The 72089-nt window shown below is 37.3% G+C and overlaps 4 protein-coding genes across 4 annotated transcripts in view; 2 read left to right on the forward strand and 2 right to left on the reverse strand.

The window, feature by feature from the left end:
• Window positions 1-29384: 29384 nt before the first annotated feature.
• LOC131947410 (salivary glue protein Sgs-4-like) lies at window positions 29385-29852 on the reverse strand. The gene has a single exon (XM_059308627.1). The coding sequence runs from the start codon at window positions 29850-29852 to the stop codon at window positions 29385-29387; it is 468 nt and encodes a 155-aa protein (XP_059164610.1).
• A 7100-nt stretch (window positions 29853-36952) lies between these two features.
• Window positions 36953-56626, forward strand: LOC131947421 (mucin-2-like). Its single transcript, XM_059308637.1, has 3 exons — window positions 36953-37177; window positions 49611-55904; window positions 56164-56626. Exons 1-3 carry the CDS (start codon window positions 37081-37083, stop codon window positions 56301-56303), a joined length of 6531 nt encoding a protein of 2176 aa, XP_059164620.1. The 5' UTR covers window positions 36953-37080; the 3' UTR covers window positions 56304-56626.
• Window positions 56627-61465: 4839 nt separating this feature from the next.
• Window positions 61466-62453, reverse strand: LOC131947430 (negative elongation factor E-like). Its single transcript, XM_059308647.1, has 2 exons — window positions 62443-62453; window positions 61466-62046 (listed from the first exon to the last, which is right to left on the reverse strand). Exons 1-2 carry the CDS (start codon window positions 62451-62453, stop codon window positions 61602-61604), a joined length of 456 nt encoding a protein of 151 aa, XP_059164630.1. The 3' UTR covers window positions 61466-61601.
• Window positions 62454-67053: 4600 nt separating this feature from the next.
• The window catches only part of LOC131947442 (uncharacterized), an 11080-nt gene continuing 6044 nt past the window's right edge, over window positions 67054-72089 (forward strand). Inside the window, exons 1-3 of the mRNA XM_059308657.1 lie at window positions 67054-67141; window positions 69508-69573; window positions 71732-71850. Coding sequence (XP_059164640.1) covers window positions 67138-67141; window positions 69508-69573; window positions 71732-71850 — 189 coding nt within the window. The 5' untranslated portion in view covers window positions 67054-67137. The remainder of the gene's footprint in view (window positions 67142-69507; window positions 69574-71731; window positions 71851-72089) is intronic.

A 72089-nucleotide genomic window follows, 5' to 3' on the forward strand; every position in this document is an offset into this window, starting at 1 on the left:
CGGTGCGGCACTTAATGGTGTCACCCCCCCCCCCCCCAGAGGCGTAGCGACCCTTATTAATCACTTAATTTAGTGGAATTATCATTTTTCTTTATATATTTTGCTATTTTTTGCCTTGGTGTCACCCCACTGCCGCTACGCCACAGAGTAGAGTTCGTGTTACCCGAATTCGGCATTTGAAGGGAAAGTTGTTGTCACCACTTTGCCCACCGCTTTTAATTTTCCTAATATGAGTTAGGTACCCATTAGAGCTGGGTGGAATCAGAGACGTTCTACTGTCTGACGGCGTGGCCTAAGCGGTAGAGCCCTAAGCTCTCGAGTTCCAATCCGGGTTCAAGTCAGTTTGAGGGGGGGGGGGGCGCTTATTGGAAATTGAAAGGTTGTTCCCGAAGGGGTTGCCAAATTGATAGTTTGTCCCCTGGCGCCGGGAAGGGTCGCTACGCCTCTGATATATATATATATATATATATATATATATATATATATATATATATATATATATATATATATATATATATATATATATATATATATATATATAACGGATCGTGTCCAGATAAGCCTGGCCAAAAAGTTAACCCCCGCAACCCAAAAAAAAAGTATTTAAAAAAGAGGATAAGAAACTTGGGGTGAAATTTGGACATGTCATTTATAATTTGCACAAAAAGGTCGGTATGTTGTACCTTCAACCCTAACACCAACAGTTACCCTAATCGTAACCAGTGTTTTTTCCAGACTTTTTTCTCCGGGGGGCACTTGAAACTTTCGGTGGGAAGAAGGGGGGGGGGGGACAAAAATTTCCGGGGGAGGGGGGCGGACACTGTCAAAAGTATATGTTTTCTCTTAAATTCAATTTCGTTCGCGGGGAAGGGGGGTGGGGGGGGGGAGGTGGGGGCGAAGAGATGCCTGGAAGAAACTCTGATCGTAATCCCTAACCCTACCATAGAAGCGGACAAGAAGTTATTTTAATGGCGTGTGTTTAAATATTCAAATGTCTAAAAAACAGAAATAGGTCTCAAGGGGCGTGGATTTACTTTTCGACCATGCACTTTTTACATTAGTGGCGGGGCTTAACTGGACAAGATCCGAACACACCCTAAACACAACCACAAGCCGGCGTTACACAACCATAACCCTGTGGTCTGACGTTACTTATAACGACAACGGCGACAGTGTATAATTAATGAACTGTTGCAATTAGTATTAGATTGACGTCGTTTGGCGAATTTTTCTGGAGTTGGGTTTTTAAACAGGAGAGACACTTCATATGTTTAACATACATCAGAGCAATCTGTAACATATGGGGCCAAGTGGATTAGGCTGCACGAGTAGCATCGGGTCAGGACATTGCAAGTGTAACGTATAGTGGATCAATCATTTGCAAAGGCAGTCTTTCTCCTTAAACTGACGGAAGCGATACATCTTCTTATTTAAAACTCATGGAACTGATACATCTTCCTAGTTAAAACTCGTGGAATCGATACTGTCTCCTACTTAAACTGGCGGAATCGATACATCTTCCGATTTAAAACTCGTGGAATCGATACATGCTTTTACTTAGAATTGATGGAAGCGATAAATTTTCCTACATAAAGTGGCGGAATCTAAATACCTTCCAAACAAAACTTAAGGAATCGATACATCATCCTGCTTAAAACTTATGGAATCGATACATGCTTCTACTTAGAACTGATGGAAGCGATGCATCTTCCTATTTAAAACTAGCGGAATCGATTCATCTTCCTACTTAAAGTGATGGAATCGATAAATCTTCCAATCAAAATTAAAGGGATTTATATCTTTCTAATTAAAAACTTAAGGAATCGATATATCTTCCTACTTAAAAGTGATGGAATCGATACATCTGCTACTTAACATTGACGGAATCAATACATATTCCTACTTAAAACTTATGAAATCGATATACTTTCCTACTTAAAACTGATTTAATTGATATATCTCCAGTGGTTGCTAAACCGAAAAGTCTCGAGTTCGAACCCTCGGGGAGATGAGGCTCGTTAGTTGGGGACAGCCACTCTTCTAGGAGAGACAACTCCAAAATTAAACAACTGCTGCCTTGTAGTTTGTTCTTGGTGGACAAAGGCTATGGAAGCAAATCCAAAAAGAACAGCAGGCTGAAATCGGAGTCAATGGCCTCAATGGCGCATAACCAGTTGACTCGTATACTTAATTGTGTTGGAGGCGTGTTCGACGGCAAAGCTTATGGTTGTTAAATTCGAAAAAAAAGTCTCGAGTTCGAATTCTGGCAGATAAGGCTCGATCCCTTTGAACACTAAAAATTAAGAACGATGAAGAAGAAAATACTTCTCCCTAAATTTATAAAATCGATACATCTTCCTACTTAAAACTGATGGAATCGATATATTCTACCAATCAAAACTTAAGGAATCCACCTAATTTAAAACTGAAAGAATTCAGGCATCTCCCTAGCTAAAACAAATAGAATCAAGATATCTTCTGGAGTCGAGACAACTTCAGACTTCAGACTGCTACGAGTGACAGAAGTCACAAGAAGCTTCACAATTGGATTACTTTAACTACATCGGCTGTGTGTGATTACATTTTCTAGTAAAAGGGTAAGCTGAAAATTTATTTAAGGACATCCATAAATGACGTTATGCTTTTTTTTTGGACGATTTTTACCTCCCCCTCCCCTCCGTCACACATCGTCACAAAAAGCCAGACACCCCCTAAAATGACGTCACACCTCAGCCTACAACCCTCCTCAAGATTGCAGTTGAATTTTTATTAAAACAGCGATATTTTTCCCAAAACTTCTCTGAACTCTGCCAACATAAGAGTATTTTAATAAATTCCTATTACAATTTATTAAAACAGTTTTATAAAAGGCAAAATAACGGCTACAATTTTTTTTTCTAGCATTTCTTTTTTTAAAGCAAAAATGTGACGTCACATCATCTGAACAACCCCCCACTCCCTCCCCCTCATCACACACCGTCACAAAATTACTGACCCCACCCAACCCCCCTGTGACGTCGTTTATGGACGACCCCCTTTGAGTTAAAAAATTAAAACTTAAAAAACAAATACAAACAAGCTATGGCCAGGAACATTTCTAAGATACCACACAAGTCATTTTAACATTTCTTTTGTCAGTTTAAGACGCAGCTTGTTCAGCAAAATTGTTCATAAGAATTAATCATTCAGGTGATCGACAAAATTGAAGGGTGAATATCCACCTCCCCCACCCCCACCTCCAATCTTATAACCCCTCCCATGGACCCCGACCCCTATATATATATATATATATATATATATATATATATATATATATATATATATATATATATATATATATATATATATATATAAATATATATATATATACATACATATATAGGATTATATACGTATGGAAACATTTTTGAACCCCTCCCATGACCAATTCCTGGCTACGCCACTGGTTTTTTATATGTATTTTACTATTTATGGTTAAAAACATTGTTTAACTACTACAACAGATATATTAAACTGTGAAGGTTCTGTTTTATTTAAAAGGGGAGTAAACTGATGATTTCTAACATTACATGTATGCAAACAAAGTTGTCTTGCACTTATCATCGAAGCTTTTACTGTAAAAATATAAACCGAAGGGACAATACTCGTATCGTCTAATGAAACGAAGATGTTCGGTTTGAATGAATTATGTCCCCTTTTTCTTCTCCAGTCCTGGTTTAAATGGAATTTTGCCTTGATGCACTATCGCTGTTCGCTTTGTTTACATAAGTGTAATCAAGGGGCAAGCACCATGACTGTACATTGAAAGTTACTAAATATTTACTTGTTTACTTCCCCTTTCGTCCTTGATATTTCCGGGATGTGGGGAGAGATGGGGACAGATAGAGAGAGAAGCCAGAGAGGCCAATGCTGTCATTGTCGTGGTTCTCAAACTGTTTTCGGCCCAGTAAGAGCAACTTTATCTTGTACTTCCTTACACATTGACAACTAAATTATGCAAACATTATTTGCAGTATTATTAGGAGCGTTGGTAATTAGTAAATGGCATCAGGGGCGTAGCGAGGGGGGGGGGGCGGGGGTGCGGACCGCACCGGGTGACACCATTTATGGGGGTGACACCAAGGCAAAAAATAGCAAAATATATAAAGAAAAACTTGAGGGGGTGGGGGTGCAAATCGGAAGCTTGAGGGGGGGGGGGGTACAAATTGAAAACTTGATGGGGGGGGGGTTGCAAATGGAAAGTTTGAGGGGGGAGGGGCAAATCGAAAGTTCGAGGGGGGGGGTGCAAATCGAAAACTTGAGAGTTTGTCCCCGGAAGGGTCGCTACGCCTCTGTGGAGTGACACCATTAAGTGCCGCACCGGGTGACACCCGACCTCGCTACGCCACTGAATGGCATCACTTTATTATTGTAGGAGTCGTATTTAAATCTTCTTTCTGCCTCGTTGTAATGTACTGAGGGGGATTCCCTTCAAAGCAATTAAGTATTTACGATTTCAGCCTGTTTATTTTTCCGTATTTGCTTCCATGGCCTTTGTTCATCCAAGAACAAAGACAGCAGTGTTGATTTCAGAGTTAGCTGTCCCTAGCTATTGATCCTCATCTGCCCGGGGTTTCGAACTTTCGAGCTTTTCGGTTTAGCAGCCATGAGGTTTACCGACCCGACCACCCGGACCATCTATTTTCTCACTCTATTTTAGACAATTGTAAATTCCCACCTCTCTCCATTATCATTGCACAACACGAAACTACCTCTATTCATTGCTTTTCGATTCCAAAACGCCACATTACCAAACCACAAACATACAACACACGCAGCCACAAAATTCACTCCCACACAGTGCTTCTTTTAGGAATTGTACACCCGCACCCCCACCCGGAGAAAAAAGGCAAAAAAAGTCTGAAAGAAACACCGCTCCCACCTCCGCACACACACACACACAAAGTACATTACATCATGAGAGGAGGACCGTTTATTTTAGACAAGCAACAATTTTTCTTTTTGTTCACAAGTGTTTAATAACCTAGTGAAAACCTATGTATTCCTGCGCTGTGCTTACTAAACGGTTCCCAGAAAAATGCACAATCGGAAAACTGCGCAACGGAAAACTGCGCAAACAGAAAAATGCGCAAATTAATATGCTACAATGTACGTTGTCAAACTTTGTTAATGCATATAAATGCTTTTAGAAAAAAAAATACCAATGCGCACTTTTTTTGTGTGCAATTTTCCGTTGCGCATCTTAAGGGTCATTCTACTGCCAATGTGAGATACGCTGGTCCAAAGGCAAGGACTCCCAGTCTAGTCCTACACACGATGCCTGGTGACGAGTGACGTCAGTGCACGTCGTTACACGTCCATAAGATTACCTAATTGATCCGCAGACGTATTAATTACCTATTGTGTAACATAAAATACAACCGTGCACGAATTTTCATTTTTAAACCGTGTTTCCTTCAGACTTTTTTTTTCTCCGGGAGAGGGAGGGGGCTTGATATTTTTTTTTGGGGGGGGGGGGGGGGGAGAGGAGGCGCAACATTTTCCGGGAGTGGGGAGGACACTGGTAAAAGTATGTTATCTATATAAATTCAATTTCGTTCGGGGGAGGGGGTAGATTTTCTTCGGGGGGGGGGGGGGGGGAGAAGAGATGCTAGGAAGAAACTCTGTTTTTAAATAACCAGTTTATTGGACATTAAAGCTTCCATAATATTTAGTTTTGTTGTGGTGCGTTATATTATTGGGTAAAGGGGTTATTCGTATACGACAGTTATGAATTTATGAGTCATGAGATCAACAGCACTCTTTTATTCCGCCAACCCCTATCGTCGCATACAATATGTATACGTTAGATTACGTTGTGTGTTTTACATCTTCGATGCTAAACTCTTTAACTGATTTAGTAGGTCGGACAGTTTTAGGAGGTGGATGAGGGGCAGTTCTAAAGACTGAACCTTATATTTTTGATCAAGCTTGTTTTACCTGAAATAACTTGAAAAAGGCTGTTTTAAAGATGTGAAGGGCACCATCTGGCGTTTAGGGCGAACTACCAATTTAAACATATAGTATATATATATATATATATATATATATATATATATATATATATATATATATATATATATATATATATATATATATATATATATATATTAGTTTATGTTTGCCAATACTTTATAGATTATATGTGGTCCGTTTTTCTTTCTTTTTGAGCATAGTTTCTTCCAGGCATATCTTCGAAAAATTTAGTCCCCTCCCCCCTCACAGTTTAAGTACATGGATAGTAAATATGGCTGGATAAAGTCACATAAAAAATAGTAGCTGTCGTCCCACCCGAGTGGTAGCGAGGGGAGGGCGGGTGGGGCGGCCGCTCCGGGCGTCGACACTAGGGGGCGTCAAACCGGATAGAAATGTATATTAAAAGCTTATTTTAAGCAGTCTTACTGAGAATTATTAACAGCCGAGGTTAAGAAAATAGACTGCTATACGACTTTACGGACTTACTTAACTGCTTTCTACGTCAAATCTATGACACATTAATAAAAAGAGAAAGTAGCTGGTAAAAACGGCTCGACCATTCCAAGTTGTATGTGTGTGTTAGGGGGGGGGTGTTATCTAAACAAAACAAACGTGTATATGATTAGGGGGCGCAGCATTGATAATTGATAATTCGCTCCGGGCGCCTCTGCGTCCCCGCTGTAATGTTTAACCTTTTATTATCCAGAATCCTCTAATCACGTTGGCAGAATTGTCTTAATTTTAAACATTACCCAAAACTAGTCATTGCACTTTAAACTGGTTGAAAGAACTTTCATAGGTAAAATGTAACATGATTTTTTAATAAAATTGTAACTAGAAATAATCTTTGTTATATTTTTCTTCATTCCAAAAAACACTTTGTAGCCTCACCTATCCGACTCTGGCCATATACTACTTTATTGATCAAAAGAGGGAATCGCTGAATACAGTATGGTATATGTGTCGCTGTTTGGTATCAATTGAGAGAAACACAATTTGTTCGTTACTAGGAACTTGAAGCGTCATTTCTTTACTGCATGCGTGCTTAAACTACAGGTGATTTGTACAAAGGTGGTTTGACCACAGAAGGGTTCCAAGTGCTTGCCCGGTGGGGCATTAAATGTGTAGTTTGAGCAAGGTTTTGACCACAGGGAGATTTTGACCACATCGGCATTTGACCACAGTGGGGCTTTGACCACAGTGGGGCTTTGACCACAGTGGGGCTTTGACCACATCGGCATTTGACCACAGTGGGGCTTTGACCACAGTGGGGCTTTGACCACATCGGCATTTGACCACAGTGGGGCTTTGACCACAGTGGGGCTTTGACCACATCGGCATTTGACCACAGTGGGGCTTTGACCACAGTGGGGCTTTGACCACATCGGCATTTGACCACAGTGGGGCTTTGACCACAGTGGGGCTTTGACCACAGTGGGGCTTTGACCACAGTGGGGCTTTGACCACAGTGGGGCTTTGACCACAGTGGGGCTTTGACCACAGTTTGTCTTTGACCACAGTGGGGCTTTGACCACAGTTTGTCTTTGACCACAGTGGGGCTTTGACCACAGTGGGGCTTTGACCACAGTGGGGCTTTGACCACAGTGGGGCTTTGACCACAGTTTGTCTTTGACCACAGTGGGGCTTTGACCACAGTTTGTCTTTGACCACAGTGGGGCTTTGACCACAGTTTTTCTTTGACCACAGTGGGGCTTTGACCACAGTTTGTCTTTGACCACAGTGGGGCTTTGACCACAGTTTGTCTTTGACCACAGTGGGGCTTTGACCACAGTGGGGCTTTGACCACAGTGGGGCTTTGACCACAGTTTGTCTTTGACCACAGTGGGGCTTTGACCACAGTGGGACTTTGACCACAGTGGGGCTTTGACCACAGTGGGGCTTTGACCACAGTGGGGTTCCAGGTGCTTGCCCGGAGAGGGGCGTTAACTATTTGTGGTTTGAGCAGGGTTTTGACCAATGACCACATCGGGATTTGACCACAGCAGAGGCGTAGCGACCCTTCCCGGCTCCCGGGGACAAACTTTCAATTTGCACCCCCCCCCATATATTTTTTATATTTATAATGCAAAAATGCACCTAAAATGAGATTTTAATTTGTTTTTCCAACCCATTTTGGCGCCCCCTACGGTCGGCGTCCGGGGACATATGTACCCCCCGCACCCCCTCGCTACGCCTCTGGACCACAGTGGGATTTTGACCACATCGGGATTTGACCACATCGGGATTTTGACCACATCGGGATTTGATCACGGTGGCAGTTTGACCATATGTGGTTTGACCACCGCGGGGCTTTGGACACAACTGTACGTTTACCACAGCGGTGCTTTGACCATATATGGTTTGAAAAAAAAAAGTAAAGATTCCTCTTTAGATCTAACGATCCATTTGACAGATGAAGTAGAGGTCTTATGTTTTTTTTGACTTCCGCACACAAAGGGAAAATGCAGGCAGAAATAAGCCCAGCCGCCTTTTCTTTCCCTATCGTGAGTTATGTATTTATCAGAGCTGGGTGGACTCATGGACTTTCTACTGGCTTGAACTCGAATTCAAAGTCGAGACTTTCGGGTTAGCAGTCCAGCGCTCTACCGCTAGGCCACGCCACCCCATACATGTACATGACATTCTGATTTTGTAATCATTTATTTTTGTTGTGTGTTTACTAGCAGACCTTCGGTGTTAATTTGTGAAATACAATACTGTATGTGTATGGCGGGGGCAGGGGGTGCAGACCGCACCGGGTCACACCATTTCGTGTGTGTGGGGGGGGGGGTGTGACACCAAGACAAAATATTGCAAGATTGAGGGGATGACACCAACTGCAAAATTTACAGATACAATTAAGGAGGGGGGGGGGGTGACACCATTAGGTGCCGCACGGGGTGACACCCGACCTAGCGACGCCATTGTGTATGGCTACAGCGTTTATATAGAAAAAAAAACAACTTATCGGTTTTTCATTATTGCATGCTGATTACTAGTAATGGCAACTCAGAGGAAACGTGTCACAAAATATTGTATTAAGTGTACCATTATACAAGTACATCATTGTTATTATTAAATAAAACTGCATGTGGGCAAACCGTATGTGAAAAAACCCTGTGGTCACCCCTTGTATGTCCAAACCACATATTATCAAGATAACTATTGTGAAACTACCTAAAAACCAACGGATTAATTAAAAAAATTATATTGTGTGTTAATACATTTTACTGTTCTGCAATTAATTCAATTTTTTGTTTTAACAAATACCACTACACCCCCAGTCCGATGAAAAGCATTTAGATTGACATTGTCAAAAAAGCGCAACCCCCTCTGTAGACGTTTTTACCAATCTCTGGTTTAAAATTTTTTAATTTTTTTTACATCAATTGAAGTAGAAAAAGTCAAATTCCAACTGATAAGCCATGCATAAGTCTACTCTCTTCACATCATCTTCTTTTCCCTATTGTTCCCGAGACACATGGGGCCGCCACAGAAAGCTCCCTCAACTTTTGTCCCACTGGCAGTCCCCCAAGACAGTCCTGCCTCTGCCAGCTGCTTACCCGCCATGCGCCTCTACGTTTCTCTGCTTTCGTTTTCCTTGAGGCGTCCCGTTTAGCGCCATTCCCGCAATATCATCTGGATTCATTCCTATGATATATCCCACAAATCTCGGTTTTAAAAGTAGTATTACTTTTTGTTGTGGTTTCTGTAGAGGATTTAAATAATTAAAAAAAAAAAGTTGACCCCACAACCTTCAACCTAGAGCCCCAGGGTGCTAGCTTTCGTTTGACCCCTACCCATGCACATCTTCCCAGCTTGGTTGAACCTGTCAGGAGTTTAGACTCCCGTTGTTAAAGCTCGGAGGGGGGGGGGGGTCATGCCAGGAGTTTAGACATCCGTTGTTATAGCTCTGGGGGTCATGCCATAATTTTATACTTCCGATGGGGTCATGCCAGGAGCTTACACTCCCGCTGGTATAGCTCTGGGGGTCATGCCAAGAGTTTACACTCCCGTTGTTAAAGCTCTGGGGGTCATGCCAGGAGTTTGCACTCCCGCTGGGGTCATGCCAGGAGTTTGCACTCCCGCTGGGGTCATGCCAGGAGTTTACATTCCCCCTGGTATAGCTCTGGGGGTCATGCCAGGGGTTTACACTCCCGCTGTTATAGCTCTGGGGGTCATGCCAGGAGTTTGCACTCCCGCTGGGGTCATGCCAGGAGTTTACATTCCCCCTGGTATAGCTCTGGGGGTCATGCCATGAGCTTACACTCCCGCTGTTAAAAACACAATACAACAATATATTCTCTGCCACACCGAACTCTTATGGAAGTGTTTTTCTGGTTATATTGACTGACTCAGCATTTGGCGAGATGTGCCAAAACATTGAATCATGTATGATGTTTGTCAATTAATTATGTTAAAACTGGAGTTTATCTGTCTTGTAGCTGTTCATTCATTATTCTGATACTTCAATGCAGTTGCTAAAAGCTGTTGTATCTTTGCATCTTGCTAACAACACATTTGCTTGTTTAGCTCAGGTGATCACTGATTGGCTGAGAACATTTTTGAGTGTTCAATACTTTCTGGTGTATTTAACATATGATGAATATAAAAGTGGTTCTGTTTTTCTATCTATGTCTATATTTAAGACCACTACTTGATTATCTAGTTGTTTTAAGCGCATTCGTTAAGAATGAGTCAATTCATATTTTAATAAATACTTTTTAGTTTAGCATGAAAATTGGATAAACTTATAGGCCAAGCTAGATCTTTAATTTAAAAAAATCTTAGTGATAGTTGGGACCAAGCCAATATTATGGAAATCTACTTTAATTAGATGTACGCGACATTTTCCCATTATTTGCTTGTTGTAGGTATTATTGTTTAAGACTCACATATTGATAAATCACTGTCCATATCACATGCTGCAAGTAGAATTAACGCTTTCATCACTGGAATCATTACTCTGAACATAAAATGCATTTACTCTCGCCTAAATGTATTCAATCATCCATTTAGGAGCTGTCTGTGTTATACTGATAAGTATAAAAGTGAAAGTAAATATGAAAGTTATTGAAACGATAATAGTTTGAGATTTAAAAAAAAATGTTACTTTATCAGCTCGACATTAAAAGGACACAGGTCATTAGCTTAAACTATTATAATTATTGTAATATGCCTACGTCTGTCACAACAACTACTAACAGTGGCGTAGCGAGGTCGGGTGTCACCCGGAGCGGCACTTAATGGTGTCACCCCCCCAGAGGCGTAGCGACCCTTCCCGGGGACAAACTTTCAAATTTTCGATTTGCACACCCCCCTCAAACTTTCGATTTGCACCCCCCCATCAAGTTTTCGATTAGCACCCCCCTCAAACTTTTGATTTGCAGCCCCCCCCTCAAGTTTTTCTCTATATATTTTGCTATTTTTTGCCTTGGTGTCACCCCCCTAAATGGTGTCACCCGGTGCGGTCAGCACCCCCCGCCCCCCCCCCCCTCGCTACGCCCCGGACTACTAATAGAACTATCGCATTCTGATTTACAAAATGTTGCTGTTTTTATTTGCAAATAAATTAATAGCATATTGTAATATTCACAGTTTAGTCATATAAAGTAATACAATTAGTCATTAACATTAATACATAGAGTCGCAACATGTCCCTGAGTACACCCAACTCTATTGGGTACCTGACTTACGTTAAATAAAGCAAAGTCGGCTGGGTATAGTGAAGTGCTGATCACACTATCCCTTCACAGGTCGAAGTCACAGAAAACAAGTAAACTCTACTTCACCTGCCCATCAGTTCTAAGTAGAACTTTACTTTTACATTAATGTTCATACTTGTGGATCAATTTATAACGATTAGATAGATTAAATAAATACTAACTTAAAAAGAAAATATTACAGATACTTATCAGGCGCGACACGTTGTGTACAAAAACGTACAGCAATTTTTTCAAATTATGTCGCAGAGGATACATGCCATTCTGAATAGTTTTTAAATTAATATTATAGAGACACATCATGTTTGGTAGAATACACAATACAGAAGCCATCTACACTATCTATATATATATATATATAATGGACACCAGCGAGTTGACGAGATTCCTTCCGTAATATTGTTGACATGGAATAAAAATGTGCTTTTTTAGATTTAGGACCATAAAACTAATAAAAGATAAAATTTTATTAAAAACTTAAGCCTAAAATTAATTCAGAAATGTAATATTTTTAGAATCAATGCTATACAAGTTGCAGATCCAGAGAACTTGAAAATAATTTGTTGAGTTTAAGGCTACATTTCTATTTATTTTCATCAAGCCTAAGTTATAACCCGATGTTTCACTTTCGTAAGACAAACATTGATTGGCTGTAAAGGAACTCCGTGATCGATTTCTGACAGCCCCACTTTATAGTTATTTTGTTTACAAAACTTTGCAGATCAAATTTTTAAATAAGTATGCAAATTTAAACACCATGACCTATTGTTTCTATTTTTAGCTTACAATGTGTACAATAAAATTTATGTCGGCCATTGTTTATGTCGCCATTACACGTGAAAACCAAATTGTTTTTTCTTTTTTTTTAATTTTTATTTAGTTACCGAAAATATTAAAAACATCAAATACATCCGATCTTTAGTAAAGTCCGAAAAAAACCAGACAGACAGGATTTTATAACCATATTAATTGTAACTACGCCGTGCAAGATTTTAAAATGAATTTATACACCTCTCAAATACCTTTGAGACTTTTCTCGCTGGTGTCCATTCTCTTCTTCGAGCCGTTAGAAAACAAGCTGCAAACGCTCTCCCTACCTCCCCACCCCTACATGGTTTTAGTGAGCTGTGTTCACTCTAAATGTTTACAAGCAGAGCCAACGATTTTAAACGTAGGGGGGGGGGGGGGGGGGGAGGAGGGGGGAGGGAAGGAAGGGGGGGGGGGTTATGGTCCTTAACGAGCTACTTATAGTGTTTATAAGAAATATTTTCAGTGTCAGCGTTGGTACTGTCGAATTCACAAATTATGAATTATTAAAATTTGAAACAACTAAATAGCGGCGTATGTTATGCCGCGGGCCGGCTCGTATATATATAATTCTCTTATTGGAGACGCTAGAAAACAAGCTGTAAGCGCGCTCCCTATCACCCCACCCCTACATGACCTGGTGAGCTGTGGTTCACGTTAGGCCTAGATGTTTACATTAATCGTAGAGCCGGGTTTATTGACGGCTATTCGGCGCAGATAACTGGGGGGGGGGGGGGGGTAACTAAGAGGAGGCTGCTTTCACGGGGGGGGGGGGAGGTGTAGGGTAGGGGTTGGGGGAAAGAAGGGTGGGGGTAGTATCATCCTTAACGACCTACTGATAGTGTTTCAAAGCAAATATTTTCTGTGGCAGCATTGGTACAGTCGAATTCACAAATTATGAATTACTGAAAGTAGAAAATAAAACAACTAAATAGCGGCGTATGATATGCCGCGGGTCGGCTCGTAATAAATTATTTTTTTTAATTTTTAAATATACTCGACAAAATGAGGCCAACGGTAGCTTGAAGTCTAATTTGAATGTTGGAGAAAATTGGTCAAATGTTTTGTATAAACCAGTGTCGCATTCCAATTCGTACAATGAAAGTTTCTGATAATTTGCTATTGTGTATCACTCGTATGACCTATTTTAAACAAACCTATAATCCAACTATGTAACATATCATAACAAATTAGCGCTTGCAACAAGCTACCCCTAACTCGGATCAGGGATATTCTTCTCTCACATTATTCATCTCTTTTAAAAGGATAACGCATCTTAAGGGAATATAATTGGCGTCGAGTAAAGTTTGAGGGTTTAGGGACCGACAATCTGTAATTATCATTATTTTCCGTAATCGCATATATATATATATATATATATATATATATATATATATATATATATATATATATATATATATATATATATTTATATATATATATATATATATATATATATAGGGGCGTAGCGAGGGGGGGAGGGGGCGGGGCGTGGGGTGCGGACCGCACCGGGTGACACCATTTAGGGGGGTGACACCAAGGCAAAAAATAGCAAAATATATAGGGAAAAACTTGAGAGGGGGGGGGGGTGCAAATCGAAAGTTTGAGGGGGGGGGGGGTGCAAATCGAAAATGTGAAAGTTTGTCCCCGGGAGGGGTCGCTACGCCTCTGGGGGGGGGGGGGTGACACCATTAAGTGCCGCATCGGGTGATACCCGACCTCGCTACGCCACTATATATATATATATATATATATATATATATATATCTATAATATAACGCTGCTGGTAGTGTGTCAGTCCTTCCTTCCGTCATCGCTATAGATTTTGGAACCATAAAAGTAAACATTCGCACCATGCTGTGCTTTTCAGTGCACCGCAGTGTCTTATTATAAGTATTAGAGTAGGGTTTGTTTATATAGCGGCATAGAGCTATTTTATAATTGCCACGGTTTTTACTCTTTCGCATAACGTCAAGAAAATATTAAATACACGCAAACTGCTAAAACGTATTAAAAAGATTAATGTCAAATATCATTTTCGTTTAGGTTCCCAGAAAAAGTGGATACATTTTAATAAGATAATAACAGTACGGTAGAAAAATCAAATTAATTTAACTCTTTTCTAATTTTGACAAAGGAGGTAATTTAAAAATACATTAAACTCACGCTAATAAAAAATGTAAATGCAAATATACGTTCGTCATAGAAGGAATTAGTGTTGCAATAATATAATTAGCAAAATGTGAATGCAAATTATTCGGATGTGTAAGAGGAAATTATTGTTAGAAAATTATAATTAGCATGGATTGATAAAAGGCAATCTTTTATTTATTTTATTCACTGAATGTAGGCCCTACTGTTTATTACTTATAATTTTTAATCAACTATTCAGCTCTATTATAGACGCGTCATCACGTTCATTAGGTGCGCAATGGTTTTAGTTATGAAACTCTATTGTAATTTTTTTAAATTTAAAGTACTGGAAAAAAATGCGTGAATGGATAAAGTGAAATATTGTAGGTAAAACACGGATATTTTAAATACTGCCTATTATTTATACTGTTTTCTAATTATTATTCTATCTTTCGGGTTTTATAGGAGAGGCGTAGCGAGGGGGGGGGGGGGGGGCATATGTCCCCAGGTGCCGACCTTAGGGGGCGCCAAAGTGCATTGGAAAAAATTTGCGAGGGGGGGGGGTGGAAATCGAAAGTCTTAGGGCGGGGGGGGGGGGAAGGGGTGCAAATCGAAAGTTTGAGGGGGGTGCAAATCACCGGAAAGGGCGCGATTTTGGCGCTACGGGCTAGACTGTGAGCAAAATGCCTTTATGATTGCATTTAAATTGTGTTTATGTTATGAGTGTTGTGTTTGTTTTTCGTTTGTTTTTTTTTTTGCGTTCGTTTGTGTTGTGTTTAGTTTTGTTCTGTTCCCAAGTTGGTACATTTAAAAAAGATTTACCGTGGCGGAGCACGGGATGCAGCTAGTATATATATATATATATATATATATATATATATATATATATCTAATATATAAAGCTCAGTTCTGTAACGTGTGGCAAAAAAAAAGTTTGTCGTTGACAGTTCTACGGATTTAAGTGTTAGATTTTTTATCGTGCTCAAAGTCTAAATTTACGAGTCGAAAAATTACCATTAAAAGTCTTTAAAAACATTTTTCATTCTATTTACTTAGAAGAATAATTTTCAATTATGAACACGACATAAAATTTTTAAAAAGTGTATCGACGTTTATAAAATTTCTAAAATTGTGTCGGAAATGTATTGACTGCAAAGTTACTTCCCTTTAATGAAAAATAAATCCTTAAGAAGAGAGAATTAACATTTTATTACTTTGTTTTTGGTGTTAAGAAAAAAAAAAATAATTACACAATTAGCGGGGATTGATTAAGTGCAATGTCGTTAGGTATTTTTAACACTGCCTTTTATTTATTCTATACACTGAACATACTGTTCAATAATTATTTTTTTTTTTTAAATCAATAACATTTAATAAGCCAGGTCCTACAAATCATATACGTTTATTTCTTTCCATTTACGGATAAGCTTGGAGTATTATCATTTTTGTTCACTAAATTGAAACAGGCGCGTCCGCCGGCGCCCCTGCACGGTTTGATTTGGCACCCTGGGCTATCATGTGAGCGCTATGCTGCATAATTTTGTTTTAAACAGTGCGATAGACTATGGATAAGAAAGGTTACTATAGTCTTTAAGTGAATCAAATCCGGGCGTCCTCCGGCACCCCGACAGGGTGCTATTTGGCGCCCCGGGCCTTCCGGTGTACGCTATGGTATCTACGTTCGCGTGAGTTCAAAAGACTATAAATAAGTTATGCACTATAGGCGTTTACTAAGTTCAATCAGGCGGTGACGTCATGGTGCGTCCTCTGGCGCCCAGACAGGGTGCTTTTTGGGGTCCCGGGCCTCCCGTGTTCGGTTTCGCGCCTACGTTCATTAAAGTGAGTGCAAAAGACTATGAATAAGTTGGGGTACTATAGTCGTTTATTAAGTTGAAGTAGGCGATTCAGCCCCGTGAGCACTTTGCGTTTATATTCGCGTTAGTGTTTTCTTTGTGTTTAGGTTGGGTTTGCGTTAGTGGTTGCGTTTTGATTTGGTTCGTTTTTGTTCTTTCTTTTTTCGTTTTCGTTTGTGTTTTATTTTCATTGGGTTTGTGTTTGTATTTGTGTTTGAGGTTGGTTTTGCGTTTGGATTTGGTTTGTTTTCGTTTGTTTTTTCTTTTGTGTTTTTTTTCTTTGGGTTTGTGGTTGGTTTTGCGTTTGTATTTGGTTTGTTTTCGTTTGCATTTTCGTTTGTTTTTTTCTTTGGGTTTGTGTTTGTGGTTGGTTTTGTGTTTGGATTTGGTTTGTTTTCGTTTGCTTTTTTCTTTGTGTTCGTATTGGTGTTTGTGGTTGTGGTTGGTTTGTTGTAAGTTTTTGTTTTCGTTTGTATTTGTAATTGTGTTAGCGTTATGTTTGCGTTTTGTTGTTTTGGTTTTTCAGAAGGGTTTTTCACAGAAGCCAGAGCAGGGCCTGGCCGGGACGGCTAGTATCTATAATATAATCGGGCTGAGCGTGTCCTTCCGTCCGTCATCGCTATAGATTTTGGGACTATAAAAGTAAGCTACGCACCAAGCTGTGCTTTTCAGTGCACCGCAGTGTCTTATTACAAGTAAAAGAGTAGGGTTTGTTTATATAGCGGCATAGAGCTATTTTATAATTTCCACTGTTTGTACAATTTTGCATAACGTAAAGAGAATATTAAATACACGCACATTGCTAAAACATATTAAAAGGATCAATGTCAAATATTGTTTTCTTTTTTATGCCTGAGAAAGGTGGAAACATTTTAATAACGTAATAACAGTAGGCTAGAAAAATCAAATTAATTTAACTCTTTTTTCTAATTTTGACAAGGGAGGTAATTCAAAAATAAATTTAACTCACGCTAATAAAAAAAAATGTGAATGCAAATGTACGGACGTACTAGAAGGAATTAGTGTTGCAATAATATAATTAGCAAAATGTGAATGCAAATTGTGCGGATGCGGATTGTTAGAAAATTATAATTAGCATGGATTGATAAAAGGCAATCTTTTATTTATTTCATTCACTGAATTTACTGTTTACTATTTATAATTTTTAATCGACTATTCCGCAATATTATAGGCGCGTCATCACCTTCATTGGGTGGATGGTGCGCAATGGTTTTAGTTATGAAACTCTATTGTAAATTTTTAAAATTTAAAGTACTGGGGGAAAAAATGCGTGAATGGATAAAGTGAAATATTTAGGTGAAACACGGATATTTTAAATACTGCCTATTATTTATACTGTTTACTAATTATTATTCTATCTTTCGGTTTGAGGACAAGTTAGGGGTTTTATAGGAGAGGCGTAGCGAGGGGAGGGCATATGTCCCCGGGTGCCGACCTTAGGGGGCGCCAAAGTGGGTTGGAAAAAATGTGCGAGGGGGGGGGGGGGGGTGGGGGTGGAAATCGAAAGTTTTAGGGAGGGGGGGAAGGAGTGCAAATCGAAAGTTTGAGGGGGGTGCAAATCACCGGAAAGGGCGCGATTTGGCGCTACGGGCTAGACTGTGAGCAATATGCCTGTATGAATGCATTTAAATTGTGTCTATGTTATGAGTGTTGTGTTTGTTTGTTCGTTTTTTTTTTTTTTTTTTTTTTGCGTTCGTTTGTGTTGTGTTTAGTTTTGTTCTGTTCCCAAGTTGGTACATTTTAAAAAGATTTACCGTGGCGGAGCACGGGATGCAGCTAGTATATCTATAATATAAGCGGGCTGTGTCTGTCCTTCCTTCCTTCCTTCCGTCCGTCATCGCTATAGATTTATTGGACTATAAAAGTAAACTACGCACCATGCTGTGCTTTTCAGTGCACCGCAGTGTCTTATTATAAGTATTAGAGTAGGGTTTGTTTATATAGCGGCATAGAGCTATTTTATAATTTCCACTGTTTGTACAATTTTGCATAACGTAAAGAGAATATTAAATACACGCACATTGCTAAAACATATTAAAAGGATCAATGTCAAATATAGTTTACGTTAATATTCCTAGAAAAAGTGGATACATTTTAATAACATAATAACTGTAGGTTAGAAAAATCAAATGAATTTAACTCTTTTCTAATTTTGACAAAGGAGGTAATTTAAAAATACATTAAACTCACGCTAATAAAAATGTGAAAGCAAATATACGTTCGTCATAGAAGGAAATAGTGTTGCAATAATATAATTAGCAAAATGTGAATGCAAATTATGTGGATGTGTAAGAGGAAATTATTGTTAGAAAATTATAATTAGCATGGATTGATAAAAGGCAATCTTTTATTTATTTTATTCACTGAATGTAGGCCCTTCTGTTTATTACTTATAATTTTTAATCAACTATCCAGCACTATTATAGACGCGTCATCACGTTCATTAGGTGCGCAATGGTTTTAGTTATGAAACTCTATTGTAAATTTTTAAAATTTAAAGTACTGGAAAAAAAAATGCGTGAATGGATAAAGTGAAATATTGTAGGTAAAACACCGATATTTTAAATACTGCCTATTATTTATACTGTTTACTAATTATTATTCTATCTTTCGGTTTGAGGACAAGCTAGGGGTTTTATAGGAGAGGCGTAGCGAGGGGAGGGCATATGTCCCCGGGTGCCGACCTTAGGGGGCGCCAAATTGGGTTGGAAAAAATTTGCGAGGGGGGGGGGGTGGAAATCGAAAGTTTTAGGACGGGGGGGGGGGGGGGGGGGACAGGGGTGCAAATCGAAAGTTTGAGGGGGGTGCAAATCACCGGAAAGGGCGCGATTTGGACCTACGGGCTAGACTGTGAGCAATATGCCTTTATGATTGCATTTAAATTGTGTTTATGTTATGAGTGTTGTGTTTGTTTTTTCGTTTGTTTTTTGTTTTTTTTTTGCGTTCGTTTGTGTTGTGTTTAGTTTTGTTCTGTTCCCAAGTTGGTACATTTAAAAAAGATTTACCGTGGCGGAGCACGGGATGCAGCTAGTATATATATATATTGGCGCCAAATTTAAAATTCGCCCGGTCACCGGGAGGGTCACTAGGCCTTTGAGATTGGGAGGGGGGAGGGGAATATCAAGATCCCAGAGGTATTCCATCAACTTATGTACTGTATTATTTCAAAGGTAATGCTACATAGTGTGTCTATGTGTCTCCAAAAAAAGGGGGCTTTTGTTTAGTCTCCTAGTCACATGATAAACTGTATTTCAAACAAAGAACTGGACAATCGTGATCCATCTGGTTCATTCCTTGACGTGGGCGAACACACACAGTAGCACCTTTACACGCACACACACAAACACACATACACACACATACACATACACACACACGCACACACCCACACCTACGCAACTCACACATAAACACATACACACACTCACGCACACACCCACACCCTCACCTACGCAACACCCCCCCCCCCCCCACACACACACAAACAAGCATTTACACACACATTCGCACACTTAGGAGACCTTTGGTATCGACGTGAATGAAGCCTCTAATTATATTGAATATATCAAGAGGCGACCAGTTAGTGATATAAACATAAATATAACAGGGCCTTCATCGCCATGAGCCGCCCTGGGCCCAAAAAGCAACACTAATTCTTGAGGAATTTAAGTAAATAGAAATGATAGAGGCTAAATAAAAAAAAAGTGTTAATACATATATTAGTCATGCTTAGTGATTAGTAATTTAGTAATAATTGTTCACCTGCTACAAATCGTGTGAAGTTTTATTTATTTAAGAAACTTATTTGTGAGACATCATATTTTAGCGCTGTCATCACCAAAAAACGTGTGAAAAATTTTGACGGATGGCAATGCTTAGATCCTATGACATTTGTTGTCAACTTACAGAGTTAAATTTGATGACAGATGCTCAGTTGTGTCACTAAATCGTGTCTGGACTTTGGATGGCGTGATTTTGTTTTGTTTGGACAATGTTCCTTTGTCACAAGTCGGTCAAGAAAACAACAACAATACGTAGAACGCAGTTGAGTACCTCTCTGAAGACTTTAAAATTTTACAATTTTGTACGGGGTATAGTTAGACGCGAGGAAGTTGATGGTGGGCAGAGTTTCTTCCTGGCGTAGCCCACCCCCTCCCCCCCCCCGAAAAAAGTCTACCTCTCCCCGAACGTGATGGAATTTATATAGAACAAATATACTTTTACCAGTGTCCGCCCCCCCCCCCCCCCCGAAAATATCAAGTGCCCCCCACCCCCCACCCCCCGGAGAAAAAAGTCTGGAAGGAACACTCATGGGGGGGGGGGGTAATTAATTGCAACAAATATGTGGGGACCGGAGCTCACGTTTACATTCAATAAATTAACGACAACGGCTTCCACAAAATACATTTATTTCACCTAATTCGTGCTGCCTACGTTGTACTATGCTTCCCAGCTCATTTTTCGTATTACTCAATACATTCTAATTAAACACTTGATCTAACTCATGCCGATTAGTGCCGGCGAAAGGTAATTTAGGGCAAGTGTCTATTCGGGAAATCGGCCTTCGTGCAAACGGCATTCGGGCGTCTTTCAGGAAATATTCGGCTCCCCACCGAAATAGATCGCTACGCAAAGTTATTCATTTTTAGGTACTTTTTAATAATGGCGATTACACATTTTTGCGCCCACCTATGGCGGCTGCGTAGTTCGCCTTATATGTAGCGCCGGCCCTGATGCCGATTCTTGTATTACTCGACAAATTCTAACTAACTACAAACTCATGCCAATTCTCGTAATAATCAACACATTCAACCTAACTACACTGTATGTAACTCATCCCTGAATTCTATCATACCAACGTTGTTCTAAGCTCAACTATTATACACTGAGATCGGTAACATTTTGCAGCACTAACATCGTTCAATGTAAGCAGGAGCGGAATTAGAAGCATATTTTAAGCCCTTTTATTCTTATCTCTATAATATAATACAATATAAAGATAAAGATATATAAAGATATACATAGATATATGTGGATACATAGATATATAAATTAGATACCCATGGATACAAATGTGTATGGGTATGTGATTATGGATGTGGATGTAGATGTGATAGAGGTATAGATATAAAGATAGAGATTGAGATAAAAGTAGAGGTAGAGGTGAAGGTACAGGTAGAAGAAGACGTAGAGATAGAGGTAGATGTAAATGTAGATGTAGATGTAGAGGTAGTGCAAGAGGAAGAGATAGAAGTAGAGATAGAGGTAGAAGTAGAGGTAAAAGTAGAGGTAAAGATTGAGATAAAGGTAGAGGTAGAGAAAGAGTGGGCGATAGAAGTAGAGATAGAGGTAGAAGTAGAGGTAAAAGTAGAGGTAAAGATTGAGATAAAGGTAGATGTAGAGAAAGAGTGGGCGATAGAAGTAGAGATAGAGGTAGAAGTAGAGGTTAAAGTAGAGGTAGAGATTGAGATAAAGGTAGAGGTAGAGGTAGAGGTGGAGACAGAGGAAGAAGAAAGGTAAAGGATGAGGTAGAGGTAGAGGTGGAGACAGAGGAAGAAGAAAGGTAGAGGATGAGGTAGAGGTAGAGGTGGAGACAGAGGAAGAAGAAAGGTAGAGGATGAGGTAGAGGTAGAGGAAGAGGTAGAGGTAGAGGAAGAGTAAAAGGTAGAATTACAGGGAGATGTAAAGATAGAGATATATGCAACGGTAGATTTAGATGTAGATGCAAAGCTTGAGGGACAGGTAGTAGTAATGAGTAGAGGTTTAAATAAATATTGAAATAGAAATTCAAATATATGTAGATGTAGATGTGGATGTGGATGTGGATGTGGATGTGGATGTGGATGTGGATGTGGATGTGGATGTGGATGTGGATGTGGATGTGGATGTGGATGTGGATGTGGATGTGGATGTGGATGTGGATGTGGATGTGGATGTGGATGTGGATGTAGATGTAGATGCAGATGCTGAGGTAGATGCAAATGCAGATGCAGATGCAGGTGCAGGTGCAGGTGCAGATGTCGATTTAGGTGTCGATATAGATATAGGTATAGGTATAGATACAGATACAGATATAGAAATAGGTATAGGTATAGGTATAGGTTTAGGGACAGGTACAGGTATAAGTATAGGTATAGGTATAGGTATAGGTATAGGTTTAGGTATAGGTATAGATAGGTATAGGTATAGGTATAGGTATAGGTATAGGTATAGGTATAGGTATAGGTATAGGTTTAGGTATAGGTATAGGTATAGGTATAGGTATAGGTATAGGTATAGGTATAGGTATAGGTATAGGTATAGGTATAGGTATAGGTATAGGTATAGGTATAGGTATAGGTATAGGTATAGGTATAGGTATAGGTATAGGTATAGGTATAGGTATAGGTATAGGTATAGGTATAGGTATAGGTATAGGTATAGGTATAGGTATAGGTATAGGTATAGGTATAGGTATAGGTATAGGTATAGGTATAGGTACAGACATAGACAAAGACATAGAGATATAGAGGATATAGAGGATATAGAGGATATAAATGATATCGATGATATCGATGATATAGATATCGAGGATATAGATATAGATATCGAGGATATAGATATAGATATCGAGGATATAGATATAGATACCGAGAATATATATATAGATATCGAGGACATAGATATAGATATCGAGAATATAGATATAGATATGGAGGATATAGTTATAGATAGCGCGGATATAGTTATAGATATCGAGGATATAGATATTGAGGATATAGATATAGATATCGAGGATATAGAGATAGATATCGAGGATATAGATATAGATATCGAGGATATAGATTATATATATCTATATCCTCGATATCTATATCTATATCCTCGTTATCTATATCTATATCCTCGATATCTATATTTTTATCCTCGATATCTATATCTATATCCTCGATATCTATATCCTCGATATCTATCTATACCTAAGGGTATAGATATAGATATCGATATATAGATATAGATATAGATACAGATATAGAAATAGATATAGGTATAGGTATAGGTATAGGTATAGGTATAGGTATAGGTATAGGTATAGGTATAGGTATAGGTATAGGTATAGGTATAGGTATAGGTATAGGTATAGGTATAGGTATAGGTATAGGTATAGGTATAGGTATAGGTATAGGTATAGGTATAGGTATAGGTATAGGTATAGGTATAGGTATAGGTATAGGTATAGGTATAGGTATAGGTATAGGTTTAGGTATAGGTATAGGTATAGGTATATGTATAGGTATAGGTATAGGTATAGGTATAGGTATAGGTATAGGTATAGGTATAGGTATAGGTATAGGTATAGGTATAGGTATAGGTATAGGTATAGGTATAGGTATAGGTATAGGTATAGACATAGACAAAGACATAGAGATATAGAGGATATAGAGGATATAGAGGATATAGAGGATATAAATGATATCGATGATATCGATGATATAGATATCGAGGATATATATATAGATATCGAGGATATAGATATAGATATCGAGGATATAGATATAGATACCGAGGATATATATATATAGATATCGAGGACATAGATATAGATATCGAGGATATAGATATAGATATCGAGGATATAGATACAGATATCGAGGATATAGATACAGATATCGAGGATATAGATACAGATATCGAGGATATAGATATAGATATCGAAAATATAGATATAGATATCGAGGATATAGAGATAGATATCGAGAATATAGATATAGATATCGAGCATATAGATATCGATGATATAGATATCGAGGATATAGATATAGATATCGAGGATAAAAATATAGACATCGAGGATATGGATATAGATATCGAGGATATAGATATATATATATATATATATATATCAAGGGTATAGATATAGATATCGATATATAGATATAGATATAGATATAGATACAGATATAGAAATAGATATAGGTATAGGTATAGGTATAGGTATAGGTATAGGTATAGGTATAGGTATAGGTATAGGTATAGGTATAGGTATAGATATAGATATAGATATAGATATAGATATAGATATAGATATAGGTATAGGTATAGGTATAGGTATAGGTATAGGTATAGGTATAGGTACAGACATAGACAAAGACATACAGATATATAGGATATAGAGGATATAGAGGATATAAATGATATCGATGATATCGATGATATAGATATCGAGGATATAGATATAGATATCGAGAATATAGATATAGATATCCAGGATATAGATATAAATATCGAGGATATAGATATAGATCTCGATGATATAGATATAGAAATCGAGGATATAGATATCGAGGATATAGATATAAATATCGAGGATATAGATATAGATCTCGATGATATAGATATAGATATCGAGGATATAGATATAGATATCGAGGATATAGATATAGATATCGAGGATATAGATATAGATATCGAGGATATAGATGTAGATATCGAGGATATAGATATAGATATCGAGGATATAGATACAGATGTCGAGGATATAGATACAGATATCGAGGATATAGATACAGATATCGAGGATATAGATACAGATATCGAGGATATAGATATAGAGGATATAGATATAGATATCGAGGATATAGATATAGATATCGAGGCTATAGATATAGATATCGAGGATATATATATAGATATCGAGGATATAGATATAGATATCGAGGATATAGATATAGATATCGAGGATATAGATATAGATATCGAGGATATAGATATAGATATCGAGGATATAGATATAGATATCGAGGATATAGATATAGATATCGAGGATATAGATATAGATATCGAGGATATAGATATAGATATCGAGGATATAGATATAGATATCGAGGATATAGATATATATATCGAGGATATAGATATAGATATCGAGGATATAAATATAAATATCAATTATATAGATATAGATATCGAGGATATAGATATAGATATCGAGGATATAGATATAGATATCGAGGATATAGATATAGATATCGCGGATATAGATATAGATATCGAGGATATAGATATAGATACCGAGAATATATATATAGATATCGAGGACATAGATATAGATATCGAGGATATAGATATAAATATGGAGGATATAGTTATAGATAGCGAGGATATAGTTATAGATATCGACGATATAGATATTGAGGATATAGATATAGATATCGAGGATATAGATATAGATATCGAGGATATAGATATAGATATCGAGGATATAGATATAAATATCGAGGATATAGATATAGATCTCGATGATATAGATATAGATATCGAGGATATAGATATCGAGGATATAGATATAGATATCGAGGATATAGATATAGATATCGAGGATATAGATATAGATATTGAGATTATAGATATAGATATCGAGGATATAGATATAGATATCGAGGATATAGATATCGAGGATATAGATATAAATATCGAGGATATAGATATAGATCTCGATGATATAGATATAGATATCGAGGATATAGATATAGATATCGAGGATATAGATATAGATATCGAGGATATAGATATAGATATCGAGGATATAGATGTAGATATCGAGGATATAGATATAGATATCGAGGATATAGATACAGATGTCGAGGATATAGATACAGATATCGAGGATATAGATACAGATATCGAGGATATAGATACAGATTTTGAGGATATAGATATAGAGGATATAGATATAGATATCGAGGATATAGATATAGATATCGAGGCTATAGATATAGATATCGAGGATATATATATAGATATCGAGGATATAGATATAGATATCTAGGATATAGATATAAATATCGAGGATATAGATATAGATATCGAGGATATAAATATAAATATCAATCATATAGATATAGATATCGAGGATATAGATATAGATATCGAGGATATAGATATAGATATCGAGGATATAGATATAGATATCGAGGTTATAGAAATAGATATCGAGGATATAGATATAGATATCGAGGATATAGATATAGATATCGATGATATAGATCTAGATATCGAGGATATAGATACAGATATCGAAGATAAAGATATAGATATCGAGGATATAGATATAGATATAGATATAGAGGATATAGAGGATATATATATAGATATCGGATATAGATATAGATGTAGATGTAGATGTGGATGTAAGTGTGGATATAGATGATATATATAAAGATGTGGATGTTAATGTGAATGTGGACGTGGATTGAGACGTGGATTGAGGTTGAGGTACAGGTAGAGGTAGAGATAGAAGTTAGAAGTAAAGAAAGAGACAGATAGAAATACAGACGTAGAGGTAGAGGCAGAGGTAGAGGTTGAGGTAGAAATATTAATAGACGTAGAATTTGACGTATATGTAGATGTAGACTTTGATGTAGAAATAGAATTAGAAATAGAAGTAGAAGTTGAAGTAGATGTAGATGTAGATAAAGATGTAGATAAATAGAAATACATATAGATATGTACATAGATATAGATGTGGATGTTAAAGTGAATGTGGATGTGGCAGAAGAAGAGATAGAGATAGAGGTATAAGTTGACTTAGATGTACACGGAGAGGTAGATGTAGATGTAAATATGTATGAGGTAGAGATAAAGGTAGAGGTAGATGTAGAGGTAGAAGTGAAGATAGAGGTAGAGACAGAGAAATGGTATATCTCTACCTCTATTTCTATTTTTCTCTACCTCTCCATGTACCTCTACATCTTACTATATCTCAATCTCTTACTTTTTCTTTTTCTCTATCTCTATCTCTTCCTCTGCCACATCCCCTTCCACATTCAATTTAGCATCCATGTACATATCCATCTCTTCTTCTACCCCTCTCTGACACTTTTCTAATTCTACATCTATTTCTACCTTTATTTCTACCTCTACCTCTATCTCTATCCACATCCACATCCACATCCTGTTTAGTATTCACATCTATATCTATCTCTCTCTCTTTCTCTTTCTATGTCTCTTGCTCTACCTCCACCTCTATCTCTACCTCTACCTCAACCTCTACCTCTACCTCTACCTCTTCCTCTACCTCTACCTCTACCTCTACCTCTACCTCTACCTCTACCTCTACCTCTACCTCTACCTCTACCTCTACCTCTTCCTCTACCTCTACCTCTACCTCTACCTCTACCTCTACCTCTACCTCTACCTCTACCTCTACCTCTACCTCTATCTCTATCTCTATCTCTATCTCTATCTCTACCGCTGCCTCTTACTGTACCTGTACCTGTACCTGTACCTGTACCTGTACCTGTACCTGTACCTGTACCTGTACCTGTACCTGTACCTGTACCTGTACCTGTACCTGTACCTGTACCTGTACCTGTACCTGTACCTGTACCTGTACCTGTACCTGTACCTGTACCTGTACCTGTACCTGTACCTGTACCTGTACCTGTACCTGTACCTGTACCTGTACCTCTACCTCTACCTCTACCTCTACCTCTACATCTACATCTACATCTACATCTACATCTACATCTACATCTACATCTACATCTACATCTACATCTACATCTACATCTACATCTACATCTACATCTACATCTACATCTACATCTACATCTACATCTACATCTACATCTACATCTACATCTACATCTACATCTACATCTACATCTACATCTACATCTACATCTACATCTACATCTACATCTACATCTACATCTACATCTACATCTACATCTACATCTACATCTACATCTACATCTACATCTACATCTACATCTACATCTACATCTACATCTACATCTACATCTACATCTACATCTACATCTACATCTACATCTACATCTACATCTACATCTACATCTACATCTACATCTACATCTACATCTACATCTACATCTACATCTACATCTACATCTACATCTACATCTACATCTACATCTACATCTACATCTACATCTACATCTACATCTACATCTACATCTACATCTACATCTACATCTACATCTACATCTACATCTACATCTACATCTACATCTACATCTACATCTTCATCTACATCTACATCTACATCTACATCTACATCTACATCTACATCTACATCTACATCGGCATCAATATATATATATATATATATATATATATATATATATATATATATATATATATATATATATATGTGTGTGTGTGTATATATATATATATATATATATATATATATATATATATATATATATATATATATATATATATTTATATATATATATATAGGTATAGGTAGTTCATTAAGTATATGACTTTGTTCCATTAGAAACCTGATTCGTGTCATGAGTCATACATTTGCACGTAGCCAACATATTGTCTGTTAACTGTACTATCATGCTTGTATTTTTACTTACTAGAAATACATGCAATCAATCATCTTGTCATAATCATCGTGCACAAAATCTTTTCAGATCGTGAACTTTTTCATGCAGCTGATGTTTATGTAATGATTAAGTTCGTCTGTCAATGGGACTATTTAAAACTAATTTGTTAAATTAGCGCACCCAGTCATCGGCGCTTATGGACGAGTTTAGAGGGAAAAAAAAAAAGAAAACAATTCCGAATTGGGTTTGTTTGTTTTTCGTGTTGGATTCTCTTTGTGCAGACAAATTTTCTGATGACTTGGTGATGGTGACTTGGTGATGGTGACTTGGTGATGACTGCTCGGGACTTCCAGGCCGACTGATACAAAGGGTTTAGTCACGAGGCATCCATGGCCGGTCATGACACATAGTTAACCGGTCACGACACTTCGATGGCCGGTCATGACTCATCAATGGCCGGTCATGACCCTTCAATGGCCGGTCATGACCTATCGATGGCCGGTCACGACCCTTCCATGGACACTGTCAAGACACATAGTTGGCCGGTCACGATACTTCGATGGCCGGTCATGACCCATCAATGGCCGGTCATGACCTATCGATGGCCGGTCACTACCCTTCCATGGCCTGTCAAGACACATAGTTAGCCGGTCACGACACTTCGATGGCCGGTCATGACCCATCAATGGCCGGTCACGACACATCGATGGCCGGTCATGACTCATCAATGGCCGGTCATGACCTATAGATGGCCGGTCACGACCCTTCCATGGCCTGTCAAGACACATAGTTGGCCGGTCACGACACATCGATGGCCGGTCATGACCTATCAATGGCCGGTCATGACCCTTCCGAGGCCTGTCAAGACACATGGTTGGCCGATCACGACTTTTCGGTGGCCAGTCACGACACATGAATGGCCGGTCATGACTCATCGATGGCCAACCACGACCCATCGAAGTCCAGCCACGACACATTGATGGCCAGTCGTAGAAGGGTCATCCATATATTAAGTAAAAACATTATTTTTTACTTTTTTTTGTTTGTTTTTATTCTCGCGGTCCTCAGCTTTTGAGCCTCCCCTGTCCGGGTGTCCACACCCATCACCGCAATATAAAGTTCAATCTCTTACCCCAGTACGCCCAAATTAGGTATAACAATTCTAATTGAATTTATATATTATAAAACACAAAAGCGGATAAGGGGTAGTATAAATACAATTTAAATTAAGTTTAAAAAATCATGAATTGAAAAATTAATGCGTGCGTGTGTATGCGTATGGTTATGCGTATGCGAATGCGTATGCAAATACATGTTTATTTTTACAGTTATGGTTTCACCTAGATCTGCCATAGATTCACTAGTATACGATTTACTTTCGAAACTACACTCCTACTGCTAAATATTCACTTCCCTACTTAGATTGTAGAATACACCAGTACTTGATATCTTACATTGTATATCCAATACTACACACACACACACACACACACACACATATATATATATATATATATATATATATATATATATATATATATATATATATATATATATATATATAGTACTTGATATCTTACATTTTATCCAATACCAATCTCTTTCTCTCTCTCTCTCTCTCTCTCTCTCTCTCTCTCTCTCTATATATATATATATATATATATATATATATATATATATATATGTATATATATATATATATATATATATATATATATATATATATATATATATATATATATACTTGCTATCTTACATTTTATATCCACCCAGCTCTAATGGGTACCTGACTATAGGAAAGTAAAGGCGGATAGTGATAGAGATAACCCTTATGCCGAGGTCACCGAAACACGCAAACTCTGCTTAATTAGTAGGGTGTCTCCTTTGTTATACACCCTCGATAGTTTTCTACTGAATAAGAATCACTTTTATAGATCCACTATAAACGACCCACCTCTACCTACCACAAAGCAAGCTTCAAAATCCATAAGCCTTGTCGCTCTATCGTATATCCACCACTCTAGAACCTTCAGTTTTAACTCATCTTTACAGATCTCGCTAAAATTCCTCGACTGTAAAGTGTACCACATTTAACACTTTCACGGTTCAAAACACTCGCCAAAACCCGTCAAAAAATAAAATCAATTATAAAATCTTTATCAGAAAACAAAAAGAAATCGGCGAGGACACCACACGCAGGTATTGTAAGATGTAATAAGAATAAGTGTATACTTGAGCGATTTTAGCCGAGTTTTTACACAAGCCCACATATGGCGTCACATAATTCCAGACCCCCTCCACACAAATCAAATACCACCCCCCAACCCCCTTTCACACGCATACACAAATCTAAAGAGCCGTACCATAATTCCAATAAAAAATTTTTTTCAGATTTTTATTTAAAAGTAAAATGAGACACCATTCGTAGCACTTTTTGCACTCCTTGTCCCAACCCTATAAGTAGCAAGACATGACACCCTTCAGGGGTTGACATAATTTTATGACGAACTCCTAAAGAGTGGTATAATGGACAGCTTGCTTTTCTTACAATCATTCTACAGAAATGTTTCATTTTAAATTTACAAAAAAAAAAAAAAAAAAGATTACTTTTGAAGGAAATTATCTTAATCTTTAACATTGCTAATACATTTTTATGCTAAACCTTTAAAAAAATCAATTGCATATCATCCATGGTTGAAATGAATTTAGTCTAGCTATGGCCGAAAATGTTTTTTTAAAAGATACTGTGTAGCTTGCAGTTCTTCGTATGTTGTTGCTCTTGTGTTTGCTGTTCTTCGTATCTTGCTGTTCTTCGTATTTTGTTGTTCTTCGTATCTTGTTCTTCGTATCTCCCTGTTCTTCGTATCTTGTTCTTCGTATCTGCTGTTCGTGTTTTTCTGTTCTTCGTTTCTTGCTGTTCTTTGTATTTTGCTCTTCTTCATATGTTGTTGTTCGTAACTTGTTGTTCTTCGTATCTTGTTGTTCTTCGTATCTTGCTGTTCAACGTATTTTGCTGTTCTTCGTATTTTGCTGTTCTTCGTATCTTGTTCTTCGTATCTTGCTGTTCTTCGTATCTCGGGATTTAGATAAACATTGAAATGCCCACAAGTTCCACTCTTAAGTTGTTCATAAGTTGCATTCACCAAATTAGACAAACATAAAAAGACAACAGTCCAACGTTGAAGTTATACGTTAGATGCACTTAGAGATTCACCCAATCACACAAACATAAAAAAGACCACAGTCCAACGCTGAAGGTATTCTTAACTTGCAATTAGAGATTCATCAAATCAAACACAGTCCAACGCTGAAGTTGCTCGTCAGCTGCATTCTCAAATTCACCGAATCTGATAAACATCAAAATGACCACAGTCCAATTCTCCCGTAAACCTCAGCTTTACACTCGGGTGTGTAGCGCACCCAAAGCTCTGCAGCAAAGATCCGTTAAAGTAGACTTGAAACTCAAACGGATACAACTCGGCCGCAGCAGCCAGTTCGCAGGTCGACCCGAAGGCTGATCTTTTCGACATTTCCTTTTCGTAAGATTGCTTAGACTGGAAACAGTCCCCGTTGGGTTTGAATGAAATAGCACTGAATCTCTCCCAATGAGTCACTACATGACGTACTATTTTCCTTCTGACGTCTCCGCTTCCTTGAATATTCCCATGCACAAGGTAACAAATTGAATGAAATAAACAGGATCCGTCCCGAGGCATCTCAACAACGTAGTGTGGGACCCGCTGGCCGTCACAACAGAGAATCTCCATGATTTGATGTCTTGGAAGTAGAGAAAACCACTATAGCAAACTATGGGCAGATATTGAAGCGGTGCAAGCCTAACACGAATCAAAAACAGACAACACAGATGGATGACTTCAACGCGACTAAATAAACCGTCACTAAAACGGCTAGACAAGTAAAACAAAGTTGATGAAAACATGATAGGCTAGTTGGATAGTTCAGCCAGTCTGACGTTAACATGTCTCAGTTCAGTTTAAAAAAAAAATGACAAGTCAGTTTAAATAATAGTAAACTGCAAGGTATTAGAAATTTTTGTCGATATCTTATTTTTTTGCAGTTTACTCACAAACATAAAAACGCAGGCATTCGTATTTAGTACATATATATATATATATATATATATATATATATATATATATATATATATAACACAGATATACACACTTGCACATGCACCCTCACACATACACACACACACACACACACACACACACACACATATATATATATATATATATATATATATATATATATATATATATATATATATATATATATATGCCAATATATATAAAGGTACATAACTAATGAAAATATACACAAAAATGACTATAAAATAATTTAATACTTCAGGTACAGATATTACGCAAGACGCCTTTACTAAAGATAGCGTATTCAATGTAAATTTTTCCTCCTGTTCCTGATTAGAACAAATGTACACTAATTAGATGAATCTGTTCGGGGAGAACAGTTCTTGTCTAGCCGAGTCACAGGCGTTGCTGAAGGGAGGGGGCGGCCACCCCGGGTGTCAACCATAGAATGTACACCACATAGGGTGGACAGAATGATTTAAAAAGGCACATTTTCAGCTGCTTTACTTAATTATACACAGTCCAAGTTAACAAAGTCGATTGCTGCGTGTTTTTACTGTTTTCTACAACAATTGTTCATTGTGGATCAACACAATAAGCATCATTGAGAGTTGGCGATCATTATAAAGAGCACCCCTTCGTTTTCCAAGTCTAAGGGTCGCCTTTTCGCGCAAGGTAAATCAGATGGATTTTCACTGGATTGATGTATAGAGAAATCTTTTAACACTTAGGAAAAAAATCTAATCGAAAAATATGAAAGGGTTGGATGATTACTTGGTTGTTTCATATCAACCCATCTTCCGAATATATATATATATATATATATATATATATATATATATGATTGGTAAAGGGGGAAGGTGGAGAGATAGGGTCGAACCAGTGTCGTAACAACCATGCAACCAAGGTGGACAAGGTCCACCGAGGTTCCTGGGCCCCCAAGCTTTTAAAGAAATATGTGGAGTATGTGGAGAAGAAATAAGTACAACAAATCGTACTCTGTTTCATCGATTTCAATCCAATAAAGATGGGTGATTCCAGTCTGATTCCTCCGCTACATTAAAAAAAGTTAAGTTCCCTTTTTCAAACTTGACGGTCTATAGGGCAAGTGAAGTAGAGTTCACATGTTTCTCTGACCTCGGCATATGAAGAGATAGTGTGGTCAGCACTATGCCCAGCCGCCTTTACTTTCCCTAACGTGAGTTAGGTACCCATCAGAGTTGGGTGGACTCAGGGACGGTTTACTGACTTGAACCCGAGACTTACGGGTTAACAGTCCAGCTCTCTTCCGCTAGATTACTCCGTCCCACTCTTTTACATTACTCTATGATTTATTTAGATTGGACTGATGTTTTTCTGCTGCACATTGTCATGCTACTATCACATCAGCTTCCATAGCGATGAAATGATGTTATCTCATGGTCCATCAACCTAGTGGCCCATTTCAAGATGGTTCTAGGCGCATTGTTTACAGCAACAAAAACAGAAACTACTTCTTTATGGAAACCTGAAAGTCAATACAAAGTGGTTGTGCTTCTCGCAACATCTAAAGAGATCATACGGCTACATCTTCATCAGCAGCGGATTGATGGAACTCCTGGAACATCACGACAATATAGTATGAAGATCAAGACGCACGAGAGCAGCTTCATTCAGATCGCATCTGTTTTGGTATGCCAGCAATAGAAAGCTGGGCAGCGATTTGATGAAATGCATGAAATTGCTATCAGGAATGCAGCAAAATTCTGGAGACTGGTGCTAATGCGGCTGGTAAATATTATCTTGACTATTCATGGGTGTCTGACTTTTTGAAGATTTCGTGAAGGTGTTAGAGATGTTGAATGTGTTGGTGGACACAGAGGCTTCGCGAGGCGGGGGCGGGGGGTGCGGACCGCAGCGGGAGACAACATTTGCGGGGTGGAGTGGACGACACCAAGCAAAAAAAAAATGTAAAATATATATAGAATAAATGTTTTTTGACAGTTCAATGAATGGTTAATTAGAGTTAAATTTTTTTTTTAATTTGAAGTAAATAATGACGATCGCCAAAAGAGATGGGGGGGGGGGGGGGGGGGGGGGAAAGTAGGGTAACACCATGACGAAAACATGCAAACTATATAGAAAACAATGCAACACCCAGCTGTATTAACAACCGACTATAGATAAATATCATTAGTAATAAATGTGAACACTTTAAAGCTCCTACCGGGGTGGGGGGGATGTGTGACACCAACAAAACAAAATGTGCATAATAGTGCGCAATATTATTAGTACTTTTTACTTTCTCGTATATACGAAGTATAGAGAAAGACTTGTAATCGTGCAAAAAAGAAAAATCGAGATTTTTACAAATCTCGACGTTTTACATCTCACTGATACGGAAAAACATAATTTTGAAATCTTGTCCGTATGTCTGTGTGTCTGTGTGTCTGTGTGTGTGTGTGTGTGTGTGTAAACACGATAACTTGAGTACCGTTACAGCCAGAGGCGTAGCGAGGGGGGGCGGGGGGGACATATGTCCCCGGGCGCCGACCTTAGGGGGGGCGCCAAATTGAAAGTTTGAGGGGGGGTGCAAATGAAAAGTTCGAGGGGGGGGGGTGCAAATCGAAAGTTTGAGGGGGGGGGGGTGCAAATGAAAAGTTCGAGGAGGGGGTGCAAAGTTTGAGGGGGGGTGCAAATGAAAAGTTCGAGGGGGGGGGGTGCAAATCGAAAATTTGCTCCCGAGGGGGGCGCCAAATTGAAAGTATGTCCCCGGGCGCCGGGAAGGGTCGCTACGCCTCTGGTTACAGCTAGGTTGATGAAATTTCATATATAAGTATTTTATCAAAATTGTAGATCCGTATCAATTTTTGAGCGATTTCCGATAACCGGAAGTGGTACTTTTTCTACTTTGAATTTTTCAAAAGCCTATAACTTGAGTACTATTTCAGATAAATGAAATTTCACATGTAAGTAAAAAAATCTAATTCTCTTCGTTCTGTCAAATTTTTGAGTAATTTCCGTTGACGGGAAGTACTAATTTTTTTCCCACCCTATTTTGCGCAACTCCTGGGCGCGGCCACCATGCCTGGTCACTTTAGGTCCATTATCCTACCCAGCGTATATCTAGGTGTGACATTAATGTCGCTCTACACAACTTTTTACAGTCTGTCCCGTTTTAGGTGGTGAGGTGGGGGAGGGGATAACCAACTCAGTGAACATAGCGTCAGTTTGAAGATGACTGTTCTAAACATACATATACAATTATACATATATACTGAATTAAAAATAGATTTAAATAAGTAACAGTGGTATTATCACAGTAAATTTTTTTTACAGAGGGGTCCATGTAACCCCTAACCCCCCCCCTGCCTACACCACTGCGACCACCCCACCGGCACTTTGTAGCTACGCCGCTGATCACATGGCAGTGTTGCCATTGTCTGCATTTAAAATCACGTGATCATCAACATACATTGGTCGCCTCTAGACCCGCCTATCGCTTTAGAACAACACACGAGGTATCGTTCAGATCAAAGCATTTGAGGGGAGCAGGAATAGAGGCGGGGTCTAACCACCATCCCCATGCCTTAACCTAGACCCCTCATTGGCTTTAAGTGACATGATTAATTATAACTGTCATATGCGAACGATTAGGCGGGGTCTAACCTCCATCCCCATACCCCAACCTAAACCCTCATTGGCTTCGAGTGACATGATTAATTATAACTGTCACATGCAAACGATTAGGCGGGGTTTAACCTCCATCCCCAGGCCCCTACCCAGAGCCTCAATGCCTTTAAAGGATATACAAACTCACTTCCGTCAAACGTGGACGAATTAGGGAACTTTTCTTGTCAGCCAATGGCGACTCTGCTCCGGTTTTGGAGACACCCATCACGCGCCCAAAAAAACGTATAAATACCCTTAACGTGCTAGAAGTCAGTAGATGTTTTCGTGGATTACCTTCCGAATGTTCAACCCTTCTTCATGCGATGGAAAATCAAGGTTGTGTTACCTAGCTGCTATGCGGGATATGTGATCCATACGTAATATGTGATCTATCGCCAGAAAGATATTGGTGACTTTAAAAATGATGAACTTTATTCACTGTTCTCGTATGGACTTTGCATTTTCAACTTTTTGGCTGACATTGTTCTATATGATGCTGGCTCAATGCATCACAGGAGGTGAGTAACAATTTGTACTCATATAATCTTCTCTGCTGATTGAGATGTCGGGCATAGAGATAAGTCAAAACTGTTTCTCATATTGTTAAATTAAGATATGAGTAGCCACACAAAAAATGACTATAAATAATATGCTACAAATTTTAAAAGCATTTCCGGTATAGTCATGACAATATGTGAGCCAGCCTTAAGGCTTGGTTACATGAGAAACAAATTTTGTCTCCTTTAATGCTATTTTATAGTGTCTTTATAGAGTTAGACACCACAGGAATACCAGACGTTGATAAATATATGTAACTGATACACAAAGTAAAGAAAAGAATCCTCTTTGAACCTAGGAATCCATTAGGCATAGGAAGTAGTGTTCATATGTTTCTTGACCTCGGCATATGAAGGGAAGGTGTGGTCAGCACTTTGCCCAGCCGCCTTTGCTCTCACTAACAGGCGTTTGGTACCAATCAGAGCTAAGTGGACGCAGGGACGTTCTACTGACTTGTGGGCTCGAATTCGAACTCGAGACTTCGCAGCCTAGCGCTCTACCGCCTAAGTCACCCCGTATTTAATCTTTGATCAGGATGTTTGAAGAAGTAATTTTAATTCCTTTCATATCACTAACCATAAGTACATACGTAGCAATAAAACTAAACAACATCAAAATAAATAAATTTGGCTATTTTTAAAAATAATTTTTGTAATGTAAGGAGGGGGAACAAAAATGAACAGTTATCGGAAATAGTATCAATATTGTATTTTGATAAAACTGCATGTATGTTTGATTATTTTAATGCTATTATGATATTGATATTATTTTTTGCCTATTTTATACATGTCTTTTATGTTCAAAATTGAAATAATTATTGCAACTGGTATTGCTAGTTTCTAGGATGCATGTAAAAAATTACATTAAAACGTTTAAAAAACAAGCTTTTATGTAATAATATAATAATACAATACTATTTAAATGACTTGAAAGAAAATCATAATATTTAGTAATTTAAATAGTAGTGTATTTATATATGTGAATAAAATCTTTTGGTTTTCTCCTTTTTAGTACATAATTAAATAAAAGCTTGTAGTTAATGCAATTTTTTAAAGTACTTTTATTTTAAAATTTACAACAGAGTTGCATGACTAAAAGCTATTTTGCACCAAATGAACATGATAATGCTCGTATGATAGTGCGGAAAGAGTAGTGAAACAGCCTACTAATTTCAGAAAATGTTTATTTATGCCATACAAAATTAATTAGGCATCAAATTAAGTCAAATTTAATTGCACTGTCTTCAAGTCTTGATTCACTTGCCGAATTTTAAATAAATTGGTTGGTTAGAAGTGCTCGGAATTTCCATTGCCCCTTTCGACATGTGACGACTGGCGACAGACTGACGAAAGACAGAGGAAGCGATAAATAAAAGCTTTAGATAATAAATAAATAATAATAATAAATAACGAGTCTTAAACTCTGATTCTCATAGTTTAAGATAGGGACTTACATCTATAACCGAACATGTTAGTTATTGCTTACTGACAGAGGCGTAGCGACCTTATCCCCGGCGACCGGGGACAAACTTTTCGATTTGCACCCCCCATCAAGATTTTGATTTGCACCCCCCCCCCTCAAACTTTCGATTTGCACCCCCCCTCAAGATTTCAATTTGCACCCCCCTCAACCTTTGAATTTATTTTTCCAACCCATTTTGGCGCCCCCTAAGGTCGTCGCCCGGGGACATATGTCCCCCCCCCCCCGAGCCCCCCCCCCCCCCCCCGAGCCCCCCCCCCCCCCCCTCCCCGCTACTCTACTGCTTACTGATGATTCAGTCTTTGACTACTGATGTGACAGGCTTTGATAACTCGTGTACCTGTCATTGGCAAGTGCTGTGTCAGCCATTGCCTAGTACAATGTCCGTCAATGCGTATGTGTGCGTATCATTCCCTTCTGTTGTGTCAGTTATTGCTAACTACTATGTCAGTATTTACTTGTGTATGTGCATGGGCGGAACTACCATGCCGCTAGAATGGGGGCAAGCCGTTTAAGGGGCCAAATTCCGACAAAAATAAAAAAAAAACAATGATTTTTTTTCATAAATGTTTTTCGTGCAGGTTGATAGTGGTTTTGTTAAAAAAAAAAACAGATCTACCGTAGCATTCATATTTATACAGTAACAAACACACTGTTGCGTAGAAAAATGTTTAAAAAATCTACATGAGCTGTAGTTCACACTATTTCCATGACTTTTTGCCCTTCTTTAAATAGTCTAATAAGGAAATCCAAAAACCTCCTTTTAAATATTTTTGTACTAAGTAAATTAAAAAGCAATAGCTTCTCTTTATTATTATTTAAATAAGACATCTTCTATAATACGTGGGGAAAGTTGGTTCCAAATTGTTCCACTTGGTTGTTGCCAGAAAACCTTTTTCAACCAAAGTTGAGTAATTAATAACATTTGTGAAATAAATACCTAATCACTCCAGGTTTTTCTAAGGCTAGAAATATAAAAAAATTACTAATAATATAATAGTACCTAATTTACCAAACATTTTTATTTTTAATTTGAATTAGTAGAGTCATGGTGTTGTGGTGTAGGGGATGTTACATCATTTAATATAAATAAACTACTAGGCTATATCCCAATCTAGTAATAAGTAAAGCGTAATTAATATCAACATTCTCCTTATAATTTTAATATAGGCCTAATCAATGTAGATCGACCTTTGACTATGGGGTCATCTATTAACGATGTCGCGTTTTGTACCCCCCCCCCCCTCCTCGCCCACTCTCAATCTCTCAATTGTTACCAAAAGCCAGACTTCGCCAAAAAAAGTAAACCTACGCCAACACCCCTCCCCCTTCCCACAATTTTGTTTTTGAAAACAGCGATTTTTAGAAAATATTTAGACTTACTGGGCTTTTGAAACATTTTATGTATTATGTAGGCCTATAGATCAATTATTTTATCCCAATTTATAAAACCTTTTTAATAATGCTAATAAAGTCTTTTGCCTCGACACAAAGGTCCGAATCTCCCCCACCACCTCAAAGCCTGATGTCTTTTATGGACGACAACTACAGTATTTTGCATTATTTATGATATTCATTAATTATTTATATAAGCCCAATTCTATTTGTTGTTTTGATGGTATCTCAGTCATTACAATTAATAAAATAGGTTACATTCACTCATCGTTTCCCCATACATCATTTGCTATAGCTGCCTATCTTTATGGAAAACATCTTTTCCTCAAACATCTTGAATGCGTCTGTTCAGCAACAGTCTGTTTCTTTTGAATATATAAAAATTAAAAAAATGTTCATAAACTTGCACGGCCAATAACAACACATTACCAGGAAACAGGCAGTGATTATAGTTTGCTGAATTTGTGGTTGATGGTTAGTTATCAGCCATGCTTCTCAGCTTGGTCCATATTTATATGCTGGTAAGGCTAAAATTGACAAAAAAAACAACAACACATTCTTGATTCTTCCCTTATCATTAGAATGTTTTACAGCTATGACAGATATAGTACTGTTTTATTTCAACACTATAGAACAGGGGTCTCCAAACTTTTCAGTCCGAGGGCCGCATTAACTATAAATTTTCAGTTCGGGGGCCAGTTTCTTCCAGACATGTCTTTGATTTTTCTGGGCAAAGTTCCTCAGCCATCAGCAACAAACGATTTTTCCTTGGACAAAAAGATCTCCGCGGGCCGGATGAGAGGACCTTGCGGGCCGCATCCGGCCCGCGGGCCGTAGTTTGGAGACCCCTGCTATAGAAGATAGTAATAGTAATAGTTACAATATACTAAAATTGAAGGTTAAAAAAACATAACATATTTTAATAATCGTTCGTTTTGAACGTGATATAATACTAAGTTGAAAAATCTAATGCAAAAACATTAATGTATAATTGTTTGCAGAAGATACCCTTTTATTATTATTAGTTTGTATTACTATAAGCAAGCTGAAAATTTTCATTAGTTATTTCCTTCTATTAATAAAATGGGTTTCATATTAAAATGTTGTTTTGGACTAGTAATAATATTAACAAATGATATAGTAGATATTCATATCCACTCAAATGTAACCAATATGCAAATGAAAGACTTATAAAGGGACTACATAGTTGTTGACACATTTCATAAAGCAAACGCTCTTGAGTTTAAATCTTAATCCTTTAAGTTGTCTCTGATTTAAATTTAATGCAGCTCTAACTGCTAACTGACTGGTTATGGACAGTAAAAGCTGTTTGACATTTTGCTGACCATTCAATTTATTCATATGGAGAGGTAACAAATCTAGATGAAATCTTTTTCAGCACCATGTTCTTAAAAATTATTTTTACCTTGCCAGTAAAGGTAAATAATTAAATTTAGGTAGCGAATATTAGTTTCTGCATACACAATAACAAAGTTTATAATTTACTTTTTTAAATTACCATATAGATCTACATTCATAACTAATATGAAATAAATAGTAGTTCAATAAAAACAAGTTTTCTTGGATCCATCATGTACCCTTGGATTAGTTGGACATAAAAGTTATGTGTAGGACAATTTCTGTAATACCTGAACACTGTTGAAGACAGTGGCGTAGCTACCGTAAAGCTAGCGTAAGCAATGCATAGGGGCCCAAGGCAAATAGGGGCCCTTTTTTCGAAAGTTTGAGGGGGGGGGGGGGGGGGGTTGATGCAAATCGAAAGTCTGGGGGGGAGGGGTGCCTGAGGGGGGGGGGGGGAGGGTGCAAATCGAAAGTTTGTCCCCGGTCGCCGGGAAGGGTCGCTACGCCTCTGAGGGGCACACTAACACTTTTTGCATAGGAGCCCAAAAATCCTAGCTACGCCACTGGCTGAAGAATGCTGTAATTTAAGTCTTCAGAACTGGAGGATTGAGTGACATGATCAGTTTTTTAATGGAATTTCATCTTGACTTGGGTCTTCTCTGTATGCAGTTGTTTAATCCACAGTACCTAAAAAAACATAAATAAACTTCATAAACTGCTATATTATACTCATGGGATTGTATGGGCTATCAAATTATTACCATTCATTAATTATATAAGGTCTATTAGTTTACTTTGATTATTTTAATGTAAGGAGTTTGTCATTAAATACAATTGGCTTTCAAAAGTGTCAATAGTCATGTATATATCATAAAAGACAAAATTAATAAAGCGGGAGTGATCTCCCCTAAACTTTCTCGAATATTCTTATATAACACTACGGGGGATGTCAACTTGGGATATATAAGAATATTCGAGAAAGTTTAGGGGAGATCACTCCCGGTTGATTAAAATTTTTATTTAATTACTAAAAATATTAAAAACATCAAATACATCCAATCTTTAGTAAAGTCCGAAAAAACCCGAGACAGACAGGATTTTATACCCATATTAATTCTACTACGACGTGCATGATTTTTTAAATATTTAAGGGGGTAAGGCTTCGGTGAAAAAAAACTTTTTTAATACTCGTTAGAAAACAGTTATTTCTGTACAGCTTTATTATGATACATCTGCATATGCATTTCCACTAAAAAAATTTGCGGAAAAAATTTGGTTACTATGACAACGGCGGCCATCTTGAAAAAATAACCCCTTCGTAGGTTTTCCACCATTCATAAAATATTAGATTTTAAGCCCAATAAACAATCAATTCATAATCTTCTTCCATATTTTGGGGCACTCAGCTAAAAATTTTAAGAGCATATCTTCAAACGAATTTTTTATGAATTTTCAAATTGTTGGTCCATTAAAAACACTAGTTTTAATGCCCCAAAATTCCCCAAAATTAAGTGTTTTGAACAGACACAAATTTTGAAAATTCATAAAAAATTCGCAGGGGTGGCGTCCCGGCAGGGCGCGATTTGTTTTTTCTCTATATACGGTATATAAAAAATAAGAGTCGACTGCAGGTTCACACTGTTCGTCCAATCGCCGTCAAACTTTGGGGAGTTGATTAGAGCAATTCAGGGAAGGGTTCTGTTAAAAAATCCTTTTTAATTTCGCAAGGGCGGCGCCTCGGGAGGTTGCGATTTTTCTCTATATACGGTATATAAAAATAATAAAAGTGAATTGCAGTGACACCGTTCACACGATCGCCATAAAACTTTGGGAATATGTTGAGAATATTCCTGGGGTTGAGGAAATTTCATATATAAGTATTTTATCAAAATCGTAGATCCGTATCAACTTTTGAGCGATTTCCGACAACCGGAATTGGTACTTTTTCTACTTTCAATTTTTCAAAAGCCTATAACTTGAGTACTATTTCAGATAGATAAATGAAATTTCAAATGTAAGTAAAAGATCTAATTCTCTACCTTCTGTCAAATTTTGAGTAATTTCCGTTGATCGGAAGTACTAATTTACGCTATTTCCGATTTCTCAAAAAACGCATGTAAATTTATAAAGAACTAATAATATTGCGCACTATTATGCGCTTTTTGCTTTGGCGTTCACTTGGTGCGCAATTCTTTTTTCTACTAGATTTTATTCTATTTTTAAAAGTTTAAGTAAACAAAAATCATGTCTATATTCCGAGTTGCCATCCCACGTAGTGTTATATTAGAACATTCGAGAAAGTTTAGGGGAGATCACTCCCGGTTTTTTACTTTCTCGTATACAGAGTATAGAGGAAGTATTGTAATCGTGCACAAAAATCACATGAAATTTTAACAGACTTCACCGTTTTACTCCTCAGTCCTTCATCACATCCGGGATATAGAGGACTTATTTTAATCGGGAAGAATTTATAAATCCAGATTTATCAAAATTTTGACGTTTTATGCGTAATGGAGTTGGAAAAACTGGATTATCCAATTATGTCCGTGTTTCTGTGTGTCAACACGATTACTTGAGTACCGTTACAGCTAGGTTGATGAAATTTCATATATAAGTATTATATTAAAATCGTAGATCCGTTTAAACTTTTTAGCGATTTCCGATAACCGTAAATGGAACTTTTTCTACTTTCAATTTTTCAGAAGCCTATAACTTCAGAACTATTTTAGATAGATAAATGAAATTTCACATGTAAGTAAAAGATCCGTTGACCGAAAAGAGTAATTTTCGTTATTTCCGATTTCTCAAAAAACGCATGTGAATTTATAAAGTGTGCTTGGTGCGCAATTCTCTTTTCTACGAGATTACATTCTATTTTTAAAAGTTTAAGTATTTAAAATGGATTAAAAATCATGTCTATATCCCAAGTTGCCATCCCCTGTTGTTTCATATAAGAATATTCGAGAAAGTTTAGGGGAGATCACTCCCGATTTATTTAAGAATAAGATTTGTCAAACTAGTTAATAATACGCTATTGAATTAATATTCGTCTGATAAAATGTGAGAAGTTTTGAAATTTTCAAAAGCCTATAACGTGAGTACTATTTCAGATAGATAGATGAAATTTCACATATAAGTAAAAGATATAGCGTAAAAGATACGCTATTTCCGATTTCTCAAAAAAAAAAAAAAAAAAAAAAACGCATGTGAATTTATAAAGCACTAGCCGTCCCGGCCAGGCCCTGCTCTAGCTTCTGTGAAAAACCTTTCTGTTAAAGACCAATACCTGTGTGTTTAGTAATCATCATAAACCCTTCATTGCCCACCCAAATCATAACCAACCAAAACCAAAACAACACAACGCAAACATAACGCTAACACAATTACAAATACAAACGAAAACAAAAACCTAACAACAAACCCAACCACAACCATAAACACCAATACAAACACAAAGAAAAAACAAACAAAAAAGCAAAGGAAAACAAAAACCTAACAACAAACCCAACCACAAACACCAATACGAACACAAAGAAAAAACAAACGAAAAAGCAAACGAAAACAAACCAAATCCAAACGCAAAACCAACCACAAACACAAACCCAAAGAAAAGAACACAAACAAAAAAGCAAACGAAAACAAACCAAATCCAAACGCAAAACTAATCACAAACACAAATACAAACACAAATCCAAAGAAAAAAACACAAATGAAAACGAAAAAGAAAGAACAAAAACGAACCAATTCAAAACGCAACCACTAACGCAAGCCCAACCTAAACACAAAGAAAACACAAACGCAAACATAAACGCAAAGTGCTCACCAGTGGCGTAGCGAGGTCGGGTGTCACTCGGTGCGGCACTTAATGGTGTCACCCCCCCCCCCCAGAGGCGTAGCAACCCTTCCCGGGGACAAACTTTCAAGTTTTCGATTTGCACCCCCCACCCCCCCCCCCCCCTCAAGTTTTCGTTTTGCCCCCCCCTTCAAACTTTCGATTTGCACCCCCTCAAGTTTTTCTATATATATTTTGCTATTTTTTGCCTTGGTGTCAACCCCCCTAAATGGTGTCACCCGGTGCGGTCCGCACCCCCCCCCCCTCGCTACGCCCGTGGTGCTCTCAGTCTAGCCCGGGGCGGAATCGACTGTTTCAGCTTAATAAACGACTATAGTACCCCAACTTATTCATAGTCTTTTGCACTCACTTAAACGAACGTAGGCGCCAAACCGAACACGTGAGGCCCGGGGCCCCAAATAGCACCCTGTCTATAGTAACCTTTCTTATCCATACTCTATCGCACTGTTTAAAGCGAAATTATGCACCATAGCGCTCACAGGATAGCCCAGAGCGCCAAATTGAACCCTGGTGGGGCGCCGGCGGACGCGCCTATTTCAATTTAATGAACAATTATAATACTCCAAGCTTAACCGTAAAATACCTACAACATTTGCACTTGATCAATCCCCGCTAATTATGTAATTATTTTTTTCCCAACACCAAAACAAAGTAATAAAAAGTAAATTCTTTTCCACTAATGCAATGTTTTGTAAAGGAAAGTAATTTTGTTTTCCTAATTTATCAAAGGGAAGTAAGTTCTAAAGGACTAAATATAAATAATTTTCAGACATAATTAGAATTTTTGTAAGATGATAATTTTTAAAAATTGTGTTTAATGAACATGCCGACAATTATTACTATCAGTTTGAAAAATGAAAATTATTTCCCAACACTTTCAATAGTAACTTTTTAACTCATAAATTTAGACTATGAGCACGATAATAATCTAACACTTAAATCCATCCAAGTATGTCAACGACAAACTTATCACATGTTACATACAGAATTGAGTTTTATATATTAGACTAATAATATCCCGCACTATTTTGCACATTTTATTTTGCGTTCACTTGGTGTGCAATTCTTTTTCTACGAGATTCTATTCTATTATAAAAAGTTTAAGTAATTCAAAATTGATGAAAAATATTGTCTATATCCCGAGTTGCCATCCCCGTAGAGTTATATAAGACAGTAGCGTAGCGGGGGGGGGGGGGCATATGTCCCCGGGCGCTGACCTTAGGGGGCGCCAAAATGGGTTGGAAAAATAAATTGAAAGGTTGAGGGGGTGCAAATTGAAAGTTTGAGGGGGTTGCAAATCGAAATCTCGAGAGGGGGGGAGGGGTGCAAATCAAAAGTTTGAGGGGGGGGGGGGGTGCAAATAGAAATCTTGAGGGGGGGGGGGGTGCAAATTGAAAAGTTGGCCCCGGGCGCCGGGAAGGGTCGCTACGCCTCTGATATAAGAATTTTCGAAAAAGTTTAGGGGAGTTCACTCGGGTTAAATTTTTACAAAAAATAAATAAATAAAGATTTTAAATAACAATGCAAATTTAAACCCCATGACCAAGTTTTCCTTTTTTCCCCTTACAATGTGTATAATAAAATTTATGGTAGCCTATAGAATAGCAGGATGCCATTGTTTATGTCGCCATTACACGTGAAAAACAAATTGTTTTTGCTTTTTAAAAGTTTTTTTAATTTAGTTATCGAAAATATTAAAAACATCAAATACATCCAATCTTTAGTAAAGTCCGAAAAAGAAACCGTGTCAGACAGGAATTTATAACCATATTAATTTTAACTACGCCGTGTGTGATTTTTAAAATATTTAACGGGCCTCTCGAATACCTTTGAGTACTTAAATCTGTTGCCTCCATTAGAATCTATGTATTATATATAATAACTGTACGATAGAGTAGCTATACTTACTAATACTACTACTTTAATAAATAATGTTTAAATACGTAGGCTCTAACTAATTAGACTAATAATTGATTAGACTACTATTACTTTTAGTCTACAATACTACTTTATTTCTATAGTAAAAAAAATACTATTATTAGTAGGCCTTCTTTACTTTTATAATATAAAAATAAATTATATAATAATTAATTAATAATAGACCAAATAGTACTAGTTCTATATCTAATACTTATTTATAGTATATTTATAGGCCTACAGTTACTTAGCTAGCTACTTGCATCTCCATAAGATCTAACGAGGTAGTTAGTATTGATTAAGTATTAAGTTTATATAAATTAGAATATATCTTCTAGTATTTTTATATTAAGTCTTAAAGCCGTAGTATGGCGTGGACTGTGTAGTGTGTAGACTCCGTAGAGCGGTCCTAATAAAAAATTATGAAACTTGCGTTAAATACATTTTAAATAAACCGGGAGTGATCTCCCCTAAACTTCCTCGAATATTCTTATATGAAACAACAGGGCCTCCCACGCCCAGGAGAATTGTACTGGTCCCTGTAAAAATTCAAGTGCCACCCCCCCCCCGGATAAACGTCTGAAAGAAACACTGTTCGCGTGAGTGAGATTTATCGACCAAAAGTAGGAAACGGGTCTATATTATAGAAGTAGGCTCTACCTTTAGTCTGTATGATCTACAAATGAAGACCAGTGTTTCTTTTTCCTCCCCGAGAAAGGTGCTTGAAATATTCGGGGTAGGGGGTGGACTACATTTTCTGGGAGGGGTCGGACCCTTGTATAAGATTATGTTTTCTATATAAATTGTATTTTGTTGAAGGGGACGTGCTTCGGGGAGGGTGGTAGGGGGAGGGGGACCCGCCCCTAAGAGTCGCCTGAAAGAAACTCTAAGTGCGACTTTTGTCAGGTTTGATCTTATGTAAAAGGTTTAGGGGTATGGCTACGACTATATTTAGTATCAATGTGCAGTAACTACAGGTAGATAAAGCTTTAATCAGATCAAAATGCCGATTCGGAAAAAAATTCATTTTCAATGACGTTTATAGCTTCCGGCTAAATTTTAAGTTAAGATTGTGATTTTGGTTTTGGTTTAGAGAAAAAGACAACACTATCAACGTAGCTTAGCTATGAAAAAGAATGTGTTTAAAATTAATAAAACAAATCATAAAAATAAACAGAACGGGAGAAACCATTACACAAATCAAGTTTACGTGTTCACATACTTTTAACTTGTATCACGTTTTTCTTTTTCACAATTTTTGGCAAACATGAAATGCTAACAGATATTTTTTTAAAATTTCATATAAAAGTTTTCATAACAAGTTTTTGGTAATAATGCACTAAAAAGTAGAAAACAAATGATTTTCTTTAAATAATACACTACTATTTCATTAATAATGAAGAAAAACGTGGGTCAGTTTATAATCTATTGGATACCTCTAATAAAATTTAATAAAATACCCACGCGTTTATTTATAATTATTTAAATAGTAGTGTATTATTAAATATCTAAAAAAATAATGTTTTTCTACTTTTTAGTGCATTATTACATAAATGCTTGTTATTAAAATGTTTTTATACATTTTTTTTCAGTAATTTAAATTTTGTTTATTTAAGTAGAGTTGCATGACTAAAAACCATTGCGCACCTAAAAAACATAATAAGGCGCGTATTATTGCATTGTCTTTATGTCTTGACCCACGTGCCAAATTTGAACCGTATCTGTCAGTTAGAAATGAACGTAATTTCACTCGCGCGTTTTGATCTAGACAGACAGACAGACAGACAGACAGACAGACAGACAGACAGACAGGCAGGCAGACAGACAGACAGACAGACAGACAGACAGACAGACAGACAGACATACATACATACATACATACAGACAGACAGACAGACAGACAGACAGACAGACAGACAGACAGACAGACAGACAGACAGACAGACCGACAGACAGACAGACAGACAGACAGACAGACAGACAGACAGACAGACAGACAGACAGACAGACAGACAGGACGAGGAAGCAAGTTAAATAACAGCTTGTAAAAAATCATAAACAACGTTTTAATAACAAGCCTTTATGTAATAATGCATTAAAAAGTAGAAAATAAATTACACACTAATGGGTCGCTTCCTAAATATTATTAAAGTATCCAATAGATAATATAGTGACCCACGCTTTTCTTTATAGTTATATACAAAATATAAGGAAAACGCTTTCCGAGTACTTTTCAGGTAGATGCAATTAAAACCAGTGTAATCTTTTCAGAAAATTATTCCAAAATAACGTAAAACACACACGCTAGTAGAATGAATAACTCAGTGCAGCTACCATTTGTAGTATAAATATAATAAAATAATGATGGCAGTATTCTTACATTACAGGAACAGTTGTCGAGGGTGATATGATGTCAACTCCTGAATCTTCAGCTGTACCTACGAATACCATTTCAGCTGCACCTGGGTCGTCTCTTGAAAATCCCACTGCGCCCAACTTGGTAGAATCAACTGATGGTACTAATGGCACTCAACCTGTGCCCAACAATGCATCCACTGTTGTAGAATCAACTGATGGTACTAATGGCACTCAACCTGTGCCCAACAATGCATCCACTGTTGTAGAATCAACTGATGGTACTAATGGCACTCAACCTGTGCCCAACAATGCATCCACTGTTGTAGAATCAACTGATGGTACTAATGGCACTCAACCTGTGCCCAACAATGCATCCACTGTTGTAGAATCAACTGATGGTACTAATGGCACTCAACCTGTGCCCAACAATGCATCCACTGTTGTAGAATCAACTGATGGTACTAATGGCACTCAACCTGTGCCCAACAATGCATCCACTGTTGTAGAATCAACTGATGGTACTAATGGCACTCAACCTGTGCCCAACAATGCATCCACTGTTGTAGAATCAACTGATGGTACTAATGGCACTCAACCTGTGCCCAACAATGCATCCACTGTTGTAGAATCAACTGATGGTACTAATGGCACTCAACCTGTGCCCAACAATGCATCCACTGTTGTAGAATCAACTGATGGTACTAATGGCACTCAACCTGTGCCCAACAATGCATCCACTGTTGTAGAATCAACTGATGGTACTAATGGCACTCAACCTGTGCCCAACAATGCATCCACTGTTGTAGAATCAACTGATGGTACTAATGGCACTCAACCTGTGCCCAACAATGCATCCACTGTTGTAGAATCAACTGATGGTACTAATGGCACTCAACCTGTGCCCAACAATGCATCCACTGTTGTAGAATCAACTGATGGTACTAATGGCACTCAACCTGTGCCCAACAATGCATCCATTGTTGTAGAATCAACTGATGGTACTAATGGCACTCAACCTGTGCCCAACAATGCATCCACTGTTGTAGAATCAACTGATGGTACTAATGGCACTCAACCTGTGCTCAACAATGCATCCACTGTTGTAGAATCAACTGATGGTACTAATGGCACTCAACCTGTGCCCAACAATGCATCCACTGTTGTAGAATCAACTGATGGTACTAATGGCACTCAACCTGTGCCCAACAATGCATCCACTGTTGTAGAATCAACTGATGGTACTAATGGCACTCAACCTGTGCCCAACAATGTATCCACTGTTGTAGAATCAACTGATGGTACTAATGGCACTCAACCTGTGCCCAACAATGCATCCACTGTTGTAGAATCAACTGATGGTACTAATGGCACTCAACCTGTGCCCAACAATGCATCCACTGTTGTAGAATCAACTGATGGTACTAATGGCACTCAACCTGTGCCCAACAATGCATCCACTGTTGTAGAATCAACTGATGGTACTAATGGCACTCAACCTGTGCTCAACAATGCATCCACTGTTGTAGAATCAACTGATGGTACTAATGGCACTCAACCTGTGCCCAACAATGCATCCACTGTTGTAGAATCAACTGATGGTACTAATGGCACTCAACCTGTGCCCAACAATGCATCCACTGTTGTAGAATCAACTGATGGTACTAATGGCACTCAACCTGTGCCCAACAATGCATCCACTGTTGTAGAATCAACTGATGGTACTAATGGCACTCAACCTGTGCCCAACAATGCATCCACTGTTGTAGAATCAACTGATGGTACTAATGGCACTCAACCTGTGCCCAACAATGCATCCACTGTTGTAGAATCAACTGATGGTACTAATGGCACTCAACCTGTGCCCAACAATGCATCCACTGTTGTAGAATCAACTGATGGTACTAATGGCACTCAACCTGTGCCCAACAATGCATCCACTGTTGTAGAATCAACTGATGGTACTAATGGCACTCAACCTGTGCCCAACAATGCATCCACTGGTGTAGAATCAACTGATGGTACTAATGGCACCCAACCTGTGCCCAACAATGCATCCAATGTTGTAGAATCAACTGATGGTGCTAATATCACTCAACCTGGGTCGTCAGCTGTGTATCCCACTGTGCCCACCATGGTAGAACCAACTGATGGTGCTAATGGCACTCAACCTGGGTCATCAGCAGTGTACCCCACTGTGCCCAACAATGCATCCAATGTTGGAGAATCAACTGATGGTGCTAATGGCACTCAACCTTGGTCGTCAGCTGTGTATCCCACTGTGCCCAACAATGCATCCAATGTTGTAGAATCAACTGATGGTGCTAATGGCACTCAACCTGGGTCGTCAGCAGTGTATCCCACTGTGCCCAACAATGCATCCAATGTTGTAGAATCAACTGATGGTAATAATGGCACTCAACCTGTGTCGTCAGCTGTGTATCCCACTGCGCCCAACAATGCATCCACTGTTGGAGAATCAACAGATGGTGCTAATGGCACTCAACCTGGGTCCTCAGCTGTGTATCCCACTGCGCCCAACAATGTATCAAATGTTGTAGAATCAACTGATGGTTCTAATTACACTCAACCTGGGTTGTCAACTGTGTATCCTACTGTGCCCACCATGGTAGAACCAACTGATGGTGCTAATGGCACTCAACCTGGGTCGCAGTCTGTGTATCCCTCTGCGCCTAACAATGCATCCACTGTTGGAGAATCAACTGATGGTGCTAATGGCACTCAACCTGGGTTGTCAGCTGTGTATCCTACTGTGCCCACCATGGTAGAACCAACTGATGGTGCTAATGGCACTCAACCTGGGTCGCAGTCTGTGTATCCCTCTGCGCCCAACAATGCATCCACTGTTGGAGAATCAACTGATGGTGCTAATGGCACTCAACCTGGGTTGTCAGCTGTGTATCCTACTGTGCCCACCATGGTGGAATCAACTGATGGTACTAAGACCACTCCACCTGGGTCGTCAGCTGTGTATCCCACTGCGCCCAACAACGCATCCATTGTTGGCGAATCAACTGATGGTGCTAATGGCACTCAACCTGGGTCGTCAGCAGTGTATCCCACTGTGCCCAACCATGCATCCAATGTTGTAAAATCAACTGTCGGTGCTAATGGCACTCAACCTGGGTCGTCAGCTGTGTATCCCACTGTGCCCACCTTGGTGAAATCAACTGATGGTACTAAGACCACTCCACCTTGGTTGTCAGCTGTGTATCCCACTACGACCAACAATGCATCCACTGTTGGAGAATCAACTGATTGTGCTAATGGCACTCAACTTGGGTCGTCAGCTGTGTATCCCACTGTGCCCAACAATGCATCCACTGTTGGAGAATCAACTGATGGTGCTAATGTCACTCAACCTGGGTCGTCAGCTGTGTATCCCACTGTACCTAACAATGCATCCACTGTTGGAGAATCAAGTGATGGTGCTAATGGCACTCAACCTGGGTCGTCAGCAGTGTATCCCACTGTGCCTAACAATGCATCCAATGTTGTAGAATCAACTGATGGTGCTAATATCACTCAACCTGGGTCGTCAGCTGTGTATCCCACTGTACCCACCATGGTGGAATCAACTCATGGTACTAAGACCACTCCACCTGGGTCGTCAGCTGTGTATCCCACTGTGCCCAACAATGCATCCAATGTTGTAGAATCAACTGATGGTGCTAATATCACTCAACCTGGGTCGTCAGCTGTGTATCCCACTGTACCCACCATGGTGGAATCAACTCATGGTACTAAGACCACTCCACCTGGGTCGTCAGCTGTGTATTCCACTGTGCCCAACAATGCATCCACTGTTGTAGAATCAACTGATGGTTCTAATTACACTCAACCTGGGTCGTCAGCTGTGTATCCCACTGTGCCCACCATGGTAGAACCAACTGATGGTGCTAATGGCACTCAACCTGGGTCGTCAGCAGTGTATCCCACTGTGCCCAACAATGCATCCAATGTTGGAGAATCAACTGATGGTGCTAATGGCACTCAACCTGGGTTGTCAGCTGTGTATCCTACTGTGCCCACCATGGTAGAACCAACTGATGGTGCTAATGGCACTCAACCTGGGTCGCAGTCTGTGTATCCCTCTGCGCCCAACAATGCATCCACTGTTGGAGAATCAACTGATGGTGCTAATGGCACTCAACCTGGGTTGTCAGCTGTGTATCCTACTGTGCCCACCATGGTGGAATCAACTGATGGTACTAAGACCACTCCACCTGGGTCGTCAGCTGTGTATCCCACTGCGCCCAACAACGCATCCATTGTTGGCGAATCAACTGATGGTGCTAATGGCACTCAACCTGGGTCGTCAGCAGTGTATCCCACTGTGCCCAACCATGCATCCAATGTTGTAAAATCAACTGTCGGTGCTAATGGCACTCAACCTGGGTCGTCAGCTGTGTATCCCACTGTGCCCACCGTGGTGAAATCAACTGATGGTACTAAGACCACTCCACCTTGGTTGTCAGCTGTGTATCCCACTACGACCAACAATGCATCCACTGTTGGAGAATCAACTGATTGTGCTAATGGCACTCAACTTGGGTCGTCAGCTGTGTATCCCACTGTGCCCAACAATGCATCCACTGTTGGAGAATCAACTGATGGTGCTAATGTCACTCAACCTGGGTCGTCAGCTGTGTATCCCACTGTACCTAACAATGCATCCACTGTTGGAGAATCAAGTGATGGTGCTAATGGCACTCAACCTGGGTCGTCAGCAGTGTATCCCACTGTGCCTAACAATGCATCCAATGTTGTAGAATCAACTGATGGTGCTAATATCACTCAACCTGGGTCGTCAGCTGTGTATCCCACTGTACCCACCATGGTGGAATCAACTCATGGTACTAAGACCACTCCACCTGGGTCGTCAGCTGTGTATCCCACTGTGCCCAACAATGCATCCAATGTTGTAGAATCAACTGATGGTGCTAATATCACTCAACCTGGGTCGTCAGCTGTGTATCCCACTGTACCCACCATGGTGGAATCAACTCATGGTACTAAGACCACTCCACCTGGGTCGTCAGCTGTGTATTCCACTGTGCCCAACAATGCATCCACTGTTGTAGAATCAACTGATGGTTCTAATTACACTCAACCTGGGTCGTCAGCTGTGTATCCCACTGTGCCCACCATGGTAGAACCAACTGATGGTGCTAATGGCACTCAACCTGGGTCGTCAGCAGTGTATCCCACTGTGCCCAACAATGCATCCAATGTTGGAGAATCAACTGATGGTGCTAATGGCACTCAACCTGGGTCGTCAGCTGTGTATCCCACTGTGCCCACCGTGGTGAAATCAACTGATGGTACTAAGACCACTCCACCTTGGTTGTCAGCTGTGTATCCCACTACGACCAACAATGCATCCACTGTTGGAGAATCAACTGATTGTGCTAATGGCACTCAACCTGGGTCGTCAGCTGTGTATCCCACTGTGCCCAACAATGCATCCAATGTTGTAGAATCAACTGATGGTTCTAATTACACTCAATCTGGGTCGTCAGCTGTGTATCCTACTGTGCCCACCATGGTGGAATCAACTGATGGTTCTAATGGCACTCAACCTGGGTCGTCAGCTGTGTATCCCACTACGACCACTATGGTAGTATCAACTGATGGTACTAATGGTACTCAATCTTGGTCGTCAGATGTGTATCCCACTACGACCACCATGGTAGATTCAACTGTAGGTACTACTGTTACCCCACCTGAGTCGACACTTGTAAAACCCAAAACGGTCTCCATGGTAGAATTAAATTTGGCTGCTCATACCACTCCACCTTGGACGTCAACTGTAGCACCCACTGTTGAATCAACTCTGAGTAATTTTGCCTTTCCCACTGTGTCGTCACTTGTAAACCCCATTGCGGCCACCACTTCAGATTCAACCCAGAATACTGCTTTCCATCCAAAGAGTTTTACTTTTGTAAATAATCGACCAGGAAGTACGTTGAAAAATACCTCAAGTGACACAAAAGCTTTGAGAAAACAAATCGATTTTATCAACAGTCCCCTAAATCAACCAAGCTTAAAAAAAGAAAATAAGAAATACCACGCAGAAGATGATGACACGACTCATGTTTTTAAGTATGAAGCAAAGAATAACACTTATCATGATTTGATGTCTATGAAAAAGAATGACACATATTCATATGATTTCGGTAATAACAGTACCACGGAACGTTCCAACAAGTCTACTATCACTCCGATTTATGGAGCTACTAAGCCTGACGGGACGATGTCTAATTCACCCCTTAATGGACCCACTAACTCAAACTGGATTTCAGGTTATAAAATTACACATTTTTAATAGTTGATAATTCTGGTCTTTGAATGCAGATTAAAAAAACTTAACCCATAAGCATTTTACAAAGCGCCATTACTCTTAATATAGGTTTTTATATTTTAATGTAAAAATGTACTTGATATATTTTCACCCCACAATTGTAACTTAATCGAGGGTACGATGGGTAAAAACCTTTTGATAATTCTCACTCAAAAAGAAACATCTAAATAACTTTTTGTCTTTTCATTATTTCTTTCCAGAACTCTTCATTGCTCAGACAGTGATTAGCTTCGTTGTGTACGTCATCCTGGTGGTACTTTTGGCGATTTTGGTTGGAAGACGTCGTAAAGCTAGGGTCCACAGGCGTAATTTAGGATTGGAACTGGACTATTTTGCCTAAACCATGAGTGCTGCATATTAAAAAATGAAAACAAAACAAGTGCTAAATAATCAAGTGTGATTTCTTGGATGCCTTACAAGACGTTAAATTAGTTAACACTTTTCTTTTTTTCAATTTTCTTTTTGACTTTAAAACAAGAACAGCATTGTGCGGTGTTTTCATAATGTTTACCCAAAAACGTTTTTGTAGATATTTTAAAATAATTTAAAAGCCTAAAAAGTTCTCTTTTCAGAATGTATCTTTTTATTTTTTATAGAATTATTTGTTCCAAATGTTTTTTTTAAAGAAACATGAAAATTGTACATTTTTAAATACAAGGGTTGAACTGCAAATATTATGAAATTTCATTCTTTTCTTTTTACATTATTTAAAATGACATAATTTTATTTAAGTTTTTATTTTACTGTATATAATGCTTTATACATATTGCAATTTTAATTTTTAATTTTTAATTTAGGTTGTAATTTAAATGTAGAAGAAATGGTAAAATATTTGTTTAAATTTTTTTTCGGTTCTTTTGTTTGATACACAGACTCTAAATGGGATTAAAACTTATTTATCTAGGCAGTTTAACAAACAATGATTATAATAATACAAATAGTACTATTTTAAAAATGCATTTTGTTTTTAAAATTTCTTTTTATTTTACTTCAATTATTAAAAAGGAAAAAGTTATTAAATAACATAGTATTTTTTTTTAATTTTACAAATTAGTTTTAAAAACAAATGTTTTGTCTTTTTTAACAAACTGCTTTTGTAACTAAACTATACGTTGTTTACCATTGTTTCAGTAAACTTTACAGATTAAAAATTTTTTTTGTAAATTAAAGTTGATTAAATAAAACTTCTCTCATAGCAATGTGCTATTTTTTTCAGGATGGATCTTTTTATGTTTATATAATAATTTGAGCAATGTTTTTTTTTCCTAAAAATTTGTAGAAAAATAAATCTACAGCAGGCTTTTTAAATTAAAATTTTATGAAACATTTTTTTAAGAATAATAAAATATTGTACATTTTTTAATACAAAGGGTAATTTGCTAATATTTGAAATTTGTTTCTTTTCTTTTTACATTATGTCTTCATATAAAAGTATGTTTAACAGTTTTTTATAGATATTTTATTAGAAAATATAGGTCAGTAAATGAAAACTAAAGGAAATAGAATTTAAAGTTTTGTTACTTGGATCATTACTAATATTAACATCATTTTATTATTTTTATAAAATTTAACTTTATTTATAGCTTATACTTTAATTTTAACGCTAAGGTGATTTTTACATTATAAAATCAATCAGGTTATTATATTGTTGATAGTTTAAAGCAAAACATACATTGTATAAGACTGTTACTAAATGTGTTTTTATTTCCTATATTAAAATGTTTTTAAATACATCTGAGTACATATTTCAATATAATTAAACAAATACTCTACACTTCTGAAAATAAAACCGAAAATTTAATAGATATTAAATGCTGACGCTGAAAATGTGAAATGACATACTTTTATTTATATTTACATTTTACAGTATATAATGCTTTATACATATTGCAATTTTCACTTTTTGATTTTTTAAACATAATTTATATTTTAGTTCAAAAGTACAAAAAGATGGTGAAACATTTGTTTGAAATTTTTCTTCAAGTCTTTTGTTTGATACAAAGACTCTAAAAAGGATTAAAACTTATTTGTCCAAGTAGATTATCAACACTGATTATAATAATGTAGATACTACAATTTTTTAAATGTATTTTTCTTTTTACTTTTAAAATTTTTATTTTTATTTTACTTCAGTTATTAAAAAAAGGAAAAAGTTATTAAATAACATAGTAATTTCAACTTAAGCGATTAAATACTTTATATTGGAAACAACCTAAGATGAAACAAAAAAAAAACAATTTTTTTAAAATTTTAAATATTGGTTTTTAAAAGATATATTTTGGCTTATTTAATTAAAAAATGTAAAAGAAATTTGTAATTAAAATATACATTGTTTACATTGGTTTCAGTACATTTTACTAACTAAAAAAACTTAATGTATTGTAAATTAAACTTGATTAAAACACTTTTCCCATAACAATTTGTTGTTGTTTTTACTTTTTAAAAATTTTGCTTTTATGTTAGTTACAGAGCTCTGCAATTTCTGGCAAAGCTTTTCAGATCAAACATTTTTTTAGGATTATGGTGATGCAGCATTTTTCTCTAGCCGTTAATCTCCTCTTCAAAATTGCTTCATTAATGTATTATAGGCCCGAAAAACAGGGCTTTGAATTATTAACTGAAACAGATCTTTTCGGAAGCACATAATATACAACACATCCGAAAGGCTATACATTAAAAATGTCAGGGTTATTATCTATGTTTCTTCAAGGAACATATATTTACAAGTTAATTAACTAACCGTAGATGTTAGTCCGACATTAGGGTAATTTACACTTCATTTAAGACTGATTTGCTTTTGAGCCTCAATTTTATATTTTAGAGAAAGTACCTAGACCCAGGACAAGGGGAGGATTTGGGGCGGTTTTCGACCTTGTAGGACAACGTGGATCCTCCACATCCAATGACAACCCAATATGAATAACTGAACAGGGCCGCATTGATTTATTCAATAGTTTATTGTCCAGCTAAATACGCATTAGATTCGGACGGCCACATTCACAACGAATGCATTGACTATATTCATGACGACGGACGAATATTTTTATACCCTAACACGACATGACAAAGACTACCCTAAACTTGATCCTGCTCTCGCCCGCCACACCCTTACGTACTTCGTTACACATCATTCATAAACACGCATACACTCATACCCATGCTGTACAATGAAATGCAATCCACAACAGGAAGTGGTAGGTTTTTGTTTCAGGGTCCACAACCGACTATATATTAAAAATTATTTTAGAATTTTAGCAGTTTTACTTCGATAGTTTTTTTTTTGTAAAAATAATCTATTGTTAAATTATTTTTATTCTACAATAACAATTCTGTATTCTTGCATAAACATTAAAAATCGCTATAGAAATTCAAACTGTCTAAGATAGACACATTATTTTCAAATGACTTTTATGAGTTGTTGTTCCTATTTGGATAGTCGAATACACAGACAGAGCCATTTTATCTATAAGCACAGTAGGCATTGTGCCTGGGGCCTACGAACTTCAAAGAGTATACAAATGTCAGAATTATATTATCACCGTTACAAATTTCTTTTTTTTTTAATTAACTTAAAAGTTGAAATAAAAATTTAAATACACATTTAATAGGTTGTATATCAAATATAGACCAACAAGTATTGTAAAAGAGGACTTAACAGATAAGTTTTGCTTTCTAGGGTCATCTATTTATGACGTCCACACGGAGGGGGGCAGTAGTCCAAAAAAATCGACTTTTGTAGACTGAGGGCGGGGAGTTCATGTTGAATTTAACATCGAAATGCTTACATGAAACTCTATCTAGCATGTAAAAAGTGAAATTAAGACTACAGTTCCCGTGTTAGAAAAAAATCTCATCACAACGTGTAAATAAAGCATTGGATTTATACCAACACTGGGTTCATCCCGGAGGCGTATGCAGGTTTTGGGGTTAGGGGTAGCGGCTACTTGAGAAAATGACAATATATATATATATATATATATATATATATATATATATATATATATATATATATAATACTACCTGTATGTCATTTCTTCGCTACATTGTAAAATACATTAAAAAAAGTATTCTTTGTAGAGCACAATACAAATAGAACGAACACATACATGAGCGACACAAAACAACTTATCACACCAAACAACACAGAAAACAAAACAAACAACATATACGCAATCACAACCAAAACAAAAGTTAATAATAAACGCAACACAACCAGTTTGTAATACTTTTGAAAAAAAATTTGATATAATGGAATACTAGCCGTCCCGGCCAGGCCACAGGCATCTCTGAAAATCTTTAGGGCTCCCTGAGTTGGAAAAACATAGTTTTGCAATCTTGTCCGTATGTCTGTGTATGTGTGTCTGTGTGTGTGTGTAAACACGATACCTTGAGTACCGTTACAGCTAGGTTGATGAAATTTCATATATAAGTATTTTATCAAAAGTGGTACATTTTCTACTTTGATCTTTTCAAAAGCCCATAACTTGAGTACTATTTCACACAGATAAATGAAATTTCATATATAAGTAAAAGATCAAATTCTCTACCTTCTTTCAAATTTTGAGTAATTTCCGTTGAACGGAAGTAGTAATTTACGCTATTTTCGATTTCTCAAAAAACTAATGTAAATTTATAAAGTACTAATAATATTGCGCACTATTATGCATATTTTATTTGGCGTTCACTTGGTGTGCGTTTCTTTTTTCTACGAGATTTTATTCTATTTTAAAAAGTTTAAGTATTTAAAATGGATTTAAAATCATGTCTATATCCCGAGTTCCCATCCCCTGTTGTTTTGTATAAGAATATTCGAGAAAGTTTAGGGGAGATCACTCACTCCCGGTTTATTTTTTGTGCACGATTACAAGACTTTCTCTATACTTCGTATATACGAGAAAGTAAAAAAATAATTATAGTAATTCTTTGGTTAATTTTGGTTATTCATCTTTTGGATGCAGTTTTACTTTTATCCTTATTATTTTCAATAGTTTTAACTCAATTTACCCGTTTCATTGACGTATATGCTCATTTAGTACTTCTGTACTTGCCGACCATCTTAATTCACACTAACTTTTTTAAAGTTGTGTGAGAATGTGTTGATTTTCCTGTACATTTATCCAGCTACCTCTTCCCCCCCCCCTATATATATATATGGCATTTAGTTTTTAACACAATTCACATAAAAAATATGTGCATCTGTACACGATGCCTCTGGGAGATATTCTAGATCAGCTGACATACATGAGACCTGCGATTTCACTCCCTGCTAGTGTTGGCAGAGAAAAGCAAAAACTTATTCTACAGGGGATATTTTACATAAGCAATCAACCTAAGCCTCTAGACTGATCTTATAATCCAACGATAATAGGCCTCCCATATAAATGACTAGGCATACTGCCTAGCTTCGCTTAGGTTTTCTAAAAAATTGAGGAATTGAATGATTAATTAATAGGTGATTGGCTGCTACTCTTAAATGCTTTTTTTTTTTTTTAATTTTAAAATGTTTATTTATAATAACTACAATTTGTTTTCATCAAGGGAGAAAACTGTCTTTCAGGTTCAATTTTTCAGTAAAAAGTTGTCATCATTCAAAGGTCTGTAGGCTGATGAATACTGAGCAGGGCACGATTGGAATTATTCAAAACATATCATTCTCATAGTTAATCATTTGCCTTGTGTCTTTGTGGTTGGTACCTTTTTGTGAACTACTGGCATCAATGCTACCCCAGGATGACTGCGAGGAACCTTCAACCAGAGACTCTATTGAAGGCTGTCTTCTGGCCATTTGGACTCTCAGTTGTATGTTGTTTATCATACTGCCAGCAGTATTGGCAATCGCTTGTTCTGCTGCCTCCATTTTATCAAAAGTCACAAAAGCATTGTGTTTCTCTAGCTCCATGTTGATGTTGACAATATTTCCATAGTGTGAAAAAGATTTTCTGATCATCTCCTCTGTTATGCCAATCCCATTAACGTAGACAGTGTTTCCCTTCTTTGGTGCCTCTGGCAGCTCTCGTTTTGGGTTATCGTGGTTTCTGCCAGAGTATCCTCCAGACACAAAACTGTCATTGAGGCTCTTGAAACTGTTAAATGCTTAGGGTCTAAATTTATACAGTGGAGTAATTTCATGTCACCCAAATATTGATGGAATATTCGCAAACTTATTACTCGCAAGGTTATTAGAACTGCAAGGGGTTTCTTAATAGTATCAATCAATATTATAATAAATTACTTTCGCAATTAATTTTTACAATTTCAGTACAACGCAAAACTTAATTTATAACAAAATATTTATTTAAAACAATGCTATACTTTATGATTTTTGTTTTTTTCTTAAAAAGAGTATACAAAATATATAAAAATTATTACATTAAAAAGTTACATCCCCTGTTCATAGATCAAATGACCAAATCTCGTATAATGAGAATTTCACTCGCGGTCATTTTTAGCCCTCTTAGAGAGTTTTAAGTCTGACCAACAGTTTTTCCATACGGCGTAGTCATCTATAGAGGTGTATACGAAAACTTAGCCAGATGTAAAGTAGGTAAGTGCCCTAAAATCCGTTTTCAAATTACCCTCTGTTTTTCCTATAAAATACAAAGATTATATAGGGAAATACGACTGGTCAGTTTTGACCCATTTAACGAATTTTCCCAGACATGGCGAGTTTTTTTGTGACACCCCAAGGCGTTCTTCTACCATCTCACAAAATTTCAATGGGGGTCGTCGGAGTAAAAATTGTTTCGTAATAGAGCTCATATAAAGAGAATTTCACTCGCGGTCACTTTTTAGCCGGCGTCGAGGGCTTTGAGTGAAACCGACAGTTTTTTCTTAAAGTCTAGCCATTTACCTAACTGCATGCAAAAAATCAGCCAGATGTAAAGACGGTAAGTGCCCTAAAATCCGTTTTGAAATCACCCTCTGTTTTTCCCATAAAATACAAAGATTATATAGGGAAATACGACTGGTCAGTTTTGACCCTTTTAACGAATTTTCCCGGACATGGCGAGTTTTTTGTGACACCCCAAGGCGTTCTCCTACCACCTGACAAAATTTCAAGGGGGGTCGTCGGAGGAAATTTTTTTTCGTAATATAGCCCATATAAGGCGCCGGTCAGTCGAGGTCAGTTTTGACCCCCTCTCCGTAGACTTTTCGGCAAACCGTCACCAGCCCTCGTGTTCTATCGCCCGAAGGCACCATCGTGCCAAATTTGACGCGCCTGCGGCGCCGGGAAGTGCCCTATCGGGCACCTGACCACTTTGTTTTATATATAAAGACTAGGCAAACTGCTCAGTACTTTGGCCATCCTAAGTATCCCACAGTACCAGCTAAAATGTACTTCAAGTAACATATTAATCATCTATCTATATACTACTAAAACTCAAGTTTGTTTACATGTTTTAGTATTTATTTGTTTGTCTGATTTTGTACTGTAAGGAAACTGCTCTATATGGGGGGCTGTAAAACAGTATGTAGGTAGGGAACAATTTTTGATTGCAGACAGAATGTTAATCACACATTTATTTAAAGACGTTAATTAATTTATTGATTTATTCATAGGTAGATTAACCACATTAATTTTAAAGTTTTAGAACTATGGCTTAACTTTGACTGAATAATAACGTTTGATAACTCATTTTTTGTTTGTTTGTTTTTTTATTTGTTATTGGGCAGAATCTGCATTATGTGTAGAGCTGTAAAATAGAATTTTGGGTAGTAAATATTGTTCTTTCTTAAACTCACTGTTAATTAAAAACTAATTTAAAGCCGTTAATTAATTTATTGATATATTCATAGGTAGATTAACCACATTAATTATAAAAGTTTAGAAAAATGACTTTAGTAATAGTATAAAGATTTATTTTCTTTTTTACAACAATGTTTCCAATTTTTTTTTCTTAAGGCCTGTATGTGAATGATAAGGTTGACAATCCAGGACCTCGCGGGGTACAGGGCAGGTGAAGTAGAGTTCACCTGTTCTCAGCATATGAAGGGATAGTGAAGTCAGAGCCATGCTTGGCCGGAATCGTTTTTTTTTTAAAAATACAAACATGTCTGAGAGTTGGCGGGGCACTGGGCAGGTGAAGTAGAGTTTAGTAGAGTTTTTAAAATATAAAAAACGTCTTTTTGAATGTGAGGTCTGGTTATTTTGGGATGATAAGTGCTGATAGACGTGATGTCATTTATGGATGACCCCCCGAAGCCACAGTTATCTAACTAGATAACGGGTAGTCTAGTGTCTTCTAAATAGAAAGAAAAAATCAAAAAAAAATCATGAGAAACTTTTTAAAAATTTGTATTTGGTTAGTGGCGTATCCAGTTTCTGTATCACCCGGTGCGTTTAGTGTGTGTCACCCCCACCCCGTCTAACAATTTTGCATTTCCGGTGGAGTGTAACCCCCTCTCCATAATATTTAACTTTTTTAACTGAATAAAAATAGTTTTGACAGTGAATTTTACGAGTTTTGTCATGGTATCACGCCTAAATTGTGAGGACACTGCCATGTGACGCTACTGTATAACAGTTAAATTGTTAGTTTGTTTTTACATAAAAGTGATATATAATCAATAGTAGTTTACGTTACGGGGTATTACATAATAATGCCGTATATATACACAATTAGGACGTATAAAATACACGATTTACAGATTGACTTAGGGGCCAATAATAATTTTTGCATAAGGGCTCGAAAATCCTAGCTACGCCACTGTATATACCCCCCCCCCTACTAACTAAATATTAAGACTAACTATTTACTATACGACTAGTCTAAAACTATCTATACGAGCTACACATTTATGATATAAAATATGGGTCAAAATTATTTAATGTATCTATTATTACTAGGCACCCAATTCATTGATATTAACTTAAATAGAGTATACACTCTAGTGTAGCAATGCTAGATTAGTAAAACTATACATAGTCTAGATCCACCTACTATACTAATAGACCTACTTTATTTCTATACTGTTAGTTAATTCGTATTACTATACTTATATACTATTAGGCTACTAACTAACATTATTAATCTATAATAACGAGAAAAATGGCCCGTTGAGGAAGGATACAACGGGCGCTAGGTTGATAGTGCTGTCTATTTTCTCGGTACTTTAATTTATTCAAAATTTAGTCATAGGCATATCCCTAAAACATGTACCTAATCTCTTTCATGCCAAAAGTCGCATTAAGAGTTTCTTTCAGGCAACTCTACTTGGGAGGAGGGGGCTTCACCCCCCCTCCCCCCCCCCCACACACACTCCAAAACATGTCTACCGTCCCATTCAACGAAATATAATTATATACTTTTTCCAGTGTCCGCCCCCTCCCAGAAAATTCTACCCCCGCCCCCGAAAATTTCAAGTACCCCCACCCCTCTCCGAGGAGGAAAAAGTCTGAAAGAAACACTGGTCGCATTTGTAGAACATACAAACTAAAGGAAGAATCTGGGCGGGGCTTCGCCCCTACCGGAAGAGATGCTTGAAAAAAAAACTGCACGCTAAACACGTTTTAGATTAGAAAAAGTTCCCCCATCCGGGGAGGAAAAAGTCTAAAAGAAACACTGGTGTCGCGCTTAGCCACTACCCGAAGAATTGCATTAAAGAAATTGCAAGAAAACCACTTTTTAGATTAGACACATTTATTAGGCGGTAATTTTATTATAGAGTATCGATGAAGAAATTTCTTTTGAGTTGGGGAGGGGGGGGGGCTCAGACGTTCTTACGCGGGGGTGGGGCTTCGCCCCTACCCGAAGAATTGTATGAAAGAAACTCTTCACCCAAACCACTTAGATTAGACAAAATTGCCTTTTTATTCAATATTTACTCGAGAATCAATGACGTCATATTACTGTGTAATAATAGTTTCGCTGTCTGTGTATCTATCTATCGATCTGTGTATCTATGTATCTATGTATCTGACAAGAACGCTCTAGAGAAAACACAAGCAATTTAAAAACATGCACAGTCAGACGGAAACGAAGTATGACGTCATATAGTAGAAAATAATATCAAGCCGGAGAGTGCACACAGTAATATGACGTCAAAATTATTTTCAACGGCTTATGTTCAATACAAATATATAATAAACCGGGAGTGATTTCCCCTAAACTTTCTCAAATATTCTTATATAAAACAACAGGGGATGGGAACTCGGAATACAGACATGATTTTTAATCCATTTTAAATATTTAAACTTTTTAAAATAGAATAAAATCTCGTGGAAAAATAATTGCACACCAAGTGAACGCCAAATAAAGATGTGCATAATAGTGCGCAATACTATTAGTACTATAAATTTACATGCGTTTTTTGAGAAATTGGAAATAGCGTAAATTACTACTTCCGGTCAACGGAAATTACTCAAAATTTGAAAGATGGTAGAGAATTAGATCATTTACTTACATGTGAATTTTGATTTATCTATCTGAAATAGTACTCAAGTTATAGGCTTTTAAAAAATTCATAGTAAAAAAAGTACCACTTTCGGTTATCGGAAATCGCTCAAAAGTTGCTAAAAATCTACGATTTAGATAAATTACTTATATATGAAATTTCATCAACCTAGCTGTAACGGTACTCAAGTTATCGTGTTTACACACACACACAGATTGCAAAGTTATATTTTTCCGTATCAGTGAGGTGTAAAACGTCGAGATTTGTAAAAATCTCAATTTTTTTTGCACGATTGCAAGACTTTCTCTATACTTCGTGTATACGAGAAAGTAAAAATGAGTGTAATCGATGATTGTTGTCTGAATCCTCCACCGTATTCACAATTAAGAACGAAGAAGAAGAAGAAGATGATGATTCCCAAACGGCTCTAATTTTTAAAATGTAGCTATAATTTTATCGCTTGCCACATTTAAAAAAAAAAAAAAATTAGTATGATTAGATAGATTTATCCTACCTATTATATGAACGCTTGTTATTCAGAATTCTAAGAATTGTTTTTACAATTCACTCTTGCACTGGTTAATATTGGTAGATACAAAACTTTGCAAATCTGCCTTAGATCGGGTTTTTACTTCCACATGACTTTGAACGACCCAAATAGCACCGTGCACAAACATGGTGTATAGTGCGTTGCAGTTTTTGAGATGTGTGTGGAACTTTCATAAATTGGTAGATCTAGATTCTATTTCTAACTGAGAAAGGAGAGCGTCTTTTAAAAAATGAGTAAGTTGTAAATTGGCGCTCGAAATTTATTTACGAGGCTAAATTAGCGTTTTATTAATTATTAAACTTTGGCTAATTACTTTATGATAGGATAAAAATATATTCAATAAAATGTTGCAACAAAATGATACTAACGTAAGCAGAAGGTATCCATTACTGCCAATACAACTTTAACAGATAGTTTTAGAACGGTTTATCCCCTTAACGCCGACTGTCGCGTTTTCGCGACATACCGCATAGGTACATTTATCCTACTGCATCCGGTCGTTGTGTCGGTACCAACGGTCACGTTGTGAAGTAATTTTTTTTGACTTCATAACTTCAGCCTACTTACATTCATTATTATTACTAAATAGGTGATCCGTTTTTGCTACAAAAAATACTAATAGCTTTATTATTCACTCTTTATGTATATAAAGAGTATAAATCACATAAGAGAATAATTTTGGAAGGTATCTGCTGATTACGGTTTGTCGCGTTTTCGCGACATCCGGCAATAAGACATAAATGGTTCTTGGGTGCCAAGCAGGTATAACACAATACGATGCATCGCCAAGCTGTCATTCATTCGAGTATGATTATAAATAAGCAAAGGTTTTACAATGTAGTCCTCGCCTATATATAAATGTGCACTTTAGAACGTTAGGTCCATGTGGTAGGTGTAGTAGAGTTCATCTGTTTCATTGACATTGGCATATGGAGAGAGAGAGAGAGAGAGAGAGAGAGAGAGAGAGAGATGCTGGAATAATGTGATCATGTTGCTGGGTACAATATAACTAAATTAGCTTTGAAATAGTATTGTAAAATATTAGGAGAACATAAAAAAAATAAATGGACATCAGGAAGTGAGGTGGTGGACTACTATCCTGCATACAACAAAAGAAAGGTCTTCACATTGACCTTGACAATAATAACACTGATCATAGACCTACACCTCGTAATAAATATAGTAAGGTTGAATACTAACAAAAATACACTTTGCAGTGCTATTGAATTCCCCCATTAGTGGCATTATACTGGCATTTAGTACCGACAGTTGTGTTATTGAGTACCCATATCTTCAGCACTGAGTACCAACATCAGTGACACTGAGAAACCACAGTTTGTGCACTAAGCACTCACAGCAGTGATACTGAGTACCCTCTGCTAAGGCTGAGTAACCACTGCAACGTTATCGATAACCAACAGCTCCAAGGCTGAGTACCCACAGCAGTGACATCAAGAACCAACTGCAGTAACACTGAGTACCCACAGCTTCAACAGTGAGTACCCACAGCTTCAACAGTGAGTACCCACAGCTTCAGCTCTCAGTACACATGGCTTCAACACACAGTACCCACTGTTTTAGCACTAAGTACCCATACCAGTGGCAATACGTAGCTACAGCACTGTCATTGGTAATCCATAGCAGAAGCATTCGAGCACAACATCCGTAGCACGAAGAACCGAAATCGGAAACATAGGGTACCATCAACAATAGCAGTGAGTACCCACACCGGTGCAGCTGAGTACCCACAGCAGTGACACTAAGTACCCACAGCAGCTGCATTGAGCATGGAAGAATATACAACGGCTGAACACTGTCATTTAGGACAGTATTTGTTCACGTGTTTTGTGTGTATAGCAAATATAGGTCAAATGAGAAATATGCGTCTTTAATAGTTGACCTTGAATAGGAGTTTACGAAAATGACGTAACCGGGGACAACTAAGGCTCAACACATTTAAAGAAGTCCTTTCATATGTAGTGTGTTTCTGTAGTGTAGTAGAACCACGACAGCTAGGCTTCAAAATACCCATTCATAAGAGTTAGTCAGTGCGCAGGTGCAGCAGAGTTATGTAACTCTATGCCTGAGCTAATAAACTATAGTTTTCATGAATTTTGCAAGTGAGTCTACATCTCCTGGCATGTCCGTATGTTTGTGATATTCTATTGTTTATGCGTGGATATTTAGAGAAACACACGTCAGTAAAAATAGTAAAATGACCCGGACTCAAAAACATTTACTGTTTGGTCCGTCCGAAAGTGCCGGATGTCGCGTTTTTGCTACATACCGTAATTAGCATAAAAAATAAGTCCAAATTTAAAAACGACTACATACCTCACATTCAGTGTCAGTATGTTGAGATAAAATAAGCACAAATAATTTTTATACGCTTGGAACATAATTCAGGCATTAAGGGGTTATTAGTGTCGCGTCCTAAACTCTTACATTTATTAACTGAACTAAACCATAACTCCAAACTATGATCATAAATTTAATATCTATAGGGAACAGTCCATCGTCGACAAGGAGTGGGCATATGTTAGACAAATGCTATTTTATATTGTCATGTAATATTCCCACGTATTTCTCTTTTCAATAGCAAGCTTTCTGCTGTTTCTGTTGAAAGTCTTTGTATCTTTGAACTGTTGTATACAGAAATCTAAAGGTAAGAAAACTTGGACGGTTAATTTTTTTAAAATTTAGTTTTGAGCGTTAAAAAAAACATTTAAAAAAAAAAACCAAAAAAAAAAAACCCAAACTACTAACTAGTCCTGTTTTGTACAAATACTTTTAAAACGCTAATCGTCTGTTGCAAGTATCATGGCAACAACTGCTACAGTAACAGCTTCTACTGTTAAAACGATCATTCTTACCAATGCTATTGTCACAAAACCTTTGTTAAACCTGATAATTGAGATAGATTGGTAAACACTGACGAGGAGCCACATTGGTTGTTAACAGTCTTTATTTACAGCCATGATGGAAAGAGGAAGGAAGTACAATACACAAGGGACATCACTCAAGATAACAATATAAATATAATACTAATACAGAAGAGTGAGTTCCCTTGACCTCACAATTATCTCAATCTATTACAATAATGCTATAACCGCTATTGTTACAGCTTCCACTGCTGCCATTTAACAGCTATAATTTTTACTACTACCACTGTTAAAACGGCTACTCTAACAGCTACCATAGTTACATTACCTCTGTTACAACTGTCTACCAGTTTTATAAATGATATTATTAGAACTACCACTGTAACTGTTGCTACTGTTACATCTCTTACTGTAGCGAATTCTATTGCTACAACTACCATTATTACAGCTGCCATTGTTACAACCACCACTGTTAAGATTGTTACTTTTACAACTTCCAATATTACAACTGTTATTATTACAACTGCTTTTGTTATAATCTCCAGCATTCTTATTACAGCATGTTTACTAGCATTTTGATAAGTGTTAATTTTGAATTGTTTACTATTATAGACATAAAAATAGACACACTTATTTGTGTCTCTAGTGGTGTGTACTGAAAAAGTGTACTTTGTAATATGTACTTTATGGTATATTCTTTGTCGTGAATAGTTAATGTAGTGAATTTAATAGCGATTTATGTTTTTTTCTTAACGGAATGAATTCATTTATATACTTAACGTTGTACATCAGTTGTTTTTTTGCCCTAGTACATTTTAAATGTCTAAAACAGAGCTAAATTTAGAAAAAAGACCCGGAAAATTAATCCTTTTCTTGACCTAGGGTCATACCACGTAAGTGAAGTTGGCTTACGCTCTAGTTACTTTCTTGTATACAAAGTAAGACAAATTTTTGTAATCTTGCAAAAATCAAAATCAAGTTTTTAACAAATCTCGACCTTTCACACCTCACTGTGCCGGAAAAACTCAATTTTTTAAAATTATATTTTTAAATAGGAAAGAATCGCGTGGAAAAAATAATCACGCACCAAATGAAGATCAAATAATATGTGTATAATTGTGCTGAAAATGTGTATTATATAAAGAAAATCTTGATTAATTTAAAAAAAAAGGTAAATAAGCATCTAATGAAGTAGCCTTTTATGTCACTATACTTTGTCTTCAAGTCTTGAAATTAATGAAATTTTGAAATTTATCGGTTTCGTAAAAGTGTTCAAAATTCTGCTCATAAGTTTTCGACCTTAACGGATACTAGATTATTATTAAATCATTAATGGTTTTTGAAGAAATCAAATTAGCATAAAGTACTACTTCCGGTCACAGGAAATAACTCAAAATTTGATAGAACCCAGAGAACAAGATCTTATGCATGAAATTTCTACTACCTCGCTGAAACAGTTATCAAGTTATTGGCTATTAAAAACCGATTACCAAAAATCGTTCAAAAGTTGATACAGAACTACACAGAAACTATGTTTTTCCGACTCAGGGGTGGGGTGGAAGGGGGGGGGGAGGGAGGCGGAGTGGAGGGGTAAAGGGTTAAACATCAAGATTTGTGAAAATTGATTTCAATTTTTTGCACTTACAATCCTACTTCTATACTTCGTATTAGCGTAAGTAAAACCATGAATATATATCCCCCCCCCTCTCTCTCTCTCTCTCTTTCTCTCTCTCTCTCTTTCTCTCTTTCTCTCTCTCTCTCTCTCTCTCTCTCTCTCTCTCTCTCTCTCTCTCTCTCTCTCTCTCTCTCTCTCTCTCTCTATATATATATATATATATATATATATATATCACAGTTTAGTGTATTCGCTAACAGAAAATGTGTATATACTACGCTGTTTGAAAATATATGACTTCTACCTTGACTTCTCTAATTTGACAGCTATCAGCTCGTCTTTAGGAACCAAGTTTTACTTCGTTGTACCGAATGACGTAGAAACTAAAGTAGAGAGCCAGGAAGTTTTAGTATATTTATTTACACTGTCCACAAAAGATGTTGAAGTAAGTGATATTATTAAATGGTAATTTATAAAAGCAGGTCATTGCTGCCTCAAACAAATATTATAAACACAAGTTTAATAAAGATATCTATAATATATGGCTGTTGGTAGTGTGTCAGCCAGTCATCGGTATAGATTTTGGAGCTATATATATATTTTTTTAATGTTCATATTAGAAGCATTGTGTTCTTTAACAATGATACAAATTTAAACAGAAAATGTTAAGAACACAGAAACTTT

This window comes from Physella acuta, unplaced genomic scaffold (genome assembly GCF_028476545.2).
Source record: "Physella acuta isolate Inbredline_101_S28 unplaced genomic scaffold, ASM2847654v3 ptg000057l, whole genome shotgun sequence".
Taxonomy (NCBI): Eukaryota; Metazoa; Mollusca; class Gastropoda; family Physidae; genus Physella; species Physella acuta.

Bases quoted from the DNA above. Each gene is read 5' to 3' on its own strand.
- LOC131947410 (XM_059308627.1), bottom strand. From the start codon at position 29,852: ATGGGTCGTGGTTGGCCATCGATGAGTCATGACCGGCCATTCATGTGT.
- LOC131947421 (XM_059308637.1), top strand. From the start codon at position 37,081: ATGATGAACTTTATTCACTGTTCTCGTATGGACTTTGCATTTTCAACT. The intron at 37,178-49,610 runs GTGAGTAACAAT...CTTACATTACAG, and splicing joins GGCTCAATGCATCACAGGAG to GAACAGTTGTCGAGGGTGAT. The intron at 55,905-56,163 runs GTTATAAAATTA...ATTTCTTTCCAG, and splicing joins TAACTCAAACTGGATTTCAG to AACTCTTCATTGCTCAGACA.